This window comes from Haliotis asinina, chromosome 1, assembly GCF_037392515.1.
Source record: "Haliotis asinina isolate JCU_RB_2024 chromosome 1, JCU_Hal_asi_v2, whole genome shotgun sequence".
Classification (NCBI taxonomy): domain Eukaryota; kingdom Metazoa; phylum Mollusca; class Gastropoda; order Lepetellida; family Haliotidae; genus Haliotis; species Haliotis asinina.
Genome location: NC_090280.1, coordinates 61,862,026 through 61,915,778, shown reverse-complemented (window position 1 = coordinate 61,915,778; position 53,753 = coordinate 61,862,026). Strand labels below are relative to the sequence as shown.

Below are 53,753 nucleotides of genomic sequence, written 5' to 3'. Positions count from 1 at the left end.
ACTGCCACTTGCAGCGTTCAAAATAATCGCCGACCAGGAGGCCGTCAGTTTCAAATATCTGCAGGACCTTGTGGCCTTCAGTCTTTCTTGCAACTGGAATCTTTTCTTTTTTTGTTCTTTCCTTTATTAACGTTCATCCATGGGTCCATCACGTTACGATAACTTCGTTTCACTTCCTGGTATTTCCGCACTTTCAGCATAGGAACGTCAACACTCTTTTAGAGTTACGATGGACGTATGTGCCATACATTAGCATTAACTTACCACTATCTTATCGCTACGAAAGCTTCGAAAATCTAGACCCTGTTAGCACTTATCTTCAGCAACCTATGCATGCCATAGAATAGAGTGGATAGCAGAATAGAGTGGTCTGACTCACTAGCTTGGTTACCACACGTTATCGAATCCCATTTGTGTATATAGATACTCATGATGTTGATCACTGGATTGTCTGTTCAGGACCATTATCAGACCGCTGCCTTATAAGTGCAGCGTTAAACAGCAAACAAAACAAGCATCCTGACATCAACGATACATTTATATTGAAAATGATGATTCCATCTGTCAGGTACTCTCTCTCAAAACTAAATAATGAAGTATATCATCTACACTCTTACGACATTTTCAGATAAATTGTGTTAGTTTAATAGCGATTATTTCATGTAATTGCAATGGTAAAAGGGTGAAAATTCAAAATTGTTGCAAGATAACAGCAGTCTGGTTACTTGAATAGATAAGATGGCGTTAATTACTTCTCGGTATCGTATCTTCCTACAATGCGATGGTCAGTTGTGGAAGTGTCGGAGGCGTGTTCTGACGTTGACATACACGTCGATCGAGTTCATCCCATAAATGTTCAAGATATCGGATTTAGATATAATGATCGGGAAGGTCATGACAAGACAAGGACGTTGGAATTAACAACGAAGCGGACCGTGATGCAGGCTGTGTGTGAAACATCGTTGTGATGTTGTAACATCTTCATCTAGCAGCCCATAACAGAAGGATGTGACTTGTAGGGGCTACGTTGATTCCCCTGAGCCACCATTAAACCACCACTGTGTTGGATATTTCACCCCACACCATGACACTGTCATCACTGAATGTGTCAACCTGTCGATTGCAAAAGGCAAACCGCTCATGTCTTCGACGGTAAACATACTGTTTCCACCTCGTCTGTTAAGAATAATTCGTGATTCATCACTGAACCAGACTCACCTCCAGTTACAATGGTTCCAGTTCCAGTATCTACGACGTCACCGCAAGCGATTGCACCGATGAAAGGCTCTCAAAAGAGGGACAACAACTGGCCTTCTTGGTCGAATCCCGCTTTACGCAGTCGATTCCTGACAGTTTGGTCCTATTTTCTTCTCAAACCATGCATTGTGTACTTTTCACGGCTATTGCAAGACGATGACCTAAGTGAGCTTGAGTGGTAACACTTGGACGGCTCCTCGGCACTGTTTACACTACTTTAATTTGTCAGCTGGCCATTAGGGACTGCAGGCTTTAAATCTCCAGGGCCTGAAGACAAAATAGACCACACTTTATACACATTTAAGACTTTCTACCACATCAATTAGCGAAACTTATGGCACAGAGAGAAGTTTTTACTTGTTAAAGAATGGTGTTGACATTCCTATTCTGAAAGCGCTGAAATACCACGAAACTGTAGGTTTTCGTAACACGAGGGATCATGGGTGATTTCCGAATATATATAACAAAAATATAACAAAACATTGGGTGAAAACTTCTAGTTGAAAAAAAAAGGACTTATTTTTTTTTAATTTACTGAAAGCAGACATTTGAAACTGCGGGCCCGATACAATAACAACCGGCGCTGGGCCTCAGGTCATTCGGTTATTTGGAGCGATCTTCGGAGCGAACTGGTCTGCAGGAAGCGATCACAAAAGGCGACATATGGTGCTCTTATGAAAGTTGATATGTCGGGCACTGCGATTCCCCAGTCAAGGCGACCTATGGCGAAATTTTGATTGGCGGAACTGTCGTGGCATGATTTCTCTTCTCAAGGCAAAAATAAAACACAAAATTAAGCGTAACATTTGCCTTTTTATAGTGATTGATAAAGCATGCTTTTCCGCTTACTTTCACGTGTATTTTGCTTTGCATATTTCCTTGGTGACGTTTTGTCGAGTATTTATTCTTGACGCGTTTTTGGGCCATTGAGCTGTTTACAATTACACAAAGATGACGTTATCACAACGTTTTTTTCCAACGAAAGCCACTGCTCTATTTCTGACGTGTCCTGCCGGGATGTCATTGGGTTTCGAGTCACAAAGCGTTCGTAACATTACGACCTGTCGTAACTCTTCAGTTTGAATTATTTCTAGGAATGCGTAGCTCCGCCGAGGCTTCGTGAAACGATGACCTAGAACATTATCGCAAGATCCTACTTGTTCACTGACTCACCATAAGGGTACAATGTGTAGAGCCCATTGCTGGTGTTCCTTGCCTGATATTGCTGGGATTTGTGGCATGAAACTCAACCCATTTACTCGCGCATTGATATAAAGGACACTATCACATCGCACATCAAGACACCGCATCATGGGTACGTTTAGAATTGTTTGCACACAGCATAACATAGTCCGTCTGGAGAGCGGATGGTCGTGGGTTCGTTAAGTTTGTTCATTACCAATGCTTGTTGGGAGAGCTGGTCAGGCTCGCTGACTTGGTTCACACAAAATTATCGTATCGGAATTGCGTAGATCAGTGCTCATACCGTTGAACACTGGATTGGTTGATCCAGATTTCATTACTTGCAGGCTCGCGTCATGTAGCTGGAATTCGGTTTTTCAACAAAAAACAAATAGACAGTCAATCTCTCCAACAAGCCCTGCACACATTAACAGCATGTGTTTTCGTGTTGAACTTTTCAGTTTATTTTAACTGATGGCAGGAACAAGTCAACTACAGTAAAACTCACCTCAGACACAAATCTTTACGAACTATCTCAGATCCGAAACAAATCCGATCGTGTCCAGAAACTCCAATGCTGTGTGGTGTTGCTGATCTGTGTCCGAGTTCAGAAACGCCAATGCTGTGTGGCATTGCTGATTTCCGTCCGAGTCTAGAAACACCAATGCCTTGCTGTTTTGTATTTTCTCTACAAAGTGAACAGTTACCACAATGGGAAAAACATGATGATGCTAGAAATAGGAGCATGTCTTTAAAGCGATCAGTCACCATGATCTAAAAATCTTGGAGTTAATGAGGGACAATATTCTCAGAATCTAAAACATCAACATATTCCAGGTTCTCATAATTCTCACAACTTCATGGAAATAAATTTACCATCGTAATTACAGATGCTGTAATTTGTGAAATATGACGCTTTCTCGAATTGTCAAATCTAGGCTGTGTTTGGCTGGCGTGCGAATATTAGGCCAGTGTTATACATCTGTCATCAGGTTAATGGTATACAAGCGTGGAACAATCATATCCAAGATCAACGTGAGCGAGTGTGACCACCAGGTGCCGTTCGATCCTCTTCGTGAGTATGCAGGCAGGACAAGTTTTGCTTTTCCCACTGGGGTATGTTCTATATCTAACACTGAATGATCTTTTTTGTAATTATGATTACCATTTAATCAATGAATATTTACTAGAGATAGAATTGATTGACAAATTTAGATTAATAGATTAATATGTTTTGTATATAGAATGGCAGTTTGGATAAATAACTGAGATTGCTAGTGGTTATGTCCTCACAGATGGCTAAAGTTCTGTAAAATAAAAAGATGAACTTTTAGGATTGGAGTTTGGATTAGTAACTGAGATTAATAGTGGCTATATCTTCAAAGATGGCTAAAGGTATGAGAGGATACGTAAGTCCTAACACAGGAACAAAGTAAATTGACACTATTTTCATACTGTATGATCCTAATTTGAAGTCCAGTGTTAGAGAGATGCTAGTGTCACGGTGACAGGAACAGTCATCATGACATCGTCGTGACCAAAACAAATAGAATAATATATATATATATCGGTAGTATCCCAGCATATGTGTTACGAGAGTGTATTTTCTGTAATTTGTATCATTATTGATTAAGTGATAGTTATTATTGGGTCACAATGTTTAGTGTGCAGTGGTGCAATGGTGATTATAATTATTATATGGGTATTTATATAGCACTATAGTCCATCACACATGCATGCTCAAAGCGCTGGTAAATTTTACCTCTCTCGCTGGATGTCAGTCTCAGTCATATTACCATTCTCAACTTCCCGGGGATCATCTAGCATCAACAAGGCGATGAGAATTTTCTGGATAAATCTGTCTCACCAACGTCATGGTGGGTTGTTGATCAATGGGGTTATTGCACAGAAGCAGATAATGGTGGTGTTGACAGTTCCTTCGTTGTGTGGGATCCTTACTGTAATATATGTTTTGGTTCAAGGCAGTCACTGAGAGATTACGATGACGACATCCTGTAATACGTGGATCTTTGCTGCCTGTTGACATTATGACATCGAGGATAGCCACATTCGCCACATTGGAGTTCAGAAACACATCCCTTAGGAACCTAAATTCTTCCAAAGCACCCACATGTGTCTGCGCTGGTTGCTGCTGCTGTTGAGGTTGCCAAGTCGGCATTGATGAAAGAAAAAGTCTATGAGGTGGTGGTGGTACTGGTTTTGGCACTGGTGGTGGTGGTCGTCCGTCTTGATTCCTGAGATGTCTAATAATGGCATCCCTTTTTGAAAACGTGAGACTGCAGACAGGACACGTTGTTGACACATTTAATCCTTTGTCTCTATTTAAAAATCTGTTCTTATTCGCTTTATTGACATTGCTTCCACTGTGTATTCCCTATGGACGACACATTCCCTTTCTCTCTTCAACTTGGCTTCCGCCTCTTGAACGACTTATTAGGTGGAAGACGTGTCTGTAGAAGGGGGTAGGTCCATCTTCACCCCTTGTTTCTCGTAATAGATCACATACACATCAAACTTCTCTGATACAAACAAAAGGAGCAAAATAATCCACTGGTCAATGGCATTGGCGTCGATCTGCGCAATTGGAACCGATGACATGTGTCAACCAAGCCAGCAAGCCTGACCACCCCTATCCAGTTACTGTAGTTGCTTCTTACGACAAGCATGGGTTGCTGAAGATCAGTTCTAACTCAGAGCTTCACGGGTAGACATTTACTCAGAGATAGATGAACTCCACAGTGTTCACAGAATAGGTCACAGAGCAGCTACCTGACAAATGTTTGATGGTGATGGACAACGCACCATACCACAGTGTTAGTGATCCCACTGAAGACGACTCCTAAATCTGCTTCCCAAAACATGAGATGACTTGTTGGTTGTCAAGGCATGGTATCGACTTTCAAGTAAAAGCTACAGGAACTAGGCTGTATGATTTCATTCTAGCTCACAAACCACCCACTGCTTACGTGACTGACACCTTGTTGGCAAAAGCAGTGTCATGAAATTCTGCTCTGTTGCTGCTCTGTCACTACGACCTTAATCCAGCTGCATTGATCTTGGGCAATTTAAAGGATTCAGTTGCATGAAAAAAAAGTTTCTTTCAAACGCAAAGATGTGAAACAAATTGTCAAAGAAGAAATAGCAACAGAATCACCAAAGTTGTGTTAGCAATGTGATCGAGGTAGAAGAATACTGGGTTGAAGGTGGTCTAACAAAGGAAACCCATCTTGAGCAGTCTAGACTCTGGTAGCTCTGACTTTGAAACGGGATTGTCTGACGGTGACGAATGTAAGTGTTTTTATTCTAAAAATATTCTGTAATGCTTTTGAGACTTTCCTTTGATATGAACTCGTGAACCTGAAACGCACCCTACTGTGACGCGCGGTCATGCACGTGAATTACGTGTTCACCGAACCCATAAGCTATTTCGTTTACTGCTACTACACCCCGTCTATTGACACCAAAGCAAACAGAAATTTTAATAGTTACATCAGTAACCTTTTCCTCAAGTGACCCCATTTCTGCCCTCCCCCTCCTCAAAAACTACAATTTAATAACACAATTCTGTTAGCACTTGGTTCTAGTGCTTTCAATTAGATGATTAATACTTTCCAAGAGTTTTTCAATAATCACATAATGCCATCATTACTCGGGATTATTTTTATTAAAGTACTGCAATCATTACACCATTCATTTGTCGCACATAACAAACATTAAGAAGGGAACGAGTATTCTTTGAGGTTTCAGAAAAGGGCGAGCAGTGACGAATGGACTCGAATGTTAACTGACCAACCGGCTGATATTTGATGGATGACAACCAGCCGCCATTATTGACATGTCAGCATTTCGTATACCTATCATTCCATCTTTGAAGAGGTCTCATTTGTCAGCCGTCGTACAGCCATATTTCAACAATATCATGCCTGGGGCACCACAAATTGGCTTCACACACTGTACCCATGCGGAATCGAACCCCCACCTACAGCGTAACGATCGTACACGTTAACCACTAGGCTCTTCCATCGGCCCGATGTCTTGATACAAACTTACTTTGTTTTCAGTCATGCATATGAAAATCTATTTTAAAATGAATTATCTTACAGATTTGCCTTGAAACATCTATTGAAAACAATATTCGGCTTCCCTGAAGCTGGTCTTTTCTCCATCATTGAACTGACTACTCGTGGTATAACTGAAATACTCTTAAATCCTCTTCTGAACGGGATGCGATGATAACATTCATTATTTCCCACTGTTGTGTGAGAGACAGCTTACATGATCATTATCATCATGCAGCTGTGTCCTGTAGATTAGTACAGACGTGATAGGTCATAATGAGAACGGTGTTCCATGACACCTGCTTATGAGTGGCCAGAGGGATGATGTAAAGGCAGGATCCGATTTCAGAAATCAAACCTTTTTACTCAAATTTCAAACAAAGTCTGACATTTTGAAACAGTCGAGTTTCTAACTCAGTTGCATTTTCAATCCAAACACAAGTCAAGTAACATGTCCACAGAATTCAGATAGTATACTGTGTCCAATAGTAGATAATCCAATATCAATTTCACTCAAATTTGAGTAAAATGTCAGACTTAAGTGAAACTCAAATTTAAGTTGGTTTCTAGAAATGGGGGCCAGCCATAAGTCTCATGGTCCCTGGTGGTGGTGACTCTGGCTCCTAGTGATCTATATGCAAGTTTAACATAGTATTGTTCTGTACTGTCACATATTAATGCCTAAACACCAGATTTATACCTGTATCATAAGATAATCTCTTTATTATCATGTCTTTTGTTGACAGGATTTAGTTTGAAATGCATTGTTGAGTGCTATTACATATCTGTATAACTTGATCAAGTCACAATGTGACTGAAATACTCATTCACTCACCTAATCGGCCCCTAACCGATGTTAATCGATGTTCCCCTTTTTATTAATCGATTTTAGAGTTAGATACATGACACTGTTTGACGATTGGAATTGATAAAATTAATACACTGATTCCTTGTGGAACACTATGTAGCATCTATCAAATCTAAAATGCCCATATTATAGTAAATATCGTCAATCGTCTTTTTCAGAGATTTCGTACGAATATCGAAAAGGGTTTGTCATATCGTGTATGGATGTTTGAAAAGAATTAATTTATTAATATCAAATATTAAGGGTTTTTATTGTTGCAAACAATGGCCTGCCTTCTGTCAACGGTGGTACACACATCACATCTATGTCTATTCTAAAGGGTTAAGTTTTCTCACATAAAATGAATATTTATATATACTAATGTAATATTTCTTGCACACTGGAACCTGTTTTATTTTCATGTTGAAACAAAAGAAATACCGAAAGAATGGATAGCCTTGAATCAGTCCGTAAAAGAAATAGGTGTATAAACAAAGAGATGAGAACCGTATGCTACTCAATGTATAGCATACACGTATGCTACATGTATCACTTTGGCAGCACAGACTAGATTGGCAGCACGATATCAAAGATAATACAATACAGCAACAGTGGTTATAGCCATACAGATGATCCACCTGTCGGTAACAGTAAGCTAAACTCAGGGTATACTGATCGTCACACACAACGCTGTCCTCTTGGAAAGTTGAGATATACTTCGAGATGAGAGGCTAGGTCCCTTTATATACCACAGCTTTATTTCCTATTCTCTGGATAAGAGTTAGGTGGAAACCTCCAGAACTTCCCAGGCTAGCTCACTATTGCTCTCACCTTTGCACCGGTAAAACAGCATAACATTCATTACATAACACTGTCCTTCTCCGCCCCAGAGAATAATTTCTCTGATTTACGTAAACATTTCTGAGAAATAACAAACGGAATGACCAAGGCCTGATGCATTTTCCTGCTTAAAAACGGCTAGCATTTATGGGCAAAATTGAAATGTGCTTAATAAGAGATTGTCACTCTGCGCTTTGTTGCAACGACGTATTTCATGACTGATGAGCACCCCAAGTTTTTATGATGGAGATGTGCTTCGTAACTGACTAGCACCCCAAGTTTTTTTTATGATGGAGATGTGCTTCGTAACTGATGAGCACCCCAAGTTTTTATGATATAGATGTGCTTCGTAACTGATGAGCACTCCAAGTTTTTTTATGATATAGATGTGCTTCGTAACTGATGAGCACCCCAAGTTTTTATGATGGAGATGTGCTTCGTAACTGATGAGCACCCCAAGTTTTTTTATGATATAGATGTGCTTCGTAACTGACTAGCACCCCAAGTTTTTATGATGGAGATGTGCTTCGTAACTGATGAGCACCCCAAGTTTTTTATGATATAGATGTGCTTCGTAACTGATGAGCACCCCAAGTTTTTATGATGGAGATGTGCTTCGTAACTGATGAGCACCCCAAGTTTTTTTATGATATAGATGTGCTTCGTAACTGATGAGCACCCCAAGTCTTTTTTTGATATAGATGTGCTTCGTAACTGATGAGCACCCCAAGTTTTTATGATGGAGATGTGCTTCGTAACTGATGAGTACCCCAAGTTTTTTTATGATATAGATGTGCTTCGTAACTGATGAGCACCCCACGTTTTTATGATGGAGATGTGCTTCGTAACTGATGAGCACCCCGAGTTTTTATGATGGAGATGTGCTTCGTAACTGATGAGCACCCCAAGTTTTTTATGATATAGATGTGCTTCGTAACTGATGAGCACCCCAAGTTTTTTTATGATGGCGATGTGCTTCGTAACTGATGAGCACCTAAAGTTTTTATGATGGAGATGTGCTTCGTAACTGATGAGCACCCCAAGTTTTTTTTTATGATGGAGATGTGCTTCGTAACTGATGAGCACCCCAAGTTTTTTTATGATATAGATGTGCTTCGTAACTGATGAGCACCCCAAGTTTTTATGATGGAGATGTGTTTCGTAACTGATGAGCACCCCAAGTTTTTTTATTATGATATAGATGTGCTTCGTAACTGATGAGCACCCCAAGTTTTTATGATGGAGATGTGCTTCGTAACTGATGAGCACCCCAAGTTTTTTTTATGATATAGATGTGCTTCGTAACTGATGAGCACCCCAAGTTTTTTTATGATATAGATGTGCTTCGTAACTGATGAGCACCCCAAGTTTTTATGATGGAGATGTGCTTCGTAACTGATGAGCACCCCAAGTGTTTTTATGATATAGATGTGCTTCGTAACTGATGAGCACCCCAAGTTTTTATGATGGAGATGTGCTTCGTAACTGATGAGCACCCCAAGTTTTTTTATGATATAGATGTGCTTCGTAACTGACTAGCACCCCAAGTTTTTATGATGGAGATGTGCTTCGTAACTGATGAGCACCCCAAGTTTTTTTATGATATAGATGTGCTTCGTAACTGATGAGCACCCCAAGTTTTTATGATGGAGATGTGCTTCGTAACTGATGAGCACCCCAAGTTTTTTTATGATATAGATGTGCTTCGTAACTGATGAGCACCCCAAGTCTTTTTATGATATAGATGTGCTTCGTAACTGATGAGCACCCCAAGTTTTTATGATGGAGATGTGCTTCGTAACTGATGAGTACCCCAAGTTTTTTTATGATATAGATGTGCTTCGTAACTGATGAGCACCCCACGTTTTTATGATGGAGATGTGCTTCGTAACTGATGAGCACCCCGAGTTTTTATGATGGAGATGTGCTTCGTAACTGATGAGCACCCCAAGTTTTTTATGATATAGATGTGCTTCGTAACTGATGAGCACCCCAAGTTTTTTTATGATGGAGATGTGCTTCGTAACTGATGAGCACCTAAAGTTTTTATGATGGAGATGTGCTTCGTAACTGATGAGCACCCCAAGTTTTTTTTTATGATGGAGATGTGCTTCGTAACTGATGAGCACCCCAAGTTTTTTTATGATATAGATGTGCTTCGTAACTGATGAGCACCCCACGTTTTTATGATGGAGATGTGCTTCGTAACTGATGAGCACCCCGAGTTTTTATGATATAGATGTGCTTCGTAACTGATGAGCACCCCAAGTTTTTTTATGATATAGATGTGCTTCGTAACTGATGAGCACCCCAAGTTTTTATGATGGAGATGTGCTTCGTAACTGATGAGCACCCCAAGTGTTTTTATGATATAGATGTGCTTCGTAACTGATGAGCACCCCAAGTTTTTATGATGGAGATGTGCTTCGTAACTGATGAGCACCCCAAGTTTTTTTATGATATGTACTCATGGTATCGTCATAATTAAACAATGCACTCTGTTTTAGCAAACATTTCTTCTATATGTGGAAAAGGCTTTCATCGTGTTTTTCAGAAAGAGAAGCAAACCAACTCCTTAATATAATGTGTTTTTAACGAAGATGTTTTTTTCATAAAGAAATTAATGCACAGTGCTTCTAACGTCTTGCATTAGGATATCAATGCACCGTGCTTTTGGTGAAATGATATTTAACTATTTTCATATGCTTATTCACAATGCACATTATTATCCCACGCAGTTTAGAATCCACAATGATCAGTTGTGTTGTTAAGTACGGTAATGTTTTTTAAGTATGTATTGCGTTGTCATGCGTCTACTCTAAGGTCGTTTTTCAGTTTCATTAAATTGAAGTTTGATATGAAGAGTTAAAAGGACCCCATACAGATATGATCTCGCAGCTGTTTTCCCCACACCAGGACACACTGTTTGGCACGTCCCTGTGGGATGGTGTCAGATGTTCTAATTGACACAACACCATTTGAGTTGCCACATCCGGTTCGTTCTCGACAGTGGATATTGCTAATCGCACATTGCATTGCCAGAGAAGTCTATATGAAACCCATTAACAAAATGTTCAAAGTTTTGAAACACACACTTTGAAGGTACTCGTCTGCAAAACTAAAGAGATTTAATGTTACATTATATACTACTGAAATAAGGTACCTGTGCGCTATATTGCTTTGGGGTTTCAGGTGGTATTTTTTGTTTTGTTTATAAAATCAATAATAAAAATGCACATGTACACATGTTCTTGGGATTGGTAATTAATTTTGTACATGACCAGAAGGTGGGGTCTGTTACTTTGTACATTAATTGGTGTGTGCGTGTGTGTCATTCACATTGCACATGCAACTCCATAAAAATCATCATCACCCTACCCCACCCATTTTATGCACCGATTTTTTTCTGTAAGTATATAATTTAATTGCAGTGAGTTTAGTCCACGCCGTGAGATTTCCCTTTAGGAGTGAGTGAGTGAGTGTAGTTTTACGTCACTTTCAGCAATATTCCAGCAACATCACTGCGGACAACGCCTTAAATGGGCTTGACACATCGTACGCGTGTCGGGAATCAAATCCGGATCTTCGGCGTGACGAGCGTTGCCCCGAGTTGTCACCTGATGAAGGGGCAGGGAGTAGCCCAGAAACGTCGAGTTGTAAACGTTAAAGAAGTTGTATATCCACACCATTTGTTGTCATACCGCTATATTTAAATCAGTATAGCAAGACTGCACAGTACACGTAGCGGTAGTGTAAGCTACTTAAGGCTAATTGAGTTGTCAATTGTTTGTTTATCTTATTAGGATGTATTCCCAATTTCAACATAACTCCTGATAACGGATTATGGTGTCGAATAAAAACATAGTGAGAATCTAATCAGGGACTTGTGTCATTACTGGACAATGAACAGATTGTTGAGTTGTTACTAAGTTATCGACTTAGAGAGCCCAAACCCTGCCCTCACTTGCACAAGATACCGGCGGCCTTTAGCAATGTTTTGGGGAGAGGACACTAGTGATGGACTTCACAGATTGTTCCCATGAGAGGCATAGAACCGCGGTCCTCGTGACAAGTACACGTTATGCCACTAGACTATCCTACCGCTCCGATATATAAATGAAACAAACATGAGGATTATCTGACTTTATTTATCTGATCTTCAGCCGACTGATATCGTGCACTCTTACAGATCTATGCCCCAAGTTGACAGGTTTCAAACCGCCAGCGTCTGTCTCTGCAAAGCAAAACAGAATATAGTTTATACATCCAAAATATAACTGGTTGACTGATTGTCATCACCAAGAGTGATCAAGTGATTGATAGTCACCATCAAGTGTGAGTGATTGCTTGTCATCAACTGTGACTGAGCAGTTGTCATCAAGTGTGAGTGATTATCACCAAGTGTGAGTGAGGAATCGTCATCAAGTGTGAGTGAGTGATTGTCATCAAGTGAGGGATTTACTGTCATCAAGTGTGAGTGAGCGATCATCATCAAGTGTGAGTGATTAGCACCAAGTGTGAGTGAGCGATTGTCATCAAGTGAGGGATTTACTGTCATCAAGTGTGAGAGTGATTGTCACCAAGTTTGAGTGAGTGACTGTCATGAAGTATGAGTGATTGCTGGTCATCAAGTGCGAGTGATTGTCATCAAGTGTGACTGAGGGATTTTCGTCAAATGTAATTGCTTGTCACCAATTGTGAGTGATTGACATCAAGTGTGACTGATTGATTGTCATCTAGAGTAAATGAGTGATTGCCACTAAGTGTGACTGGTTGTCATCACGTTTGTAATTGGCTGTCAGCAAGTGTGAGTGAATGATTGTCAGCAAGTGTGAGTGAATGATTGTCATCAAGTGTGAATGAGTGATTGTCATCAAGTGTGGCTGATTATCAGCAATTGTGGTTGAGTGATTGTCATCAGGTGTGAGTGGTTGTCTTCATGTGTGAGAGACTGATTGCCACCAAGAGTGACTGATTGTCACGAAAGGTGAGTGAATTAGTGAAAACCGTAACTTACTCGGCCCCATTGTGGTGATAGCTGAAAACACCCTTCAGGAACCTGGAGCGCACATAGAAGTTAAACGGCTGATCGAAACCATTGACAAAGTTTCCGAAGCGACAATTTACCAGGGGTCTTTTCGCTGAAACAGATATTGAAATGAGTTGAGTGTCACTTGGAACAACATTTTTTCAAATACGTCACCCAGTTCGTGACGTTTATCGATCCTATCGGTTACTTTCAACAATATTCCAAATAAAAAAAATCAATCAAAAATATGTCAATGAAAAGGTCCTTACAGTAAGTACAACGAACATATGACAAACAAGCAGCCAAGTCTTCGATCCAGACCCGATGCAGAAATATCTTCAGAAACTTAGAATACAACAGCCATGTTTAGTAGTAACTGTATAGCAGGTGATGGTTTAAATCTTCAATGGAACAAAGGGGGTCCGATTTTCCTCGAACCTCGTCTAAGCTCGCAACATTATGAAATGGGGGAGAAAATGGCCTAAATCTCATAAACATTGTTGAAATGCATTCATCTGGGATGTGAATGGTATGTCAAGCGATCAAATTCCATGTTAACGGAATCGGTTTCAAACGCAGTCAGATAACGAACGTACCTAGAGAGATTAAGACAGATTAAGATGAACGTATTTACAAAATCACAAAAACATAACAAGTGACAAGTGACACGTAGGCTGTGTGTTTAGAATCTATACCATTTTACTGTTTGCCAGATCCATTTCTGAAGGACGAAATTACACTGAGTTGTTATTACCAGGCTTAAGTGATCATACTCGTAAGTAAACCTCTTTTATTGACCAGTATCACCTTTAATAGAACAGCAGTAGAACTTGAATCGCCTGTCTTCAGCGCCGTTGTCATGGTAACTGTTGACTCCGCTGATAACACCATTATTTGGACATTGAAACAGGATTATCTCGTCGAATCCGTTGACATATCCTGAAGAAAACGTTTGAATCCAAAAATGCTTCGGACACAGTTATTTCCCTTGATACGAGTGAGTGAATGTGCTTTTACGCCGCTTTTAACAATATTCCAGCAATATCACTGGGGAATCGAACCCGGGTCTTTTACGCGACGAGCAAACGCTTTAAATATTAGGCTAAAGTACATATAGAAACAACACACATGTTTTCAATGCCATTATGACAGAGCGACAGGATACACGTGAAGTCAAAATTGAAAAATCTTGAAACATTAAAAATCTTTGATCCAGGTTAGAATCGGTCTTCAATAACCCATGCGTGTCGCAACAGGCTGCTAACGGAACCAGGTGGTCAGGCTCGCTGACTTGGTTGATACATGTCAGCGTATCCCAGTTGCGTAGATCGATGCTTATGCTGCCGATCACTGGATTGTGTGGTCCTGTCTCGATTATTTACAAACCGTAGCTATATAGCTGGACTACTGAGTGCAGCGTTAAACAAACCGACCAACTCTCCCATAAGTAAAGAGTAAACTATGATAGTAATTTCTGTGTGACATCGTTCTTGTCAATATCCAATTATTATGTTTATGACTATGAAACAAATGAAAAAAAAAACAATATTCACGCCCCGATTTTGAGAACGGATTAGTCTTCTCTAGTACGTATGGTTTTACCCGCCGTCTTTCTGCAACACTTGAGGAGCATCACGAGAGGCTACACCAGAAATTGGTTTCAACGGGAATTGCACCCGGGTCCTCGCTGTGACGTGTAAACGCGTCAACCAGTAACCACCCTCGCAATCAATGCTGGTGAATTAGTTGTTGTTTCAGAATTACACGAACTTACCATGCCATGAACAATCTCTGAGTCCTGGTGTTGTTTTACAGCTGAAGCCATAGCGACGGTCCTCTGCACCGTTGTGATGAACACTGTGTACACTTGCGATAGATTTCCCACGAGGACACTGATACAGCAAAGGCTGATCATAGTCATTGGCGTATTTCGACGCCACAGACGTCATGGACGCCAACGCAAGGAGGATTACCTGGTGAGTGAGTGAAAGTGAGTAAGAATGAGTGACAGTAACGGCTGTCGCATTGGTCATACGTGGTATAAACACACGAATACAGTGGGCTGTGTTCAATCTGACGTCTGAATTATTATCCGACAATCTGTGAATTCTAATGCAGTTTTGCGTCCCGACAGCGTGCTGCTATATCATCATCACTTAAACATTGATTTATCCGATATAGTCCAGCGGATAATGGTATAATTATGCATTTTCATGTTACAAGTATGAAAAGTGGCAGGTATGTTGCTTATCCGATAAAAACATAATACAGATAGAGAGGCATTGAAAATTCTTCAGGATGGCCGCCATTCTTCAGGATGGCCACCAATTTCATGTCAAAATGACACCGTCAGAGACGTAGATTCCATGTAAATTCCACAATTGTCATACAATATGCATGAAAAATGGCAGATATGGTGCTTATACTATAAAAATAAGATACAAAAAGAGAGGCATTGAATATTCAAGATGGCCATCATTTCTCAAGATGCCGTCAGTGTCCACTCAAAATTACACCGTCAGAGACTTAGATTCCATTTAAATTCCACAATTTTCTTACCATATGCATGAACTGTGGCAGTCATGTTGCTTATACTATAAATATAAGACACAGATAGTATATGTACATTCTAAATTCCGACACCATGGTCCCAGTGACACTGTCAGTATGTACAATGCGACATCCCCTCCCTATTTAGGACTAAAATAGCCACTCAACCTGTCAATGGCCAGTTGACAACAGACATCCTGTTACTAGTAATCTCTTTAGACACAGCACTTGTTAACTGGGAGGTAATTAGCAGTATGAGAACGCCTGGACCTTCGTTTTCACAAACTGGGTGGCCATTGTGAGGATGTAGGTATGTTCTGTGAAGCATAGGGTGAACGGGCTGAGAACTTTGTACTGGAGTCGAAACGCCCGCCTACAATGGAGGACTTTTTAAAATGAAAATGTGAATATACTTGTGATAGTAGCACACTTATACATATTGCACTGAAGATAACAAATCCAGTGCAATACATGCACATGTAACTACAGAATTTGTTTTTATTTGCTATATTTTCCAAGAATAGAAGCATTGATATCATAACATAAGCTAGTTATAATGTATGGGACTGTTTGGAAAGTATTCAAACAGTGAGACATTGAATTATCCGATATTTTTCCCGGTTCCAGTGAGTGTGATTATACAGAGTCCACTGTACTTATTAAGAGGCGAGGATCCTCCGTTTTGTATCTTTTGTCATGAAAGAATCACACAGAAGCATGTCCTGCTGTGTTGATTTCCATCACAGGGGACAAATATTTTAATGTCAAAACATTGAACTATCCTTTTCGTATTGTTAATTGCCATTTTATCATTGAATATTTAAGATAGAAGCGATAGAACTGATTTACAAATTTTGATTAATATGCTTTGTAAATAGATGTCATTTTATGATTTGTAGTTTAGATTTGTAACTGAGACTGTTAGTGTCTGTGTCCTCAAATACGGTTAACATTCTGTAAACTTATTCTCCTCCTGAGAGAATACGTAAGTCCCAAAACATTCGAGGTAAATTTAAACTTACCACATTAATTAATCATAGGATATGTTATTTTAACTTAGGCTAGGTTGGTCTACAATCGTTAACATCTGAAGGGATGGTATAAATCTAACCAGGATCCATCCAATTAGCAATGGCTATGAAAAGCACCATGGCCCTTAGTATAGCTTCCCCTATATACCTTCCATTATTGGCAATCTATAGCCCGTTTTATACAGTATTGTCAGTTTGAAATCCAATTTTCGAGAGAGATGCTAGTTTTATTTCTTGATACTGTGATATTCTGTATGGTTGTACTTTCATTCGCTGACAGGTGTTTACAATTTTTATGTAGTTATTGTAACTCGTACTTTTAGTCACGATATGGCTGACCTATTGCCAATGGGACTGGGGATACTCACTCACTCACTCACTCACTCACTCACTCACTCACTCACTCACTCACTCACTCACTCACGCACTCACTCACTCACGCACTCACTCACTCACTGAGTGTTTCATTGCACAAAATATATTTATAACAAAAGTGAGTGTATCCTGCACATCCATCATCACGCAAACATTTGGAAGCCAAATTAAACATTTGCCTGGAAAATCACGTCAACGCTTTTTAGATGTCGGGAATAGGGACATTTATGTTAGCTTTTCTCATGTCACCAGGGATTTAACACTTATCAGAACCCCTTTGAGCAAGAGTCATCTGGCGCTGTTTAAAATCGTCGCAGTAAAAGGATCTCGATTGTTTCTGAAGCTGGGAAATTAAGACACCAAAGGCTGAGGATGTTGGAATTTTTCTCATCATAAAGGGAAATTTGACAGTTTGAAAGCTGAAAGAGAGGGTTTAAATGTTACGTCACAAGGGTAATATTTCAGCTAGGCCGCAACGAGAATATGAAAATGAACATCATATATACTATAAACATGAGGGCTATCTTCGATGGACAGTTTAATAAATAGAAAAGCACAGACACAGTCTTAAACAAGTTGATAGCAGCCATGACGTGACTTAAAATTACTAATTGATAATAAATGGAACTAAATTGCGAAAAGCTGTCGACGAAAGACAGTAAAATGACTGGTTTATCAAAGATAGAACGGTAAAATCAGTAATTAAATCTATAACATAACTTGCCTATATAATTTAAGAATAGAGGACAACACAATATAAAACCAGGCGGTAGTTCGCCAATGCCTTTCCTACCTGCATGGATCCATGCTTGACTTACACCATCCCTTCAGCCACTTGTGATTATGGGCAGTAATTTGCCGAAATTTGAAAGAACAGAAAACACTACGTTTAATGATCTGATGCTACCTGCATGAACTCCAGCTGGATTTACACCATCCCTTCAGACACTGGCGACAATATATCAACATAGCCAAAATTTGAAATAACAAGTATGCTGCATTTAGAACTTGAATGTACCTGCGGTTGGATTCAGCCCTTTTATAATTCTTTTGTAGTTGTTAACTTTTCATGGATATATCTTAGTATAAGGCAGATGCGGTTAAACAGGTCTCGTTAATTTCTAGTTCAGATGGGTAAACGATTGGCTACAATTTGATGTTATTTGATATATCAAACCAGAAGCTTAGGTTCAACGCCTTGACCAAATTCAAAATTACAGAATACAGTTGTTACAAGTGTTTGTAGCGATATAACAGGCTTAAAAGGGGCTTCCAGCAATGTTCCAGCCTAGACCATAACACCAGGTATCATCGCCCCTCATGATCAGAGAGAAATGTCACAATGGTAATCATACTTACAACAATGGACATGCTGTGAACACGACAGACATCAGAGTCTATTACGTACAATCGACAGAACCTTATATATTTATGTCACATGTGGTCTGAACCATTTAAAAAAAACAGATTAGGATTTCCAACAGATGGCTGCTTACTGCTCGCCCTGATCAGTGTTTGTTTCGAATGATGTCATGGCATATTTGTGATCTGATGAAATCGACTTTTTGTTTGCGCAAAAAGATATTTTATTGAGAGCGAGCAGGCGAGTGAGTGAGTCAGTCAGTGAGTGAGTCAGTGAATGAGCGAGTGATGGTCATTTCGGCATTATGACCAAAACATTTCATCCTTAAATAATATCAGAGTCTATACCATGCAATGTGTCGACAAAGTACTAGAATATCAGAGTCTATACCATGCAATCTGTCGACAAACTACTAGAATATCGAAAGTTCGAGATTAAAATACTTAGGATAATAGAATCAGTAATAGAATAATGCAGTAGGAACATGGACTGCAGATTGGTAGCAACTGAAGGTATATCATCGCGTAATAACTTCTTCAAAATGTCTACACCGAAAGTTGGTTTTATTACATGTATTTTATTAATACAGGTGTTTAGGTGTCCCACTTCGTTTGCTTTGGACCACGTATGCATGATGTATCGGGGTCTTACAAGAGCATGGGGTAAGCACCTGATATAGGGGGATCAATGGGATTGGTGTAGTGCTGGGGTTCCTGAGATAGGAGTGGTATAGTACTGGGATTCCTAAGATAGGAATAGTACTGGGATTCCTAGGATAGGAGTGGAATATTACTGGGATTCCTGGGATAGGATTGGTTTAGTGCTGTGGTTCCTGGGATAGAATTGGTTAAGTACTGTGGTTCCTGGGATAGGATTGGTTTAGTACTGTGGTTCCTGTGATAGGAGTGGTATAGTACTGGGATCCCTGGGATAGGATTGGTTTAGTACTGTGGTTACTGGGATAGGATTGGTATAGTACCAAGATTCCTGGGATAGGATTGGTATAGTACTGGGATTCCTGGGATAGGATTGGTTTAGTACTGTGGTTACTGGGATAGGATTGGTATAGTACCAAGATTCCTGGGATAGGATTGGTATAGTACTGGGATTCCTGGGATAGGATTGGTTTAGTACTGTGTTTCCTGGGATAGGATTGGTATAGTACTGGGATCCCTGGGATAGGATTGGTTTAGTACTGTGGTTACTGGGATAGGATTGGTATAGTACCAAGATTCCTGGGATAGGATTGGTATAGTACCGGAATTCCTGGGATAGGAGTGGAATAGTACTGGGATTCCTGGGATAGGACTGATATAGTACTGTGGTTCCTGGGATAGGATTGGTATAGTACGGGGATCCGTGGGATAGGATTGGTTTAGTGCTGTGGTTCCTGGGATAGGAGTGGAATAGTACTGGGATTCCTGGGATAGGATTGGTATAGTACGGGGATCCTTGGGATAGGATTGGTTTAGTACTGTGGTTCCTGGGATAGGAGTGGAATAGTACCGGGATTCCTGGGATAGGATTGGTGTAGTACGGGGATCCGTGGGATAGGATCGGTTTAATACTGTGGTTCCTGGGATAGGAGTGGAATAGTACCGGGATTCCTGGGATAGGATTGGTATAGTACGGGGATCCGTGGGATAGGATTGGTTTATTACTGTGGTTCCTGGGATAGGATTGGTTTAGTACTGTGGTTCCTGGGATAGGATTGGTATACTACCAAGATTCCTGGGATAGGATTGGTATAGTACTGGGATATATCGGATAGGATTGGTAAAGTACTTGGATTTTCATATAGACATATTGGACGTGTGTCATATATGTTTACCCATGTCACCCAGAAGAGATTTGTCCTCAGGGGACATCCAAGAAATACCCTCCCTTTACGGTGTGGCCATGCCAAGTGAGATCAAAAGTGCTTTGGTATTTGATTGGCTGTACGAGCCATGGTGTATGGTGAGAGCCTGATGCAGAACCATCGACCCTCTTACCCGCTCCAGAATCGACATTGTCCACAGCAGCAGAACCGTCTGTCATCAGCCTGCTATCAAGACCAGCAAATCCAAACCAGCTGTGGAGCAAACTACGTTGATGTTGGTCGACATATTGTTTAAGGTGGACAATGACAAGGAAGAACTCCAGGAGAATATAGAAGAAGCTGAGGACAATATAGAAGAAGCTGAGGACAATATAGAAGAAGCTGAGGACAATATAGAAGAAATCAAAGAGAAACAAGAAGAGACACATTTCGATATCCATAAGGTGGGGCAGATGGTGGAATCAATCAAAAAGTTTGTATACATTTTGGTGGCCTCCTTTGCTACCATTAAGGTCTTGTATATGACCTGGAAGCACTGCACATAAGACGATTCGGAGTTAGAGCACTCAGTACACAAACAGGACGACCTGAATCATAAAACACTGGTGCACTACAGGGACCCTCACTACATGACGTGCAAAAATTATTGGATATACATTTTTGCATATTGTATACAGATTTCTACTGATATACTGGGGTTTTTTTTACTATTTTTTCGTGTAAGTATTTATTCTGTGGATAACGATCCATAGTTTTGTGTCCAAGGGGGACAGGGACTTTTTGTTTATCGTCAGTCCATATAACCCGTGCCCATTGCTTCTCACCGTGTTCATCTGATGTTTGAAAGTGAGTGTCCTGAACAGTGCCTCCCTGAATCTGTCGTGTCTGATGCGCTCTTTTATCATATATGGTTTTACACCTTTTGCTTGTCTAATTTCATTGTCATTGGATTTCAGGATGGAGTACATTTTGGGCCTCAACCTGATGTATTCTGGGGCGTACCGGCACATTCGTCCTTCATTTTACCGAGCATCTTTATTGACATGGCTGTGCACTGGGTGGTCCTTTTGGTAGTCACTTGTGTTGTACAGGTGTATATATTGTGCCATATCCTCGTACACGTCCTCGGTGTATATTTCCAGGGAGACCATGTCCATGTGCAATATTTCACATTTGTCACCCTATTGCCTCTTGCAACTTTTCCAATGGTTCTCTCTTCCTGTTGCAAACAAGTGAGTAATTGTTTTAAAAGCACTTCCATCCAGTAATTAAAACGCCGGACAAGTTGGACAGAATTTGTGTTTTATTGTAGTTTAAAGGCCAGACTGTACCCCTATGTACATGGGTTGGCTGTTGATAGTCTGGATATTCTTAAAAAAATATAAGGTTACTATAGAAGTCTATGGGAAAACATTTGGTGTTGTGTAACCTATACCGAGTGTTTTACAATGTCTAATTGGGTCACTGGCTAGGGAATGGAGGTAACTCTATCAAGCAAAAAATGAAGAACGCATAAAGTATTTTTGAAAATCTTTATTCTGAGGAGGCGTTTACTTTCATTCAAATATTCTTTTTTCATCTCGTAGATAAGGTGGTGCCATAATGCATTTGCCCTGTGGTCTTTACATCGGTAGTAGTGGCATTTCAGTCTGATGCCGTTCACGAAGCTGTTTCTTATATTGCTCATATGTAAACAGCAGATCTCTGCGCCAAGAGATCAAGAGGTACCAAACGAAGGGTACGTCCAGATCATGTAATGGCTCCCGTATTTATGTCTATTCAGGGGCATCCTCTCACAACGTACCATGCTGAACTATTTCCGCTTTGTACTGTCCAAGTCATGTCACAGTCAAGTCCCATTACCCAGTAATTATACTGTCAAAGTGACCATATTTTGTGAAAAAGAGACCCGTTTGAACGGGACAACTAGATCCTTTAGGCTATGTCAAGGTGGCTAGTTCAATTGACAAGGAAACCGTATTCGTGACCAACTCGTGATATTGGACAAGCATTAATGTTTATGATAAACATCACATGAGGCAACACAATTTCGTTGTACCGTCAATATGACGGTATATATTTTCATGTTTTATCTAAACAATGCCATATTGACATAAACGATTTAAGTACTTAGGGTTATTTTTTATCAAAGCACTGCTTCATTACGCGCGTTTTGATTGGTTTGTCGTATTTTCGCACGTAACAAGCATCGACCGGGGACGAGTCTTTTTGGAGGTTGTGGAAAGGGGCGAGTGGTGACAATTAAACAACCATCGAGAATGGGACGAGCCTTCTTTAGGGTTACGGAAAGGGGAGAGTGTAAACCTGGCAGTTTGCAACGCTTATAATAAGATAATATTAAGGACTCCAACCTTTATAGGAACAATCATGCGTAATCCCGGACTTTTGTTCTACAGTTGTAGCTAGGCCCCTGACACTGGACTTCTGTAAGTAAACCGGGTTGGGTCCACCAGTTCCAAGCCAGCATTTGGCCCGTAAGGGTGGGATAACATCGTAATGACATGCCAGAATGAATCAACCTATGTGTGTATATTGTACGACCAGTCTGAATGGATCATTTGGTCAGACTCACTGACTTGATTCATTCAAAAAAAAAAAACGTTTTTCAATTGCTCGAAGGTCGAAGTTTTAAAACGTTAATCATTTTATTGTCTAGTCCAATATTTCGATTCGTGATAGAGACCAATCATTAAGCGGATGTATTGCTGAATGTGGCGGTAAACATCCAACAAAGAAGCAGTGTTCAGCGGAACTGGTACACGATGTCAGTATTGGTATATTACCTCATATGCTGTCTTACGGACCCGTGAAGGTCCTTGGGTAGAATAAGCCTTCAGCAACCCGTGCTTGCCATAAAAGGCGACTCAGCTTGTCGTAAGAGACGACTAACGGGATCGGGTGTTCAGGCTCGCCGACTTGGTTGACATATGTCATCGGTTCCCAATTGCGCAGATCGATGCTCATGTTGTTGATCACTGGATTGTCTGGTTCAGACTCGATTATTTACAGACCGTCGCCATATAGCTGGAATATTGCTGATTGCGGCATAAAACTAAACTCACTCACTCACTCATTCACTGCTGTCTTACGACCCGCCCCATACAGTCTTCTTAGCGTTATGGGTGATCGTATCTCAAATGCTTTAGCATTGGCCTACTATCACCATCCTTCTTTTTACCCTTTGTGTGACTTTTTTGCTAATATTTACCTTAACGGACAGTCTTCATTTAGGTCTATGACTAATAGTTGCTTGTGACGCGATTTGCTACCACTTCCGTTATCCCAGAACCATGTGGTCTCCTTATTTATATACGAGGAAGCACCAAACCAAGTAGGTTTAGTAGCGTCGATCTACGCAGCTGGGATACAATGACATTTGTAGCCCTGGTTAATTCCTGAAATTCTTGAAATTTGAGTAAAGCCTTGAGTTTATTTTGAGTAATCGGTGTCTGAAATTGTATCTTGATTCCGCAGCACCATTTTTCAACCTGACACTTCATGTGGGAATAAACATGTACCATTATGGGTGAGTTGAATGGCCACAATCACCTAGGGGAAAGTACAGATGCAAATAATGAGTGAGTGACTTCAGGTTTACACCACACTCAGCAATATTCAAGCTATATGGCGGCGGTCTGTAAGTAATCAAGTTTGGAAGACCCAGAATCCAGCGACCAATAGCATGTGCAACTGAGATACGATGACATGTGTCAACCAAGACAGCGAGCTTGGTCCCCGTTTGTCGCCTTTTAAGACCAAGATCAATTTTCAGTTCTGGTTCGGATCTTCACGGGTTTCATGCCAACTGGCTTCACTAGTGTCCAGTATGATCAAAAGCTGTTCAAGGCAGCATTAAAGCAAATGCCACCATATACTACTCTCCGTGATGAGATACAAGCTCTCAAAATTCACATGATTTTATCACATTAGCTGATACCACCTAAATCATTTTATTACACAGCACCGAAGTGACGTTACGTATCATGGCGTCCAAAGTAAGTACAGCCAAATCTTGTATACTAGTAATATGATGTTTGTATTTCATAGTAACTCATCTTATCATCCAATGTCAGTAGAGTTAGAACCTTACAATGCCTTCCCTTTCAGTGTGAACAGGTTTAAGTATATTTTTACACTTTACCATAAGTTTTAAGTCACATCAGAAGTCAACTCAGTTTAGATGTTCCATCAAAGTTCAGTACAGAGTTAAGAGAGTTCCCCCTTAACAAGACAACGTCAATGAGTTCAGTTGTGCATTCCCCAGTGTAAGTAACGGACGTAGAATCTTTGGTCAGAAAAACATGTTTCAGCTGAGGTGGTGGATGCCACAGTTACATGTGACCCGTCAGATCACGGACCCACTGCTTTGCCTCGTTCTCCCCGCTTGTAGGTGCACAGAGACATCTAAACATCTTCACGACCTCTTGTCTACACTCTTCAAACTTGCTCAAGTCCCCTCCCTGTTGATGCCAGTACTGTTTGGCGTACTCGTCCACATACAGCTGACCGTTGTTCAGTAAACGAATCAGATCGATGATACTTCTATCGACAGCAGGACCGGAGTACAGGTTATTTGTGTAATAGTCGTACATATAAGTGACCACCATGTCAGATATCTCTTTGATTGCAACTCCATAGGCCGTTGCGTTGGCGTCAATGTATTGGTCCTCTTCTCGAATATGAGCAACCATTTCGTGACCAATAGATTGGGTGGTGGCTTCAGGAAGAGGCGTGTAATATGCTTTATAAGCTGCTGTGTGTTCTTTATTTTCAAGCAGTTGAGCTGCAGTGCTTTCAATCTTGGCAGCAAACCGGTCAATGATTGTCCTAAACACCTTGAGGACGTTGTTGTTGATGACATGCTCGCCACGATGCGATGGCTTCTTCTGTTCCCCCTTACTGGTCTTTGGGTCTGATGGCTTTTTAGACTTGTTGGCCAATTCTTTGATGTTAATCTGAGTAGCAGCAGCAGGTTTTGTACTAGCTCCTTTCAAGGATTTTGCAGCTCCTCCTTTCCCGGATTTTCCTCCTTTTGCTTCCATGGCATTCATGACGTCTTTGGACCCAATGCCCTTCGTTACGACCTTTTCAGCAACTTTAAGGTGAGCAGAATCCGGGGCCCCTGCTGTCCCATATGTTAGGACATCCAGCACTAGACTCAATGCTGCATCGCCTCCATTTTCCTTCGCAATGTCATAGGCGCCATGACAGACGGCCGATATAGCTTCAACCGTGATCTGGAGGCTACCCACGACTGGGAAGATGTCCAGCCAGTCTGTCCATACGCTCATGTTTGTTGTTGCTTGTCTGAAATAAGTAAGACCACATTCAATGGGCAATAAATGCATTCCATTTAAATGCAATGGATCGAATATGTATTAAGGTTGCTTGTAGCAATACCCCAACCACATATTCTCGGTAGACACAAGGGACGATGTTTGACGCTGAGAATGCCTACGCATGGGTAAACGTCTGAACGACTAGATTTTCTTTCGACCCATAAAGTATTCTTATATTTTTGTTGTTTAAAGTCGGACGGAATATTCCAGCTCTATGGCTGCGGTCTGTAAATATTGGAATATGCACCTGACCAGTGCTCAGCATCATGTGCATCAACCTACGCAATCAGTGACTTCACAGTAATCATTATCATGACGTATAAGGCAACATTCGTTTTTCAAACTGATAATGCAGGTGCTCATTTTGCCAACATTGTGACTCGACTCCTCTTATAGCGAAACATATGTCATGGCCAGGCTGAGTGAGTGAATTGAGTTTTAAGTGGCTTTTGCAATGTACAAACAATATCATGGAGGGGGACACCAGGAATGGGCTTCACACATTATACCCACGCCTGTAATCGAACCTGGATCTCCGGCGTGACACGCGAACGCTTTAACCACTTTCCTACCCCTCATCCACGCCATGCCAGAACTCAGCCTTGGTCCTCTTTAAACGGGTCTAGTTTAGAACGTCATCGCTAGATGTGTATGTTTCTGTATGTTCCCAGTGCCATTCCATTGTTAGCCCCCGCCATACCAGGTTTAACCAAAGTAATTTTTCCACCTTCCACCCGTTTTAGACAGGAATTCGCAGCCCACAGCACGGTCGAATGAAAGGTTTGTTAAATTCACTCACTGGATAATTCCTTGAAACCTATGAAGAGCGTCATAAAAATAAACGGTTCTCTTGTGAGTTAGTGAGGGTGTTTAGTTTTGCGCCGCACTCAGTAATATTCCAGCTGTATGGCAGCAAGCCAGTGATCAATAGCATCAGCACCAATCTACGGAGCTGGGAAACGGGAACATGTGCCAACCCGATGCAGTTTGTCGCCTCGTACAAGCGTGGATTACTGAAGGTCAGGTCTGAGCCGGATCTTCACGGATCGCGCTTATTTAAAGATCAGTTTTCCCAAGTCACTTTTCATCATTTTACAATTAAAGCATGCCGCCGTTACTGTTGTCCCATCTTCACATATTTCAAGCCCTGTCACCTGAATAAATACTTGTTTCCATTTTGTGCTTTGTGACATTTAATGATCTACTACACGATAGATGCATGCTGTCAATGTTGCTGTCACCGGATTGTCTAGTCCTGACTCGATCATTTATAGATCGTCACTGAATAGCTATGGCAGTGCTGGAGTAGCGGAAGAACCGCAATACGGTCCTATACACTCGAGAGGGACGTTGGGGTAGCCTAGTGATTAAAGAGTTCGCTCGTCACACCGAAGACCCGGGTTCGATTCCCCACATGGATGCAATACGTGAATCCCATTTTCTGGTGTCCGAAGCCGTGATATTGCTGATAGCCGTAATCACTCACTCTCTCACTCACTGTGTAGTCCTGACTGTGACCGCGTCTCTTGTGCTGGGTGTAGCGTTAAATAACAAAATAAAAAAAAACCCAACAAAAACACGACCAGCGAAGAACGGAGACACGTTCATGCCACGAATAAATGCAAGAAGATGCTAAGAAATGTCTAAGAATAGTATAAACTAAGTGGGGGCACATCCTGCAGTGTAATAGTTGAGTAATCCAGTGACGAGATACACACTCGACATCGAAAACTAAGTACTCACATGTCTGCTGCTCTCAACAAAAGGTCCCGCGATTGCTAAAACGTAAATCCGCGGACTGGTTTATATATCTGAAACTGCCCACGTAACCTCGATTCATACATCCGCGATGTCTGTCAATCATTAAGTCACATGCAGCTACAGAAACCATGAATTTACTTCCTCGCGAGTCTGACCACCCGATCACTTTAGTCGCTGCTTACGACAAGCATGGGTTATTGAAGATCAATACTAACCCGGATCTTCAAGACTTTGATCCTGTGATTCGATACGATAGTTATCTGGATCTGACAAACCACAAGACAGACGGAGCCCTCGTGAATTTTAACCACCCGATCCAAATAAGGATTCATGTGCCAGTCGTTTTCATTTCCTTATCACTTCCATAGGCAAATATCGACTTTGGTGTTATGCAAATGACAAAATCGTTTAAATATCTATGAGAAATATTTGATAAAGGTAAAGTCATTGGGCCCATTCCATCTTCACCGTGGGCAAGTGTTTATCCACCTTTATCAGACAGTTTTGATGCCAGATGTCCGGGAAAATGTTACCCGTGAAGGTCAGGGGTAGAATAGGCCTTCAGTAACCCATGCTTATCATAAAAAGCGACTATTCCTAACCAATGGGGAGATAAAAACATAAAGAAAAAAATAAATAAAAGGCGACTATGCTTGTTGTAAGAGGCGACAAACGGGATCGGGTGGTCAGGCTCGCTGACATGGTTGACACATGTCTTCGGTTCCCAATTGCTCAGATCGATCCTCATGCTGTTGATCACTGCATTATTTACAGACCGCCGCCATATAGCTGGAATATTGCTGAGTGCGGCGTAAAACTCACTCACTCGGGGAAAAGGTACCATTCAAACACACGCACAGGCAGGTGAAATGTTCACGAAAACACGAAACAGTAGACAGGGAATACTGTTGTCACTAATATCTCAAATGTGGAAATATTATTCACATATCTGCATCATATTTGTGTAAGCGTGATGATACAATGATACAACTTCTGAGCAAGAGCTTATCATCTTATTTGACATTTTGGTGAAAAAAGCTGCCCACTTGACACTGATCGGCGAGACGGAGCGAATAAGTATGATTTACACAGATTTCCGGCAATATCAGGACGAGAGACAGATATCAAGACGAGCGACAGATGAGCACGAATTTATATATTCAGAGAGTAAGCATCAGTCTTATTCTCACATTGATGGAAACAAATCTCACAGGACAATGAGACACTGTAACCGACAGAGCAGGATACGTTTCATGTGGGCACTGGACAAGTGGACTAGTCACTGTGTCACTGAACTGAGGAAGGATCTGATACTGCAGGAGTTATTTCTAGATGCGCTGTCTGCTCGCATATGGGGTAAACAGGAAGTCTGATTCAGCTGCGATATTTAGCTATGTACAAGCAAACAATACACATTGGCAGACCATCCATTTTTCTGTTAGACAATCCCAAGTAGTACATCTACTGGTTTTTCATCTGTCTGTATTGTGCAAGATGCAGAAAATATACAAATGTTTGACAGTGCGTTTGCACAAAGAGTCAGGGATAGACATCCCCAGGTTCAACATGACTCACTTTGCACATCCACAATTTAAAAGAAAATACTTGACTTTCAAGTCACCATTACAGCCCGAACTATACCTTACAGGACTAAGTGATAAGACCTAGATCCATGAAGTATGTAAATAAGCATTGCATTGTATTCGTTTAGAGTAAATCTACTGAGATAAGAACATGTACTGGTGAAAACATTGTTGTATGCACAGGTAATAATCTATCTAAATATTTAGATCTAAATCTAAATCTAGTTCTCACCATAAGTATACTGAACAGGAAAAGAATAGCAGCTCTGTCCTTTAGTTTTTAAAGTGGGGAAGGGGAGGCGAGGTTCAAATAGAACACATGAACTTAAACATCCACTTTTATGAGATCTCTTTATTTTCGCAACTTGCGTATATTTTGCTACTCAGAATATTATTTGCGAATCTTTGCATGTGAAAGGTATGCGAATCTCCGGACAAATGTTTACACATATCTGAACCATAACTTGACACAATTTTCATGAAACATGTTTTCATGTTTTCCTTAACATGAAGATGTAAACGTGTCACGTGTTACGGCTATGTCGTCATAATCGATTGTACTTTGGGCCACATAGCCACAATACCGAAAAGATGAACTGAACTGAATGTCTAACGGCTTTTGTTGTTCTGCTCTCTGTTTCATAGCATTCATTCACCTGATGAATGAGTGAGTAAGTGAGTTTAATTTTACGCCGCACTCAGCAATATTCCAGCTATATGGCTGAGGTCTGTAAATTATAGAGTCTGGACCAGACAGTCCAGTGATCAACAGCATGAGCATCGATCTGTGCAATTGGGACCAATTCTAACAGGTATTTTCAGGGGCAACGATGATAAGAAAAAACATTCATAAAACATAAATTAATGACTTATAAGAAAGACCATGCCCCTTCAAACGCCAAACGCCTAGTGGTTAAAAGAAGTGGTGTGAAGAACAGTGTGGGGAATCGAACCCGGGTCTCCGGCGTGAGGACACTTCCACCGCCCCTTTCTTTCTTTCTTTCTTTCTTTCTTTCTTTCCAGAAGATGATTCACTCAACCATAATACATACACATATCCATCAAGAATTTAGACCCACTATGCGTGTTTGTGTGTTTGTTTGTTTGTTTGTTTGTTTGTGTGTGTGTGTGTGTGTGTGTGTGTGTGTGTGTGTGTGGTTGTGTGTGGTTGTGTGTGGTTGTGTGTGTTACATCGAATATTGATTTTTGGAGGAACCAACTGCAAACCTTACGCAGATGAACTCCTAGTGAATCATGCATCACATTGCTGAAAAAAGCATGTGCAAATATCGTGCATGTGAACAGCTGCGGTTTGGTGTTAAGTTTCGTCAAAAATTCGCCAGTTTTCAGTTACACTTCAGCTCTTGATAATAATATTTTCAACATTAAGAACAAGTATAATAATCAATCAATGAACAGTGGTGGAGTATTACATTGGGGAAGGACTCAAAATTACTACGTAAAAAATGGGGGTACTGGCGGAACTCATGTGTAAACAGTGCCTTCGGACAGTATGGAATATTTTGCGAAGGCAAGTTTTTGACTGAAGTAAGTGACAACGTTTACACTATTACGTCTGAACGTTTGATAGGTAGTATATATCAGCAGGGCATTCGGGGCGGATTACAGCATACCCGGACACACGGTTTCTACTAAATGAGATTCCCAGTAATCCCGCGTCAGTTTACCGAGAAGCCGTGCACGCAGTGTGCAGTCTCAGTTAGACGGCGGCCCAACAATAGTATGGACAATATCACTGTCGAATCACTTGAGAGTGAGAATGAAGATTTCTTCAGCTGATGAAGGAGTATGCATTAACTCCGAAATGTTGTGTTCTCATAATAAAGAAGTTGATATCCATAAAAATCTTCATTCTTATGTATTTCACTTCTAAATGACCTTCAAACACTTGAGAGTGGGTAAGGAGGGCGTAAGTTACAGATACCCTGAACGAAGGATAATACCCATCAAGTGGTCGGAGCACTGTTATAGTGCTTCCTTCACGACCCATCAATCCCTGTAAATGTGTCCAGTGATCACGATATGCTCACCTGTTCCCGAAATTCCTTGTTTCACGCCGATCTCGCCTCGGCACACACACTTCTTATGAAAGTATAATAAACAATACGTTACGTGTAATCTGGAGAATGTCAACTGTGTTTTGAATGGCGATCAACCCACACGGTTACTGGTAGGTACGGTGTGTATGTGATATAACCGACAATTCCGTTATTCACATTGCATATACTGGACAAAAATTGTGAATAATGACCTATTTATTCGTTGACATACTGATAAAATATCGATCATAAAATATACCACTATCCCTAACTTATTTTGTCCAGCGTATTTACATTTTTTATGCAGATCAATTTCCCTTAAGTAGTTCAAAACGAGATGGCGTCTGAAGCGGGAAAAGAGATCTTTCAAATTCCTCGCTTCGCAATTTGAGCACCTCGTAATAGAAAAGTTCATGCAGTCAAGCAGAATATACTTAATGGTGAACATTTCTTTGCAAGAGACACACTTATGAGGTCCCTCTCCCTTCGTTTTTAGTAGATAGTCATGGATATAGCGACTGTGCCTAACACGACATCGTCGTAAAATTACCTGATCACGTCTCGACGAACAGACCTAGTAGGTGTAACGAACTGTTGGTTTCAGTTTGTGAAATATATTTCTTCCTACTTAGGTGTCCCACCTTTTTCGCAGAGGGTCTTGGGTAAAACATTTGACATTATGTTTGAAATCACTATGAGGCATCGGCATTGAAGACAATGGTTTGTGAAGAGCTGATTTAGCAGCAGCATCGACCTGTGTGTTACCTGCTGTGACGACGTGATCCGGTAACCAACATACGACGATGACACATTGGCCAATAGAAGTGAGTGAGTGAGTGAGTTTAGTTTTACGCCGCTTTTAGCAATATTCCAGCAATATCACGGCGGGGGACACCAGAAAATGGGCTTCACACATTGTACCCATGTGGGGAATCGAACCCGGGTCTTCGGCGTGATGAGCGAACGCTTTAACCACTTGGCTACCCCACCGCCCCTGGCCAATAGAAAGATCGTTGAAGAGTTCTGAAATGTCTTGGACGACAGGGTGACACGAGTGGTTCTGCTGTTAGATATACGTCAGACCCGTGAAGATGGTATTGGCCTCAGCAGTGGAAATGGTGTGATGGAGTGAGTGAGTTTGGGTTTACGCCGTTTTTGCAATATAATCGCTGATCATTACCCACGAACGAGAAGACCTTGGAGGTTCTGAGTAGTTAAATGTCAAACAAACAAATCAAGGGTAGGGCTTTGTTCTGCAGAATTTATTCAATGTTTACGCATGAGTGCCACGTTTTTGTCATTGGAGCAGGCAGGTTTGAAATTTCCAACGTCTGTCTCTGAAACAGAAAAGTTACTGGCAATTATACCACCAACATCACCATCACCTTCACCAACTGCATCTTCATTACCGCCACCTACATCACTTTCAACCTCACCCCCTCCCAAGGAATACAAGCACTTTCACCACCCAGTAAACGCCTCCGCTACCGCCACCACATGTGTTTGCTCTCGTTACTTCAGTTATAGATGTCCAAGTTACGGGGAAAAACGAGCAAATGTCTTACATAACGGGACAATAAAAAACAAGAAAACACCTTTTTCTAAGATGGAAAATTCGACAATAAATGCTCTTGTAATAGCGACAGCCATATCAAGATAAAGACAATTTGAGAAGAAGAAGAAACTCGAGCTTTATGAATATACAAATAATTCACATAACAAATGATTTCTGGGTAGAAAAATAAGATTATATCAACAAAGTGGCAGTTTGGGCTTCAGTAAAATATTTTCAGAAGTCGAAAAAGGATATTTTTTCACATTGTTTCAAGTTATCAAAAAACAACTTGAAATATCAATATTTTTTCTTTTTGCTACGATTATTTCGATTTTGCATAAGAATTTACATTGAAAGTAAAGCTTGTTTAACTTCTGAATACATCAGAAAGCATCGGGCAGATGATGTACGTACTCGTGATGGTTGTGGTGAATGCTGTACACTCCCGTTAGGAAATGCGCAGCGGGCACTCTGAAGTTTAGCTTTCTATCCCACCAGTTGAGATAGTCGGTTCTGCTACAGCGCACCAAATGTCTATCTGAAACAGAGACGTTAAAGCACATATGTAATCACATCTGTACCTGTCTTCATTCTAATTACCGGGGCTGTGAGGTAGTGTAGTGGTGACAGCGTAAACTCGTGACGCCAAATTCTCAAAATGGACACTAAGTGTGAAGCACATTACTGGCGCACCCTTCTGCGTTATTGCTGGAATATCGCTAAAAGATGTGTAAAACGAGAGTCATTAAATCATTCAATTTACCACTTTGTGTACATTGAGTACACAAAGTCAATACTTGGAATTGATATCCCAAAAGTGTACCATTCAACAATCAGATTTCTCATTTTACCGAGGATACAACGTATGTGTCGATGACGTGACCTGTGTGAAAGAGTATATATAACATGAACCGTTAGGAGAGACCATGTTTGACTTACCTCTCACGGAGCAACAGTAGAACTTAAATCTTCGGTCTTCGTGATGGTTGTTATGGAAGCTGTTGACGCCGCTAATGACGCCATTGTTGGGGCATTGGTAAGAAACTGGCTGGTCAAAGTCGTTCACGTAACCTGAAAGAAAGATTGGATGCAATTGGTTGATGTGTTTATCACTGGTTTAATAGAAATGGTATTACACTAGAGGTCATTTAGTACCCTGTATATATTGGTTGATGCCGAGTTTATCAGCAGCTCACTCTCCATTCATGATCTACTCGTGTTATTCCGTGATAAGACAAGTAACTACTCGAGTCCCCCTGAAATGATTTCAAATACTGGTCACCACTTGCCTCTTTCCGTAAACTACAAATAGCCTCCTCGCCATCTCAGTGAACGGAATGTGTGAAAATACGTCAGACCAATCAGAATTCGTGTTAGGATTGGGGTACTTTGATAAAAATAGTCTTTCCACCGAGGTTGCTCTCGGCCCTATCCGTAACTCCAAATAAGACTTGCCCCTCTCTCGATGGATCTTATGTGCAAATTGAATTGGATTGCCTTAACGTAGCTTATGGTTTCAATTTGAGTGTTTTTCTAACGATCTTGCGGCTTGCTTTCGAGATTTTGCATGCTCTTTCCGACATATTTACACATTATTAAAGTAAGAATCTAATACCATAACTAATCAACTTTAATCGTAAACACTGTGCTTCTGTGTTACTTCACTGGGATATGTAGGTCTGAAGTTTCTTGGGGTCTTCCATACTTTTTTCAGCATACAGTATTTCACAGGATTTATGAGAGCAAAGTTCTACATGCAAGTTCCCAGAACTGGTAGACATCTGGTACACACCATTATGTTTTGATGCTAATCGTATGAACATCTACTTCAAACAAGAACGACAAATCTGTTGTTGTTCAGCTATAAACGGAGCATTCGAAAGTTTCTACTGTAAAATATTGTAACTTGTTGTAAACATTTATAGCAGTGATGGCGACCAGTTGAAACCATATACAGATATAATTGTTGCGAGATGCAGTGTTTGCAATACTTCAATTTACCAGTTGGTCATCAGGACCTGCTGTCGCTTGAGGGCTTTAAAATCTACAGGCCCTGAATGGAATCAGCAGGCCCATTTTGTTAAAGTGAAACCAATAAAATAAGATCCATTACACTATACGGAATTTCACACTGTTTCCCGAAAATCAGTTGGCGAACCACAGAGAGACGTTTTTATTTATTAAAGGCTGTTATTGTCATTCCTATGCAGAAAGTGCGGAAATACCAGGATGTGAACATAAGTTATCGTAACATGATAGATCACGGATGATTCCCTTGTGACCTTCAGTACATTTTGCCTTTTTCACAACTGGAATCTTTTCCTTGGCTTTTTGTTATTTCCTACTGTAACGTACAACTATACAATGGTTCTCTAGAGAGATTAAGACATTCAAGACCATGAGAGAAACATTGATGCATGAAGGTCAGAGGTCCAAGAGGGGTCCCTAAAGATCTGTGTACTGTTCCTATGGGTAGTTTTGAAATTGTTGCTCCTACCCAGCCTAACAGAAATTTCAATAATCTCCCTTTCATTACTTCTAAGTGAACACTGAGCAAAGCGGTTGCCTCACTAATACCAAAGAGTCACTGTCGTGTGTATTTTCACCGTCTTATGTTATTATTGAAGACGCTTCGTGGATGCCACTTACCAGACCACTGACATTCCCCTAGTTCTGGTGTCGTCTGACAAGTGAACCTGTGGCGTCTGTCTTCATGGTGGTTGTTGTGATAGCTTTCCCAAGAAGCAATGGACTTCCCTGGAGGACATTGGAACAACACAGGCCTGTCAAAGTCGTTGACATATGACGTCACGACACAGACAACAGACATCAGAAGAAACCCAGTCTGAAAGCAATGTCAGTTGGAAGCCATAACACAAAATCGAAACGCTGACAAAATGAACTTCCACAACAATGTAATACGCGTCCAATACATGTTGTTTTTTAGTTTTGTACGAAGGAATACCACTCTCTTGGCATAGTAAACTTCTATAATATTTCTTACAGCAGTTATCTTACTAGGCCCAATGTCTCTCTGAAACATGCAGTTACTGATCTCTATCGTGAGATGTCTGCGGTAGAACGCTGTGCCATTACTATTTATTCAGTTAGACTGTACTAGTGTTCATGGCCATATTATGTTGTTATTCACGCAGTATGTTATGTTTTCAAACCCTAAAGGACATATATTTTATACCTGAACTTTTGATAATTGTTATAGAGAGTGAGTTTTCTTTTAAGCGCATTCAGAAATATTCCTGCCATATCAAAACTGAGAACATCAGAAATGGGCTTCATACCTGACTGGTTTATCTGACATTTTGGCTACCCAGTCGTCACGATACTTCATATATTTTATCTTTAATCAATGTGATTGCTAGAAGGTCTCACACATAGGATCTTACATTAACACATCTTTTCAGTACACAACTATTAGAAGTCATTTAGTTGTTTCCAGCATTGTAACAGAAATCCGTTTTACGTACATTTTTTCAAATGGTAAAAAGCCAACATAGAGAAATATTTTGGAATGTATTTCTAACAGCAACATTTGTCTCATGAGGAAATACAGAAACTATAATGATTAAAAAGAACATGTTTCTGCTACCAATACTTTTCCAAAGATGGAAAATCGAACTGAATGATGTTAAGATGTGGAATTTTCCTACGAAAATAAGTTAAGAAACATAAATATGACTCCTTTTGACAACATCAGAAGAGAGAGAGACTTAAATGCAGACTGAAAGGTTTCACATACTATTCCCGACTGCCATTATTTCCCATAACTGAAGACTTGGGCCTTACTATACTTACAGTGAGCATAATGTTATGCAGGTTGAGGGTCCTGGTACACTCGGTCTGCAGGAAGGTGTTCCGCCTGTATATATACACATATACCACTTTTAACTTGTGCACGTTGTGGTTGGCGGCAAGTAACAGTGACTCCGCCCACTGACACAAGCACAGTGAGTGGGCGAATGTGTAACTGGCAAGTACAGACTGCAGGAAATATTTGCCAGATAGATGTTTGCAGTTCTCTATATAGACTAAGCAGGAAATAAAATTCTAAATTTTTAATTTTTAAACGCATTACCAACATTAATTTTTTTCTAATATATTTTTAAACATTTACATTAAAGTCTTCTTCAGTTGGTACGGTAGTCCGCCTCAGTTATATGCCATAAATCCGAGTTTTGTTCCCTAGTGGTTCTGTCTATTCTAAACAGAAGAAAAGACGAATATTTGCACTAACTCTCAGAGTTCAGAATAGTCTTCAATTATTTGTTTGCAGAAAGTGAAATGTTATTGTCGATGTATTGTCTGGCAATGTGTTGTTTGCGATTTCTTTGAGACTCGGGCACACGCTAGCTAAGTTTCTTCAATTCTTCAATCTCAGTTGCGCAGATGACTCCTGGAGCTGTTGATGACTGGATTGTCTGGTCCAGACTCGATTATCTACAGACCGCAGCCACATCGCTGGAATATTGCTGAGTGCACCGTTAAACTAAACTCGCTCACTCATTCATTCATCAGATGAATGAATGCTATGAAACAGAGAGCAGAACAACAAAAGCAATTAAAAAATAAAGATTCATTTCAATTCATCTTTTCGGTATTGTGGCTATGTGGCCCAAAGTACAATCGATTATGACGACATAGCCGTAACACGTGACACGTTTACATCTTCATGTTAAGGAAAACATGAAAACATGTTTCATGAAAATTGTGTCAAGTTATGGTTCAGATATGTGTAAACATTTGTCCGGAGATTCGCATACCTTTCACATGCAAAGATTCGCAAATAATATTCTGAGTAGCAAAATATACGCAAGTTGCGAAAATAAAGAGATCTCATAAAAGTTTATCTCTTCTATTTGATCCACCCCAGAAAAAAAGAACATATATGCTCAGCATATATGGAACTCATCTTCGACAACTAGATTACTGCGTAACTGTGTACAGATCAAAGTTTTCATCAGTAGAATCACTCTAAACGAAAAGTGCAATACTTATTGACAGACTGCATGAATCTAGGTCTTATCACACAGTGCTGTATATATATCTATATATATATATATATATATCTATATATATATATATATCTATCTATCTATATATCTATCTATCTATATATATATATATATATATATATATATATATATATATATATATATATATATATATATATATATATATATATATAGATATATATATATATCTATATATATCTATATCTATATCTATATCTATCTATATCTATATCTATCTATCTATATCTATATCTATATCTATCTATCTATATCTATATCTATCTATATATATCTATATATCTATATATCTATCTATCTATATATATCTATCTATCTATCTATCTATCTATCTATATCTATCTATCTATCTATATATCTATCTATCTATCTATCTATCTATCTATCTATCTATCTATCTATCTATCTATCTATCTATATCTATATATATATATCTATATCACTGACTCTTTGTGTATACGTACGTGACAAAAAAGTGTATGGTTCCTGATGTGCTACTTGTGGTGTTCAAACTGAAATGTGAACAGTGTGCCATTGCTTTTTGTTTACTTGTACACAGCTTAACATCCCAGCTGAATCAGACTTCCTGTTTAAGGTACGTACGAGCGGATATCAGAAATGAATCTTGTAGTATCATACCCTTCCTCGGTTTAGTGACACAGTGACTAGGCAGTAGGCTTGAAAGTAGGCAAACTACAATGTGGGTCGGGGACTGTGAGATAGACTTCCATCAATGCCACTTTACTATTTGTAGTCCAGGAGGAGGCAGCTGAAAAACTTGATGTCGTAGCCTCCCCAGTATTGATTCGTTTTATCACTATTTTCAGTTAGTACGGTGTCTTGTGCTCATGAAAAGGCATGTAATACACTCAGATTGCGGTATAAGTTATTTTTCACAGGCCATTGTATGTGGTCGGGGTCTGTGAGCATTTTCAGTACATTTGGTTTGCTGCCCGACAACATCTCAAAGTTAATCATGGATAGTTTTATTACTATCAATCTGATCGCTTTCATTTTGACTTTTTGTGCATTGGGTAAATCGACAATTTAAGTTTCTGAGTAATTTAACCCCCTGGATGCCACAGGGACATATATGTCCTTCCTCTACATACCTCACTTGGAAGTCCAATAAAATTCTAAATATACCACGCATATATAAACATCTCACAGTTTTGAATTCTGCGGAAAATTCCCAGTTTCTTGGTACCATCCGCTATTACCTCAGACTAAGCTAAAGTGCTTAAAATCGCCTTTCAAAATAGGCTTCATCGTAAATGTCGCCATTTTTCAAACTGTACAAAATCGAGATTCACAGCGTTATTTGCAGTATGTTTTGAAATGTGAAAATCGGATAATTACTGGGAGTAATGAATTTCAAAAATAGCATATTAATGATCACTGATATCAAGTTTTCATGTAACCAGGAATGATAATTCTGAAACGTCACCGATGTACCCAGAATCGGTTGGGATGTTTTCGAAAATACACTTACACGAACGCCGAAGTGCGCTTTCCGCCATATTGGTTAGTGTTTACAAAATCACGTTTCGAGAAGGCCGGTATTGAGAAGCCTATTACATCATGTATACTTCATAGTTAGCTACGACAAGTGCATTATTGAATTCCCCAAGCATCTTAGAATCAAATTAGAAATGGTCTTTGTCACTAATACCAACTGTCTAGACAAAACGAAACGAAATATACTTTGTATGAAAACGAACGCTGTGCTCGAAAGAAAGCGCTTGACTGAAATGTAAACAAAGAAAAATTCCAATTTTACACTGCCTAGCATTTTCGGAAATTTTCCAACATCCAGCTCTCTAATCATTGCTTACAATGGCTCAATACGCTTAGTATATTCAGGGGAAGAGTATCGTGGCAAAAAATAGCAAATTGAAAATAGATACAATGAAATAATTTGGTAATTCATAAGAAACTGTCAAACTTTTAGTGCAGCGTGACGCCATGACTGACGCAAAATCACGCAGAACGACAACGGTACTTATCGGCATTTCTGGCTTCTTCCGTCATTTACAATGTAAACGATAAGAACATATAACAATACACAGATAGTCAGAATAATTCTAATTACTTACATCTCACATTTATATACAAAAGATCCCTGAATCAAGCAAAAAGTCGTCGCAAAATCCTGTGTACCCTTCTCAACGAAGCCGCCATTTTGAAAGAAATCGGTCATCGGTAGTGATGTCACACGTCAACATTGTTGCACATAATAGGCAATTTGTTTGAGGTGAAGGTCGGTTGAACAAGAGTAAACACAATTCCCATACCATTCCGATTGCACTTTTAGTATTGTGATGTATATTTTGCGCATCGTTCAGATATTTTTTCATGAAATTGATTTCAGTATCTACATATATCCATGTTCAACACCATATCATGTGTGGATATAAGGTATCCGTTTTTATTCTTTGAAAGCTTTTGATTGTTTGAATAATATTTACATGGGAAATTGACTCAGTAAGTGTATTACACCACATTTTAAGCCTCTACACAAGTGTTGGAAGATCACACGTAGCCATTACTGCAACATATGCTTTAGTTCCCGTCATGTGCAATATTCAATACGATGGGACAAATATTGCAGTTTCATATGAACAGGTTAATACACAGCGATTTACTTCCAACTTATAAGTAAAACGGATAATATTAATGAAAATGATTTGTACATTTTATCAAATGTAGGGGCACACATACTACTATTTAAAGGAATTGTCTTGTTCATTGTATTGGTTTGTGTCGTTTTTATAGACAAAACTGTTATGAATATTAATTGACCAGGTGCGAGTTTGTCAAAACGTTTCATGATTCATTATCATTGTTTTTCGATAATAAAGTCAATTCAAATGCGATTAAAATATATCTGATGGCAGAATGTCTAACTCAAACAATATTTATACGGAAATTGTTAAAAATATATAAATCAGGTCAAGTCTTAATTTGGACAAGCCTTACGTCCATTTTCTAATACTTCTTTACTGAAAAAGCGATCTCTTTGTACTTTTCATTGCATACTTATGAAGGGAATTGATTTCATAATCATGAGAAGAAAAGTCTTTTTCCTAAATGAATACTCAATGAATATTCAGGTGTTGTGAAATTTTCATTTACGCTAAATTGATGCTAGACAGGTGCGCGTGTTGCTCACAATAAGATATGTAGTAAAACCGTGTAAATGTGGATATAATCAGGACACTATTTCATTGATAAAACCATTCATTTCATATTTTGGCTAAAAAGTGTTGAATTCTGACACAGAAGCCGAGATCTTTTACACATTGAGTAGAAATTAGGTTAGATATATCCTAATCAGCAACCAGAGTAGAATTTTTCTGACGTCACAAAATGCACAAAACATGCCGTGACGTCAACTAAAATGTCGCATTATCTTCAGTTATTTCATTACGTTTGAATATGTGGCTGTTACTCCGTTAATAATGATGGAAAATTAATAAAAATACATATACACAAACAGGAGAATATGGGAATCTAAGAACTAAAATATGTATCGGATAGGGACATCCAAATCGCTATTGCCTTCTTTTTGATGTAGTACACTTGCATCTTTTCTTACAAATTGTGAAACTACCAGAAGGTATCCTCTCACATTGGGGACATTTGTATTGGAATAGTTTGGTTCACTGTGAACAAAACATCACGAAAATATACTGTCCATATCCACAGCAAATTCTCTCCATGTGATCGGAGTTACATTGACCTAATGTAAACCATAGCTGAGTTATGCCCCCTTACCTTTATACGTGCATGACCTCTCTGTCGACGTTTGACGTCATAGCAGAAAATCGATTTTTGACAGTTATTGCGGGTCATTTTTGATTTTGTGAGTAGGACGTTATGCATTAGCACATTCATCCATTTCATATACACTTATGTCGTTCAGATATCAAGCTGTATTTTCTTCGCTCACACTTTCCGTAAAGATGCCAAATTAAAAAAATCGTAGCAGAGTGCTTTTATTGGTGCACGATAAAAAACTGAGAAATTTACTGTTTTTGAACACACACAAAAGTTTTGGACAACTTTTAGCAGTGTCTATTTCTCAAACCCCTGAGGTAGTCGCAATTATATTTATACCAACGGATAGGAAATTAAATATTCTACATGTCTGTGCAATTTCATAGCCGTACGCAGATCCAGGACCACGCGAGCGCAAATCTCGCACAACGTTCACTTTTCAAACCTTATGAAAATGTGCGCCTGAAAAAAAACTCGGCATCCAGGGGGTTAAGGTTAGGAGCAAAACCTTCATGACGTCGTCTGTAGACATGGTCTCTACCATAACGTCGCCTAAGGAGATAACGGAATTCATCACTAAACCATATTTGCCTCCACATTGCCAGGTTGCATGGCAGCACCGTGTTGCACCATCTCACTCGTCGACGTCGACGTCGATGTAGTGGTGACAAGAAGGGGACAGCGTTTGGACGTTTGGCGAATATTCCTGCTTCTCGGAGACGGTTCCCGATTGTCTGATCGGACACTGCACGGGCTCCAAACTGTTCTTGTGCTATGTCCCGGGCGGTACAATGGCGGTCACGTAGGTGGGTTACCCGGATGTACCGATCTTTTGCAGGTGTGTCTTCCTGATCTTGGACGGTCATTTGTCTAATTTGTTTGACGAAATCGATCCCACAATCGAGTTATTGTGCTGCGATGAACGTTGAAGATCCTTGCCACCTCACTCTTTAATTCGCCAGTTCACTCTTTAAATCGTCCAATTGCCTGATTTCGATGATTTCATGTACAGTATTTGCAAAGATCGTGGATGAAATTGTGAGATTCATTTGGGTATTTTATAGTCACATGTTGTACTCATGCTTTGCACGTGAGAAACAATAATTGTGCCTGATATTTGTGTTGCATGACATCCACGCACATCATGACAATTCTGAGTGATAAAACCGTTCAAATTTTTTTGTTGCGTTTGGTCAAGCATGATCTTCTAAAACATTCCAGAAACAACGTGCAACCCTAAAGAATGTTTGCGTTTACATATGTGTACAAAATTGTATCAGTTTTGAATTTCATTTTGCGTTTCTTTTTTTGAAGAGTGTACTTGAAACGACCCTGCCACCTCCTATTGTTCTTCCAATCAACACGCATGACTACTTCGCCACCCTCAACAAAAGAGTGATGCCAAAACGAGGATACCCCATGTGCACGGATGTGTGCGTTCGCACGCGTGATGTGTGCGATGTTATCTCAGTCGTGTTAGCGTGCGTTTGCGGAAGCATTCGAGCGACATCACGTAAGATCACGGAGATGATTCACTCAGCTATAATACATATACAACCCATCAAACGTTTAGACTCACTTAAAACGGTGTGTGTGCATGCGTGCATGCGTGTGTGCATGTGTGTTGTTACATCGAATATTGATTTCTGGAGGAACCAACTGCAAACCTTACGCAGACGAACCCCGCGTGGATCATACATGTTACGTTTCGTCAAAAATTCGCCAGTTTTCAGTTACACTTCAACTCTTGACAATAATATTTTTAACATTAAGAACAAGTATAATAAACAATCAATGAACAGTGGTGGAGTATTACATTGGGGAAGGACTCAAATTTACCTCGTAAAAAGATGGGGGTACTGGCGGAACTCTTTCCGATAGGTAAACAGTGCCTTCGGACAGTATGGAATATTTTGCGAAGCCAAGTTTACAACAATTGACTGAAGTAAGTGACAACGTTTACACTATTATACGTCTGAACGTTTGATAGGTTGTCTATATCAGCAGGGCATTCGGGGCGGATTACAGCATACCCGGACACACGGTTTCTACTAAATGAGATTCCCAGTAATCCCGCGTCAGTTTACCGAGAAGCCGTGCACGCAGTGTGCAGTCTCAGTTAGGCGGCGGCCCAACAATAGTATGGACAATATCACTGTCGAGTCACTTGAGAGTTGGTAACGAGGACGTAAGTTACAGACACCCTGAACGAATGATAATAATAATCAAGTGGTCGGAGCTTACCGCATGACTCATTCTCCGGAAATGTGTCCGGTGATCACGATATGCCCACCTGTTTCCCGAAATTGGTTGTGTCATGCCGATGTCGCCTCGGCACACTCACTTCTTACTGGTAGGGAAGGTGTGTATGTGTATGTGTATTTGTATGTGTATGTGTGAAGGACAAAGATAACACCGTTAACACAGACAGCACAGACGTTCGTCGCTCAATACCAGGTTGGTGTGTAAGGAGTAGCAGGTAAGGTGTCTTTCTTTATGTTTCTAGCTAGAAAGTTTCTGGATAAGGTAGGTGCTGTCCAAATACCTCGTATCCCACTTTTACGGAAGCCTGTTAGGGCCATTCGTTTTTCAAAAATACATAATAAGTATATAATCAGTTTTGTTTTACCCCCATTTTAGTAATATTCCGGTAATATCAAGGCGGGGGACACCAGAGCTTCTCATGTGGAGAATCGATCCTAGGTCTTCGGCGTGACGGGTAAACGCCTTATCCACTAGACTACCCAACCCAGCTGGCATTGGAAGCCAGTACAAGATACCATAACTGACTTAAACCATACTGACACTGGAAGAAATGTTTCTGTAAGTCACTTTGGGGCGTTGGGGTAGCCTAGTGGTTAGAGCGTTTGCTTGCCACGCCAAAGATCCGGGTTTGATACCCCACATGGGTAAGGCCCATTTCTGGTCACTCCCTGTAACTCAGCTACCTCTAAAGACTTTGACTGCCTCTCATATCTACACCAACGCTTAGTCCATGAATATATACACATGAGCATTAATTAAGCACCACCAAAATTAACTGTCGATTGTGACAAAAAGGGATCAAAACTGAGAAGGCAACCAGTTATATATAAATACATATGCATTTAGCATGAACTTCACGTGCTGACTCAAATGCATGCTTTTCATGCTAAAGTTCTGTAGTTTTACAAGTGACAGAGGGGTATAAAAAGGTGAAATGAAGTATTCTCATTGCTTTCTTATCGACGCATCAATAAGTGAACAGTGCTGAAATTGAACTTTTTTGGACATGCCGAGGCGTAGCCTTTCTGAAAATACCAGATGGCAGATTATTGGTAAGCATGAAGCTGGTTTGTCCCGTCGCAGCAATGGGTCCAGATTGAATATCAGTCACACTGTCATTAGTCACCTTGTCAGGAAACATGCAGCCACTGGTTACGTCAAGGATCGTGCACGATCAGGAAGGCCGAGAAAGACCACTCCCCGTGATGACCGTGCCCTAGTTCGCCTAGTGAGACGCAGGCCCATGACCAATGCCAAAGATCTCAGAGAACATTGGAGAGTGGGGGTTCGTCTCTCAACCAGCACCATCCGAAGGAGGCTCAGGTCCGTGCACGTTGTCAAATCAGACGTCTCTTACTCACTGATAGACACAAAGTTCAACGCTTGGCGTGGTGTAATCAAAGGCAAAACCACAACCTGAGGACATGGCGCAGGATCCATTGGTCCGATGAAAGCCGTCTTCTTCTTCGTGTTACTGATGGCCGTTGGCGAGTTTGGAGAAGGAGTAATGAGGCTCATCAACAGCGGATGATCCATGCAGCTGAACCCTTTGGCGGTGAATCTGTAATGGTGGGGGTGTATCTCCTTTGAATGTAAGCTGAATCGTATCACTCAATGGTTAGAGATGCCAACAGGAAGTACTGGAAGCTGCTGTTGTCCCGCATTTTGATAACTACCTATATCGTCAGTCGGACAGTATTTTTGGACGATAATGCTAGGCCCCATCGTTCCAGGGCTGTTATGGCATACTTGCAGAACAACGCAGTTGACAGAATGCCTGGGAGAAGCCCTGACCTCAACCCAACTGAACATTTATGGGACCATCTGGGGCGTCAAGTTCAAGTAAGGGATCCACCTGTTCAATACCTACAGAAATTAGTCCAGACTCTTCATGAGGATACACCAAATACTGATATCACCATTACTGTTGGCTTAGGATTGAACAGTAAACGTTTTGTAAGAATTTTGTGTACGTTGGACCACAGACATATGGCCATATAACCGTCAATACATTACAGGCGAAAGTAGCCGCAGTGTTGGTAGTTGATGGATTGGCACTTTAGATGGTTCAGTTAACGAAATTATAACCATGTGTTTGGTTTCCATATCATAAATGGCCAGCGTGTTGTGTTAAATACAATCTTATAGCATGACAATGGTTAGTGCTTAATTAATGCTCATGTGTATATATAATTTTGATTGTAACAATTACACCTATTTAAAGTGAAACGGAGACCCAGTGAGTTGGGAGATTTATCAGGACTTGCCATAGGGATTTAGTATTTCAAGGAGGGCTGGGTAGTAAGGATAATAGAGTGGTTCAGACGTCCACTATTGTGTGAGTGAGTTTAGTTTTACGCCGCACTCAGAAACATGCAAGCTACAGGGCAAAGTTCTGTAAATAGGGACACATGATCGTCAGCATGTGCGTCGATCTATGCAACTGGGATACGATGACATGTGTCAACCAAGTCAGCGAGCCTGATCAACCGATAGCCGTCAGTCGCCTTACGACAAGCATGGTTAAGTGAAGACCAATTCTAACTCTATCTTCATGGGTCATCTGGTGTGTAGTTTTCAGGTTTTTGCTAAAAGCTGCGTGGAACCAGATTTACTCACGTCCTCTAGACGTTCCTGCACCAGATGGAATAATTAATCCTTACTTGTTTCTTTTTCAGACAAGTAACAACAAACATGAGCATATGGACAGACTGACTTGACTTCATCCCTGTCGTGGGTACTATCAAGAACACAGTTGAAGCTATATCAGCCGTTTGCCATGGGGACTATGATCTTGCAAAGGAGAAAGGAGCCAGCGCCGCTTTGGGTCTTGTGCTGGATGTTCTCACAGCTGGAACAGAACATGCCGTTGGGACTGCAGCCTTCAGAGTTGGCGAAAAACTGGCAGTCAAGGGTACCACAGAAAAGGTGGTCGCAAATGCCATGAAGAAGGTCGGGGGTAGCGCTGGTGCCAAAGGAGTTGCTGCTCGGGTTCTGATCCACGAATTTGGCAAAAAATCCAACAGACCTAAAGACCCAAAGACCAGCGAGGATGAGAAGAAAAAAACATCCCGTCGTGGCGAGCATGTCATCAACAACAACGTCCTCAAGGTGTTTCGGACAATGATTGACCGGTTTGCTGCCAAGATTGGAAGCAATGCTTCTCAACTACTCGCAAATAAAGAACACACTGCAGCTTATCAAGCATACTACGCACCCCTTCCTGAAGCCACCACCCAGTCTATCAGGTATGCCATGGTTGCACACATTCCAGAAGATGACCACTACATCGATGCCAATGCAACGGCCTACGGTGCAGCCATTGGAATCATTTCTGAGACAGTGGTCACTTACATGTACGATTACTATAGCAACAACAGCTATAACGCCCCCGTTGTCGATAGGAGCATCACCGATCTGGTTCGTCTACTGAACGAAAGTCAGTTATATGTGGATGAGTACGCCAAGCAGTACTGGCTTCATCATGGCGGGAGTGAGGCCTTGTTTGAGGAGAGCAGACAACAAGTACTGCATATGTTCAGACGTCTCTGTGCACCTACAAGCGGGGAGAACGAAGCAAAGCAGTGGGTGCGTGATCTTACTGGTCATACTTAAGTACACTGACATTGAATGCCAAGAAAAGATACTGACACTCACTTCACTATACTCTAACCCTCAACTATACTGACATTGAATGCCAAGACAAGCTACTGTAACTTACTTCACCATACTCACGTGAAATGCCAAAATTTGACTACTTCACTGCTGTATCCAGTAACTGTTAAGTCACATAAGATATAAACATGCAGTCATTCAAATCTTTCATCTTTAAATCTTTCAAATGCATCTTTATAATAAAGATCGGAATCTAGACGTACAGAAGTTTATTGTATTATCTATGTGAGCGCACTTGCTTTGATGTTGTCTTAACTGCTCGTACGCTTGTCGAGTTGTCCAAACCATAACACAGCAATATTCGCGCTGTATGAAATTGGGGTAAACTGCACTTTACGGGTCCCCGGAAGTGTACGTGACAGACATGCGCAGAAGCCATATTTACATCGAAGCGAGCACTAACGCTGACGCCATTTTTTGTTTACTCCGGCGAGTTACTGCCGCTGTTCTATGGCCTTGTTTGACCTATTAAATTACCTTTGGGTTATAATCGAGAATCAGCTCAAGACCTTCATTCCTCAACATTATTTTAGGGTCAGTATTATGTCATGGTATTGTCAATTGCAGTGTTTATTCATTTTTTAAGATCACGATACAATTTCCCAGTGCTAACCGAATGTATTATTTTTTTTGCAATCTCATATTTCAACAGAATGGGGGGTTTTAGGGGGGCAGGTGCCCCCCTACATTATTTTTACATATTACTTATCATTTCTTTTCTATTCCTAATAAACAAAAAGAGGTGAGTTTATTTGATGTCTAATATCAAAACGCTTCACTTACATTACAAGAACAAACCTCCGCTTGCATTAAATTTATCCGACTCCTGAACACCATTTTCTTTATTTTCAATTTCAATCATTAAAGTATGCATGGTTTTTTGGGGTTGTCAAACGCACGGCGGATAAACGCAAGAAATGTTACAAAAGGATCATCAAAACAACGTAAATATTTTTACCTCACGATGAACTATCAAACAATCCTTTCGCAGTTCCATACCTGGGCAGGGACGCTTTCACCACTCTCCACGTACTCTCAGTTTTATTTGTGTACACACCATTCTCTGCATTCACAAATTCCTTACCATGATTTACTGTCGCATGCACATATCCCATCTCATTCAAGTTGTGGCATACCTTGTAACCCACTACCTTATTTGGAACATTCGACACGTGCGTCCACATTTGACCAATCAGAGAAAAGGAACGTCATGAGGATTTCCCTTTGATTACTAACGATTGGATTAATGTTTTGGAGGATTACTAAAATTCGTGTTTAAAACTCTCGTCTTTCAGACGAAGTTTTAAACTAAACTTTTGCCAGTAAACACGAAAATGACCTCTAAATTCGTCTAAAATGCCTCCTAACGGAGATCAGCCCGCTCTCGCGTGCTTTTCTTTTATATATGACGCGCTGCGCGCGTCGCTTACTGCCATAGGCAGTAAGCTCGCGCCGAAGGCGCGTACACGTTACTATAGAATACATTCTACTTCCGGGTGACTGCCGAAGGCAGGGACCCGTAAACTGCAGGTGTCCCTGAAATTGGTCAGTGAATAATCAAGCCTGGACCAGTGATTGATGTGATAAGCATTCATCGATGACCTATTGACGAATGTCAGTAGGATACAGTTAATTGGCTCCGGGTTACTTTCCAAGTTGAAACTGACGATAGACCCAGAAATAGGTACGTAGAGAACTCACGGATAGCACATGCATTGTTCCAACTAAATACTGAATGGGACATATTTCCTGCTCATGAACTGTGAAATCACGACAGCAGGCAGAAAAAGTGGTGTTTGGCTACAGGTAACTCGTCTGTCCAGTACAAGTTGGGGGAGACCCTTAAAATCATTCTTATATATCTGACTTACAAATGAGTAGCTAATACTCTCGATTGCTTCAGAGCAAGCTGTCATTTTGGATAACAAGTACAACATACCTCTCTGGGGCCGAGCCCTCTGTAGAGGTGGGGGTGGGGTGGCGGGTGGTAACAATGACATCCCGTCAGCATCTGGGCAAATGGAAGCTTGTATGGGATCAGTGGATCTTTAAGAGGGTTTTAAACCAGGCTTCATTTCTGTGTGAGATAAAATAAGGTCTTGACGGTAGACTCCTCTGTTTAGTGATAGTAACAAGCAATGTTTGCAATACTTTAATTTAACAGTTGGGCATCACTTCTTTAAAATCTACAGGCCCCTGAATGGAATCTGCAGGCCCAGTTTGTTAAAGTGAAGCCAATATAAACAAATAAACTACACTGTACACAGTTTCACAATGTTTCCACGAAATCAACAAGAAGACAAAGTCATCAATATCCCCTGCAACGATAAAATACTCTTCATTAGTATGTCTACTAATAAGATCATTGCAGTAAGTCAATGTTTTGGTGTGCATATGAGAGAGTGGAAGGAGAGTATTGTAAGTTCTGTTCGGAAAAGAACACTAACACCAAATTCAGTAGAGCTCGAACTTGATGCCATGGAAAGGCAAACAATATTATATTCAGATATATAAACCTACCAAAAGGTAAGTTGGGCGAAGAAATAGTGAACAGTCTTAAAGTTCTAAAGGATTATGGTGAACATGTGCACCATGTTTGATAGAGGTAAAGTTTAGGAAATCTGCTCTGGGCAATATAATAGCTTCAAAGCCAAAGCCAAGTCATGTGTCCATGGAAACCTCAAAAAATAAAATTCATGTCAGAGTCTAATCCCTAAAAGGCACATCTAGGGATTATGCCTGATACGTGTACCAAGTTTGATGAAGCTAGCATGCATAGTTTAGGAGATCTGTTCCGGACAATGTGACCTCCCCATAGTCACAGCCTAGTCGTTTCCATGGAAACCGCAAAAAATATAATTCATATCTGAGCCTAACCCCCAAAAGTGGCATCCAAGGATCATAGGTACTAAACATGTGTACCAAGTTTGGTTAAGCTATCACGAATAGTCTACTAAATATGCCTCGGAGAAAGTATTGCGGACGCGCGGACGGAACTCGTTTCCATATCACCGCAACTTCGTTGTTTCGGGGGATAATCAGTAAACCGTTGAGACCAGGGAGACGTTTTTATTTGTTAAAGAGTGCTGTTGGCATTCCTACGCACGAAGTGTTGAACTACCAGGAAGTGAAACTAAGTTATCGAAACATGATGGATCATAGAGGATCCCCGAACGTTAACAAAGGAAATAAGACAACAAGCCGACCAGATATAATAACAACCGGCGCTGGGCCTCCTTTTGGGTGTCAAATAAAGTGTGTGCTACCACTTGCATCATGTGCCAGAATACAATTACATGCATATTTTTATTTCTTATAACCAGACGAGTCACACAAAAGCCATAATATTTCATATAATCCTGTCCCCTGTTATAGCCTGTCCATATTCAAATGGTCTCTAAATAATCGAGTTTGTGCCAGACAATCCTGTGATGATCCAGCATGCATAGGTGTAACCTGAATTGTTGCTTTAACATAATTAACATATGAAATTGTATTTTTAAAATCCATGTTAAAGGAGAACGAAAGTTCCGAAATCATAGACACTCCCCACAATCATTCATAATATTATGAGACCAAAACTACTGGTTTGTTAGGAAGACGAGTTTCAAGTTCCAAACTAATATCAGCACTAACGGGCCAGCAGTCAAACATAAACTTCGAGGCATCAACCCAAACATAATCCCCAAACCCCAAACGGTTGCTTGCAAAAAAGCCATTTCTAACATCAATATCGCAACGCGTAAAACTACACTCGCTTACTCACTCTAATATACGAAATGTCTTTATGTGTATCTCATCTGTGTCCCCCCATTTCACATAATTTTCACCCATTAGGTACGGAAAGTAAATTAGTTGATGTGGGTATGTCATGCCTTGTTGATTAGTCAGGATTAGGTGAAGTGGATATGGGAAAGTCCACCTCATCAATGAATATCTGCAGGTCGCTTGTCTCAGTGGTAATTACCCGTACTGCATACAGGGCATCTTTCAAAGGGCTGTGAGGCATGCAGTAGTCGTGTTTTCTGCGATCTAAATTTGACACCTGTACTAAGATTTGTACCTGTACTTAGCACTTGAATTCACGCATCCTCCATTTAATCATTCAGGTCCATTCAGATCTTCATGAAAGTAGATTGCAGAGGCTGGAATGGATTATAAAATTGTAGGTTTATGGCTCCTGTTTCCAGTGCATGTTTTCTTGTACTTATAACCTTGCTAGACAGTGCTTTGCACATGCTATTTTGTAATCAAGCTGTCTGGTCCTCCAATAGATACATGAAATGTCAAATTGTAAAAAGAAATGTCATTAGTATAGCAATGTTCATGAACATCAGTCACATCGTCATCAAGTCTCAGTTAGGTTTACATATGACACCATTATCTCGACTTGCACAGCAATGTCGACTTCACATTTGTCAAAACCGGTCACGTGTCGCAGGTATATTCCTTTGTGCTAAACTGGACCACGCGCGTCCCTAGTAACTACATATCGTCAAGAGTTATCTCCCTTGTTTGCATTGTTTGTAAACAAACACTGCACGACGACGCAGTGTGGTAGTGCAACGTTGCCATTGGAGTCAATACTCTCCAGACATCCATGCCACCACTAAGTGTACAAAAATCACTCTATTCTTGTCACTGGGGCCACAGTACTGTCGAGGTGTCACTCCATTCAAATTATTGTGACCGTCACTGACCAGAAAAGTGTATACTTATTGTCTTTCCCTGTTTATCAGCGAATTGGCAATTCTTACAAAGAACACGAGGAAAGTGGGGAAAGAAGAGTCGATTTGACACGGTATGCTGGACTAAAATGAACTAAGAAAGAAATATTTACACATGTAGGATAAGGAATGTGAGGAATCAGATCAAACTGATGAACCAGATGATGAGACATTCTTTGTGTTCAGTGTAGGTGAACAGGGTACAGGAAATAAAGAATGGAAACTGGAAGTCAATGACATATCAGTGAAGCTGAAATTGGATACAGGAGCTCAGATTAATGTGATGTCCAAGGACCTGTATAAATCTCTAGGGGGAAGAGTGCTTACCAAATCAAAGACTAAGCTAGTATCATATTTTGGACATTAAATGGAAATTCTGGGTCAAACTTTACTTCTAGTGGAACATGACACTCATCTATATGCTCTGAAGTTCATCATAGTGGACCAAGACGTGGTACCCATTTTAGGACTAGAAACATGCATGGAAATGAAGCTGATTAAACCAGTGTTCATGCTATCATGAGGGGATGGGCCAGAGGGGGATGGGCCAAGCAGTGCAGCAGACATAGAAGCTAAACAAGAACAAGCATTCAAGGGCCTCAGCAAGACTGTAGTTGTTCCAGATGTTACGCCAGTCATACATGCACCACGCAAGATTCCATTTGCTCTTAGGGACAAGGTCAAGGCGGAACTACAGAGGATGGACGATGCTAGCGTGATACCAAAATCTGAGACTCCAGCTAAGTGAGTCAACCCAATAGTTGTTGTTGAGATTGAGTGAGTGAGTTTAGTTTTACGCCGCACTCAGCAATATTAATGGTATATGGCGGAGGTCTGTAAAAAATCGAGTCTGGACCAGACAATCCAGTTATCAACAACATGAGCATCGATCTGCACAAGTGGGAACCGATGACATGTGTCGACCAAGTGAGCGAGCCTGACCACCCGATCCCGTTAGTCGCCTCTTACGACAAGGTTTGAAAGGTTAATATTTGAAATATGCTCTGCACCAGAAATCTTTCAGAGAACTATGATCCAGATCTTTGGAGATAATGAAGGATGTCAGGTTATTGCAGGTGACCTACTGATATGAGGAAGAGATTCTGCAGAACATGATAGGGTACTGGAGAACGGCCTCCGGAGATGTAATAAGGAAAACCTGAGACTGAACAGGGAGAAATGTAAGTACGTAGGTCTCAGATCCAAAGGTTTAGATCCAAAGGACTGAAACAACCCAAACGTTGTCATCCATGAATCAGACCTAAACTTCTAGACAAAAAAAAACATTGCATGGGAATGGAATGATCTGCAGCAATCCTGTTTTGAGAGACTGAAAGCTGCCATCACTGAAGCATCAGTACAGAAATAAATACTACAATAAAAACCATCGTGTATGGAGCTACCACGTTTCATCAATACTATGGTGAAGTCGTAACTGTAGCAACGGATCACAAACCACTAGAGAGTATATTAAAGAAACCACTTTCCACGGATGATGTTGAAATGACTAAAGTATGATCTGAGAGTACAGTTCAAGCCTAGAGTTGAGATGTACATTCCAGAT

The 53,753-nt window shown here is 40.5% G+C and overlaps 3 protein-coding genes across 6 annotated transcripts; 1 reads left to right on the top strand and 2 right to left on the bottom strand.

Moving 5' to 3' along the window:
* Nucleotides 1-12,333: 12,333 nt before the first annotated feature.
* LOC137274246 (uncharacterized) lies at nt 12,334-36,581 on the bottom strand. Its single transcript, XM_067807337.1, has 12 exons — nt 36,508-36,581; nt 35,344-35,539; nt 33,634-33,765; nt 33,109-33,232; nt 20,548-20,756; nt 19,874-20,004; nt 19,205-19,266; nt 18,550-18,610; nt 15,009-15,207; nt 14,042-14,173; nt 13,223-13,346; nt 12,334-12,439 (listed from the first exon to the last, which is right to left on the bottom strand). Exons 1-12 carry the CDS (start codon nt 36,514-36,516, stop codon nt 12,397-12,399), a joined length of 1,422 nt encoding a protein of 473 aa, XP_067663438.1. The 5' UTR covers nt 36,517-36,581; the 3' UTR covers nt 12,334-12,396.
* On the bottom strand, nt 24,328-27,535 carry LOC137295727 (uncharacterized). The gene is made up of 2 exons (XM_067827248.1): nt 27,479-27,535; nt 24,328-25,703 (listed from the first exon to the last, which is right to left on the bottom strand). The coding sequence occupies exon 2, from the start codon at nt 25,685-25,687 to the stop codon at nt 24,728-24,730; it is 960 nt and encodes a 319-aa protein (XP_067683349.1). The 5' UTR covers nt 25,688-25,703; nt 27,479-27,535; the 3' UTR covers nt 24,328-24,727.
* A 7,021-nt stretch (nt 36,582-43,602) lies between the features above and the next one.
* On the top strand, nt 43,603-47,666 carry LOC137281719 (uncharacterized). Of its 4 annotated transcripts, none has more exons than XM_067813219.1 (2): nt 43,603-43,710; nt 46,466-47,666. In XM_067813219.1, exon 2 carries the CDS (start codon nt 46,731-46,733, stop codon nt 47,400-47,402), a length of 672 nt encoding a protein of 223 aa, XP_067669320.1. In that variant the 5' UTR covers nt 43,603-43,710; nt 46,466-46,730; the 3' UTR covers nt 47,403-47,666. The 4 variants fall into 4 exon arrangements, with proteins under 4 accessions (XP_067669320.1, XP_067669310.1, XP_067669331.1 ...); XM_067813209.1 differs by having other exon boundaries at nt 43,603-43,884; nt 46,466-47,664; XM_067813230.1 differs by lacking the exon at nt 43,603-43,710 and adding an exon at nt 43,772-43,875 and having other exon boundaries at nt 46,466-47,664.
* Nucleotides 47,667-53,753: the final 6,087 nt, after the last annotated feature.

Coding starts and splice junctions, on each gene's coding strand:
- LOC137295727 (XM_067827248.1), bottom strand. CDS start 25,687: ATGAGCGTATGGACAGACTGGCTGGACATCTTCCCAGTCGTGGGTAGC.
- LOC137274246 (XM_067807337.1), bottom strand. Junction 33,233..33,633: donor CTACTGTTGCTCCGTGAGAG/GTAAGTCAAACA, acceptor TCTCTGTTTCAG/ATAGACATTTGGTGCGCTGT. Junction 20,005..20,547: donor CAATGTCGATTCTGGAGCGG/GTAAGAGGGTCG, acceptor TCCTATCCCAAG/GATCCCCGTACTATACCAAT.
- LOC137281719 (XM_067813219.1), top strand. CDS start 46,731: ATGAAGAAGGTCGGGGGTAGCGCTGGTGCCAAAGGAGTTGCTGCTCGG.